Here is a 69,018-nt window from a genome sequence, read left to right as displayed (position 1 = left end):
TTCAGGAAGATGAACTATGGTCATGTATGATTAAAAGGTCGATACTTCCTTCTGAAAAAAGAAAAGGTCAGAAGGGCCATTTGTTGGCCAAACAACGGTCCAGGGATCAAACCATGGTTCCCTAGGGAGACCAAGATATTTATTCTTAGGGTGTTGCACGCCCTGGGTTAGCCCATGGTGTCCCATGGGTGCCCCATTTTAATTTTTAGGGCTTCCCATGGTCGCCCATGGGAACCCTGGTGCATCCCTGTTAGGGTTTCTCCTTCCCTCATGTGTCCCATAAAATTTATTATCACAGTAGAGACGAAGAAACTCATCCCTAGTCCATCACATGGCAAGGGGGATCCATCCCTAACTCGAATGCGCAGCGAAAAAGGTCGATTCGAGTTTCTTTCGCATCCCATAAATATTAATAATCAATAAACTGAAGGAATTAATGAAGAACTGATAACCTGGTGAGCCTCAAGTGTTGCTCCTCCAATAGATAGTGGTTCTTCCTCCAGTGAGCGCTCCAAGCAAACAGATCTGAACCTCCAATGGTGCTAGTGTGCTACCAAGGTTCTACACGCCAGTCCCAGATGCCCTCAAACTCCTCAGCACAGATCTAGGGTTTCACAAACCCTAACTCTCAAACACAGGTGAGAGAAGCAAGAAGAAGAAGAGAGATCACAAGAGGGAGAGAGAGAAACCAAAAACACAGGAGAGAGAGTATCTGCTCCAAAAAGGTGGAGAGCTTCATCTTCTGCGTTTTTTGGTCCCCTATTTATAATAATAGAGTTTAATTAAATCCTAGATAGATTTAATAGAGCCCTATTGAGAGTCTGACTCTCTCTCTCTCAGTCTGGCAGTTCTATTTAAACTCAAAGTGCTACACAGGTGCAGAAGCAGAATCTAATAGGGAAAGTATTAATTAGATTCTTTATTTAATTATTAATGGATAATTACAATTAGCACCAAATCCATTAATTAAATAAAGAGCCAATTAAATTAGCAAATTCCAAATAACTCCCTATATGATAACAATTTATCATATACAACCCCCCCACTAATCAACACCATCATTATGGAATCTAGGGCATGTACACATGTACTGTCAAACCCCAATCCATAGTACATGTCCATATAAGAGCGTCTGTGCATCCGATCGGGTCCCGCAAAACTCGATAAAACACTTTATTTGAAATAACTATAAATAATGTATCATTTTATGTAAAATAAATTTTGCAAAACCATTTCCAAAACGGTACTAGATCCAGATTCTGATCCGACCATGCACAGACAGTCTCTATCTTGGTGTTCCCCAATCGGGCAGTGGTGATCGTGTTGGATAACTCCTTCACTCACAAAGTGTTCACGCATTCCCAGAACACCGGCTTTGACTTGCTTGAGTCTCAGTCATTGATGAACCAAAGAATGCGATCACACTTTGCAGTGACAGGGTTCCCTCAGGTACAGGGTGTTGGTGACACATGTCTATCCCTTCCTACATCTGGCAGTAATACATGAGGGAATCGACAAAGTAGATTCTTCGCCAATGCACCATCAAACATGTGAGCACTCGCATTCGTACCCTGACATCACATGTCTAGGCATACCCAATGCGACGACCATATGATAAGGGTGCCCAATCCAAACCCTAGTCGTGACAACCATTTTAAGTATAACTTACGAATACATAATGCTCAAAAAGTTTATATCGCATGTGACAATATTAAACTAAAATGTATAAATGTTCAATACAAAGGTGAAGCGGGTTGAACCGGATCGAACCGGGTTTGATGGACACACACTTGTCCAACACCATTATCAGGCAACAAAGCCAACTTCACAGGACCTGTTGCACCTTCTTCAACAGTAGAGGTCCCAGTGTTGTGGTTAACCGCAGTTTTAACATAACCAGGGCAGACACAATTTATGTGAAATTTGGGGAACTTCCTTGCTAGAATCCTTGTGTAGGCATTTATAGTTGCTTTGGATATTGTGTAGGCAGGCCAACCTTTGCTTTCCTTCAAATCCTTTAGAAACTTATTCAACAAATCGTCCACTCTTTCTTCTGTGAGGCCATCCTCATTGCTTAGCACTTCTTTGGCCCATGTGTCAGTGAGATTCTTCAACAAAACATTATAACCGTTTGTTTAGAGGGGAAGGTGGGGTGGAATTGTTGGGAAGATGGGACCCAAATATCGGTAGGGTTTTATTGAGGTGGAAATATTGAGATAAAGTTACTTTTCCCATGAACAGTAACCATTTGGTGGAATTTTGGATAGACTAAGGGTGGGATTTTGAAGTGTTACATTAACAGACAAAATAATTAATGATGTTCCCATAGCTTTCATAAGTTCACCACCCCAGGATAATCAAATAAGGTTGGGATGGAATTTTGAAGTGCCACATCAACATTTTCCCGTCCCACCTAAGTCCCGTCTAAACAAATGGGGCCTAAGCAATTTCTAAGGGATGCATTCAAATTTCTCAACAAAGTTGAGTTTGTAGTCTATACCTGTAGTTGCGCTACAGATGATGAAATTAACATTAACAATTCTTGGCGAATCAAATAGTTGAAGGAGGGGAAGAAGTGCTTCAGTCACTCTTTTGGTGCCGTAGTAGTTTGTTTGCACACATTCTTTAGCCGTTTCATGATTCTGTCTTGCTAGTTCACTGTATTTGGCTAACCAAACTTTGACCTACATCAGTAAAAAATAGTTCATTTTCTTCTGTTAGCTATAGACACTATCATGACTAAGGGTGTCAAACGGACGGCTCTTTACTGGTTCTGGTCTCTAGTGGTTCAATCTCAAAACTGTCTCATTTACCAAACGATCCCAAAACTAGGATACCGTCCCATTTACCAAACGGTCCCAAAACTAGGATATGATCCCATTTAATAATGGCATGGTTTGGTTCCGGCTCCTTAACGGTTCCGAGCACTTAAGTCTCACAGTTAAATATGTACAGAATTTCTAAGTATACAATTAAATTTCCCGAATATAGATATAATTGAATATATTCCTAAGCATAAAATAATCAAATTCAATTCTTAAGAATATTTCTACAAAAAAAAGAAAAAAAAGGGAAGAATACAAACTCTCGACTAAGCCCAAACTAATTGATAATCCATAGATTTTCTTTATAATTACAATATAACTCTTATATGACGTATAACTATTAAGTATTAACTAATCCTAAATAAGTAATTTAGCCATGTTAAACATGTCGATCTTAGTGGTTTTGGTTTTAGTCGATTCCTTATTGGGCTTTCGATTCTGGACCCGTTGGGAAATAACTACAGAAATCTGATGTGCAGAAGATCAAGAAGATACAAATGACTTACAGGACCATCTACTGCCATCAAGACCTTTTTATCATCATCATTTAATATAATACCAGTAATTCCTGCATTGTTCACCAAGATATCAAGCTTTCCAAACTGGGTTTTGATGAAATGAGTCAAGGAAGCAATACTAGCAGGGTCCATCACGTCAAGCTGATGAAAAAGAACATCAGAGAGTCCAGATCCTTTGAGCTTCTCCACAGCTTCAACACCTTTCTTCTCATCTCTAGCTGTTAACACCACTATAAAGCTGCCAATAATGGCTAACTGGCGACATATCTCCAATCCAATCCCCTTATTGGATCCTGTAACAACTACCAATCTGCAACAACAGAGCAATAGAATTTAGATAAAATTAATTATTGAAGAAGCCTTAATTATATATATGGGTTTCACAAGATATAAAAGAAAAAAAAAAAAAAAAAAAAAAAAAGAGAGAGAGGAAATTATTAGTTCTTTGTTGGTGGAGAACCTGTGTTGGTTTCTGACATTTTGGATGAACTCTTGTTTATTAAAACAAGGAATCACTGGAGTGTGAAGTTTGAAGTTTGAACTGGTTTTATATCAAAGTTAAAAAAAATCTGCCAAAAAAAAAAAAAAAATCAAAGTTCCTTAGGAAATGAACTCTCCAGAATCGACAAGATTGCTGAGTTTCCCTTGGCCTAAACAAATTATATATCTTTGGAGGTAACGATCATAAGATGCTTCAATGGATTTGGAATCTCTCACGGCATGAATGGGGTGATTCAGGGAGAGATGGGGTGATTCAGGGAGAGAGGGAGAAAGGAGGAGAGTGACAAAGAAAGGACTTGTGAGGGACAGGGACCTTTGTAACAAACCCAATAAGAATGTTCCAACAGGAATATTTATTACGTTGGGGGAAGATATGTAAGGGATTTTAGGGATTGAATTGACAATTTGACTCTTCTACTTCCGCCTGCTCCTACTGCGGTGTGTGCCCTACACAAAAGCAAGGTGGAATGTACCGCCTTACCCCTGCCCGAGTGCCTTGCCCGAGCGGGGGTAAGGTAGTACTTTCTACCGCGCCTGTGTGTGGGGGCGCACAGCAGTACCAGAGGAGTCGGATCCTTGAATTGAAGATTGAAAATACAAAGAAGAGGAAAGAGGGGGAGAAGGGAGAGAGGGAGAGAAGAAAACAACAATAGTCTCTTGCCACATAAAAGAGAATTGAAGCAACAACCAATGCTGCTCATAAAATCCGACTTGTGTATAAGGGTGTCAAAACCAAATTAGAACCGAATACCGAACTCGAAATCGAGCTGAATTAACTTCTGGTATATGAGCATTTAATTCGGTTCAATTCGATTACAGTTTTAATTAAACAAACATTGGTTTGAACTGAAACTGAACCAAAAACCACACTTAAATCCAAAACCCTATATTTATATATATATATATACTAGTAAATGTGAACGTGCAAATGCATGTGTGGGCCTTTGTTACGTGGAAGAGAAAGAGAGAGAGAGATTTGTGCACTTAGATGAACAAAAAAGAATAGAAAAAAAGGACTTAATGTACCAACAATAACAGAGGGGAATTAAAGAGTTTGGAGAACTTGAGTTGTGATAGAGTTAACACAAGCTAGTTTATCAGAATAACACCAATTACAAAATTTTCAACAATTTTGTCTCTAATTGGGAAATGACAATAAACATGTTTTTTTGCGAAGATCCAACGACTCTATGTTCCACAATACCTAGTTGGGAAAGGAAAGAAAAGAAAAGAGTAGATTCATATAAGAATGAGAAGTAGATTGACCACAACCATATAATGTATTATACTATGAGGGGAGTTGAAGTTTGGATTCTTTCTATAATTTGTCAGACAAATCAAGAATGATAATTCCATGTGTATTACTTTAAAAAGCCATAAAGCTAATTTGATACCAATCAGAGCATTATTCTTGAAATCCCAATTTTTTTTCTATAAAAATTAAGTGTCCAAAGGCTTATCTATTTCTAATTGTCAGTTGAATTTTATATAACTTAATAAATGGAAATGGTGAAGAGAAGACAAAACAAAATATTTCTTACCCTAAATAAAGAGATGACTTCGTGATGTTAAAGGGGATGAATGACGGAAATGATGATTATACTATCATACAAACAATCCACATAGCATTTTATCTTTTCCAATAGGTTTGGTCTCATGGTGTTTACACCACAAAAGTCTATCCAACACAAATATTTTGAAATTCATCCAGGATCTGATGTAGTCGACCACATTTGGTTGGGATAAGGATGAGTTGTGGTATCCAGGATTTGATTGGCCCAGATGGATCCTGAGCCAGATTGTATTCAGAGGATCAACCGATCCTTTATTAAAAAAAGTTAACTGAAAATGGGATTGGATCAACCCTGGTCGATCTTTTATTAAAAAAGATAATTGAATAGTAAGTCCATCATACCCGTATTCAAAGCACATGTATGCTTGTGTGTTCCCTAGAATTTCACATCATCATATTGCAAGTCCAGATCAAATTTTGATTTTCAATAACGAACAAAAGTATCAAAAAATTTTCATTTATTAAAAGAACAAATGAACTCACCAAATTACCAAATACAATAACAACTTTCTTATGTTCATCTTTCATGGTGATGAAATTATATTTAACAACATCAAGAGAAATCTTTTCCACAATGGAGAAATCAAAAAATTGGATCATCCTAAATAGCACCTTAATCTTCATTGTCTGATAAACTTGGAAAACCTAGAAAAGCATAAAACAAAATAAAAAAGCCAACACAAATGGGCACCTGTTGTAGCAATCTCAAAGTAGAGAGCATTCCAAGGGCAGGAATATACTGTGAGAGCTATTATCAATAAAAGATGTTATTGGCCACCACTTTGCTCGATGATAGTCATAGCCATTTCAATAATAGGAGCAAATGAAGTTGGCCCATTCATAAGGAAACAGACAACCATGAACCAAATTATTGTTGTCTTCTTTAAAACAAAACAATGCAATGAAAAAAATTTAACCTACCAATCGTAGATGGGGACTATTTCTTTCTATCGAGCCAATGCTTCCTCAAATCGATCACAGTGTCCCTTATCAAGATCGGAACTATACACATCTTGATAATGTGATGACCTACCAAAATATAGAAGACATTCAAAATGATCTTATTGTTATGCCATTTTGTTTTGGGATAGAAAAGTAATTACTTCAGAAGGAAAGCATTTCAATGCACTCAGATCAACAGATGAAGATGAAGAAAAACCAAAATCAAAGAGCAACAAATAATTGAAAATGGAAAAAACCCCAACCACAAATTGACATTGCAGAAGCACTTAAGAAGACAAGCATTTTTTTTTTTTCAAGAGCAAAGGAGTAATGATACATATCAATGATTATCTATCCAATCTATTAAAAGCTTACTGCATGCCTCAAGTGGTACAAATAAATGGAAATGAAGAGATCATTATTTTCAATACAATTTTCTTCAATTTTATGGCATAAGAAAAGGTTAGTAGCAAAAAAGGTATTAAGACAAAAGATTACAAAAAAGAAAAGATGATGAAAGATGAACTTTGTAAGTAGTTTTATATTACTCTTCATCTGTGAACTCATAGAAAGACAGATAGCAAAGATAGACCTTATCTTTGATTATGTGAGCAGTGGCATCTTTGATCGAAGAGAGAGATCTCTTGGACTTTGCAGAGAGAGGTTCAAGAGGTCAAAGAGCTCCCAACCTAATAAAATAATAAATACAAATATCCATCTCTTAAGCATCTCAAAGGCAAGCTTGGGCTGATCCATTGGGACTATGTATCCAACATCCTGGACCTGTTACAGTCATTACAATGACCGACTCTTAAGCAGTAAAGAAAAACCATTGATTTATGGAGAGAAATTTTAGAACAGAATGGGGTGAGAATTTGAGTACTTAGAACTCATGTGGAATGAGAGCTAATAAATTGAACCCATGAAACTCACCAAGCCAAATGCATGTGACTCATAATCCCTGGCATGGCAATTGTTTTGGATCCCAATCTTCTTAAATTAATTAAAGAAAAAAGCTCAACACGAACCAGAGGGAGTGGATAACAAAAATTCGTACTTGAAGTCTGAGAAAGATAGCATTTATTTTATAATCAAACTAATAAAAAAAGATAACGAATATATGAATAAATGTCTGAGAATGAAGATCATTTTTAGCCCTATTTGAATATACAGAAAAAAAATTTCTATTCATTTTAACCCTTTTTTTTTTTTAACCTGTTCGGAGAAGTGTTTCTTTATTATTTTAAAGGCAAGCTGATATGTGCCTATTTCATGCACAAGTTCTCTAAGGAACATTGAGGAGTCTTGGTGCCATTTACTTTACAACATGAGAACTACTTTAGTATCACTTACCATATTAAGAGGTCTTCCAGATATCTTTGGAGGGATAGCTGTTGAAGAATCAGAATGTCAAATTGCCGTAGATTGTGTTGTGCACAATGTAAGGTGCCCTGGCATTCTGGGATTAACTGTTAGGAGTTCCAGAAATTAAATGAGAATAAGAGATTGAGAGAAGATGTCATGTTAATGATGCTTGCAAAGCAGAAAAAATGGCAGAGGTGTCCTTAGTGCAAAGTAATAGTTGAGAGAATTGATGGTTGCTTGTATACAAAATGCATGTGTGGTTTTGCCTTTTGTTACAATTGTGGGTCTCAAATGACTGGTAACAAAGATTATTGTATCAACTGTAGGCATCAATCTTCAGAAACAGTCTAGATACCTTTTCCCATCGACATTGTAGGTCACCGTTGAGTGATTTCTCTTTTACATTTACATGTATAGATCTCTAAATTCAAGGTATGACAAACATAGATGCCATTGGTTTATAGTGGATGCTGGAGCATTTTAAAGTGCAACTATTGTGAAGCAGTTTGAGATTTTACTATTATGAACACAACATTCTTATTAGCATTTTTATGAATTTTTTTTTCATGACCCTGAATTTACGATGTGTATTTTAAAAACCAGGGAACAAGTTTTAACTGAACCAAAGAAGCATATCAGCATGAGTGTGAACATTTAGAGCCCATGCAAGAAAATAGTTGACAAAGAAAACACTTACATATAAATGATATCTAAAGAAGCAGTTACCTAGCTGTAGTTGTACCAAGGGGAATTGCAAACTCATGATACTTATTCAACTGCTTCAGTATGATGCTCAGATGATTGTTTACTCCACAAATTATAACATGATCTGTTATACAAGGCATATACTGTAAGACTGATCAGGTATACAGAAATAGAAAAATACCTGTTATCGCACAACAGTCGCAGAGAGAAACGAACCAGAAAGGAAGAAGCACGAACAAACCGAGTTGTGTCGTATCTGAAAGATACTTTCCTTAAGGATTTAGATGCCCCCTCTTCTGCACCTTACCCTCCAAGATGAAACAACTCCTAGATACCAAACGGCTATACTAGCCCTCTGTTTATAGAAGATACAGTAAAGCTAAACTGTCTCTGGAATGAACAGTTGCAGAGACAGAAAAATGAATTTTGTTGTATATATCAAATGGCAGGCATGACATGGTGTATATATAATGCTGGAGTACCTTTTCATGAAGGGATACATCCATATGAATACAGGTGATATGCGTACAGGGGAGGTATGACCGTATGTATACCCTCCACGTACAGGGAGGGGGTGTATCTATTCATATACATGTACGAATAGACACGCATGGTTCAACTGTATAGACGAACCACGGGTGAACCAAAATGCAAAACTTCTACTTATTAAAAAATAAGGTTTTACTCACACCCACACCCACACCCCGACCTTGGCCCGGCTCGGCTCGGCTTGGTTCGGAGCGCGCGATTCAAAAGCACCCCAAGGACCCCCCACACACTAGAGAGTAGGGCTCACACCTCTCCAAAGGGCTCACACCTTAAGGAACCAAGCATATATATATACCCTTCAAGTTGTTCTCCCACAACCAATGTGGGACTATATTTGAGCTCAAAATTGCCTCGTGCACACGAGAGCACAACAAATTCAAACAAAATAGTGGAGGGAAATAAAAAAAGAGGGAATGTAGACACATTTTTTGAAACTTTGACTCACCTTGAAAAAGTACTTTTTTGAAATAACACATTGACTCAAAAAAGTGCTTTGGTAATAAAAATGCAACATGATCAGTCTCTAGAACTTGTATTTCAATACTTGTGAATTGCATCATTATCCCACCATTACTTTAGCAATTAAAAAGCAATATCTTCATGAACCCTCAACTTTGAGTAGATGATTAACAAAGGCATGCCCATGCTTCCCAAAAGCACTCCCCTAGATAAGACAGTGAAAATTGACACTAGGAATTGATTGAAAAGAAAAATCAAATGACAGTTCATTATAACATTCAAATCATTCAACAGATTCTTGAATTGGCAGCAAGAATGGGTAACTGAAGAATTTAAAATTGTCAAATCATCAATAGAAGTACTTATTAAGATAGAAGGTATGAAAATATAGAGGGAATAGAATAAGAATTGAATCTATCTTCAATAAGCAGAAATACTTGAAAGTGTCACCAACATGAAGAGTGAAAAATTGAAAATGAAAATATAGCTCTCCAGAGATGGGGATACTACACAGCAGCTAAACATAAAATAAAAATAAAAAAACATTTTTCAAAGCTCCAATTGTGAATTTTAAAGAAGAGGAAATGGAGATCACAAGGCTGCTAGGATAGCAGCATGGACTGCAACATGAAGCAAGTAAGTTTTTGGGTGTCCTACAGATGAGTGTTCCTTTCTTTCTTGTATCCTTTCTCTCTTCTTTTTCTTTTTTCCCCTCTAGGGTAAGAAAGGAAATTTGATTTATGTAATCAAAAGCTTACATTTACAAGAATATGTGTCTTCGTACTCTTTTGAGACATATATCACCAAATGTGACATCTACTTCCCTCTACCTAATTTTCTTGAGAAAAAAAAATCCTCTATCTTACGTGGGTCTTCAGTGCTCTTTTGAGATATATGTCTCTGAAAGCGTATGATCCCCCTTTCCTCAACCTAATTTTGCCAAAAGAAAAAAAGGAGGGGGGGGGGGGGGGAGAGGGCGTACCTTTACAGATTGTTATAGGCTATATTATGGCACATAAATATACAATATTTACCAACCTAAACCAATCAGATTACAATTCCAATTCCAGTAACAAACTGGCCAAATGTCCCAACATCGCATGTGTGGGAATCTATACCCAACAGGACCTAATGGAAGGTATAAAAGTTCGAAAACAAGAGCTACCATAGAAAGGAAATAAATTAAAAGCAATGGATTTTAAAATAGTTTAATGAAATTGTTTTTAGTAATGGTACCTCTCTAAGCTTGCAATGACCTCCTTGGGTAAGGTGAAAATCGATTTTACGGTATAAACACTTATGACCTCCCCCCCTATGCCCTACAGTAATGATTCCTTTGGCATTACGACCTTTAGCACAACGATGCTGCCCATAGATCAAATTATTTCATGGATTGGATTTCACTTAACTGTCGATGGCTCATCTTTATAATTGGGGTTAGCCTGCAAGATTTAAGACATGTGCTGAGAATTATAAAATTTTCTAGTGGGAAAGACTGGTAACAAATCAAATCAGGAAGACAGAAACACACCTTAACATTACCAAGATCTTTGAAATCGTATAAATACTTGATGATTGTAGCTCCTCGTAGAAATCCCTCAAGATGTCCACATTACGATTGGCACGATCATCACTTATGAATATATAATAATTAGGAAAATTACAATCTTATCACCTTCCCAAACCCTCAATTTCTGAACATGCGAGAATTCAAAGAAAGAAATAATCAATTGTAAAATAGCACGATTTATAATATCAACTTGACTGCAAATGATTTGGAAATTATTGCTGATACATCCAAGATTATACGAACCAATCAGAGGCTGCCACGTGTCCCGATCCACGAAGTAACCCATTCCAGAAGCAGGGGAGAACCAGCTCAGACGCAGGCTTCAAGGAAGATCACGGGCGCAGCCTCACCCACAGGCGCGGCCTCACCCGTAGGAGTGACCGTACCCACAGCGGCACAGCCGCGACCCCCAAGGGCACGGCCTCACCAGCAGGTGCGACCCCCTCGGGTGCGGCCTCTCCCACGGGCGCGGCCTCACTCATCGGACGCGACCTCTCTCCTCGGGTGTGGCCTCCTCACCACGGGCATGATCCACAGATGCGGCCTCATAGGCACAACCCCCAGACATGACCTACGCGGATGTCGAGACACCTAGCTTGTGATCCAGTCATCACTATAGACATACGCCACCTCCAGGACTCTAGGCCACCGCCTAGAAGTCACGTCGCCCAGACGGACTCAAACACCAAAGGAGCTATCACCGCACACGCGGATATCTATCTATTAAGAATCCCAACACCACTGGGACACTCCCTCCCGCAGGGAGACGGCCAACCAAGGAAGAGCCCTGCTATCCAGGGTCTCTATCCACTACATGGATTACTCGCCATCAAACTGGGACTCTCCACACCGCCATACTCTATTATAAAAGGAAAGGTACTCAACCCCATCAGGGAACATCTTAACTTATCTTGAATACTACTATTCATCTGTTTGCTCAGAGAGATCTAACTTAGGCATCGGAGAGTCCTAGGTCGAAACCACACCAGTTTTCCTTTGTCACCCAGGGTCTTTCATAGGTTATGACACCCGAAGGACCGCTGAGCGATTTCTTGACGCAGCAGATTGGCGCCGTCTGTGGGAACGACGCTAGCCAGTACCTTTACTAGCTTATTTGCATAACTGTTCAACCATGGCACCACGAGGCAAAAAGACCGCTCCCTCCACCAACAATGCCCTGAGGGAGGGGAATGGATCACCTCCTCCAGAGAGTTCACGTCGTAGAGCCAATGACCAGGACCATGTCTCTCTGGAGAGAGAGATCCCAGACGATGATCAAGTTGCGGTGGTTGAACCCAACAACGAAGTGGTGGTGGAGGTGGTACCTGACCTCAATGCCCCAGGAACTATGGGTCAGATCAATGACCTACAGCGATAGATCCTCAAGGATCAATGACTCTTTCGTGACTACCTGAGGCCTCGTGTAGCATCACACAGTCGTAGGACGGATCCTTGATGGGAATAGAGCTCCAAGAGGTCCCCTCCCAGGGGTGACAGATCAGAGAGGTACACCAGGCAGCGGGGAGAGCCTTCCCAACCTAGGGGGAGATCGGCAGATCCTCTAGTAAGGTCGAATCAGAGGAGAACACCTTCACACTGATCTGTAGTACCTAACCCTAAAGGGTCCATCCGGAGGTCAATGTTTGATGGTCGACTAGGAGGAAGTCATGTACCAGGGCAAAGTCGGACTTACCGTGAAGCAAGCCCCTCGCGGTCAAGACAAGATTCGTCACAACGTGACCCTTCACCCTCTCACCAACAGTAGAGACGTAAAGGGACTTCCAGGAGAGGATGCAAACGAGCTCGCAGCGAGCGATCAATCAGACGTGAAGGACAAACACCGGATGAAGAGCTAGACAAGAGGCTCCGAGAGTTGGATGAGAAGCTGGAAGGGTTAAAGAAGCAGACCAAGGGTGAGACACACTCAATCCCTGGACAACACCCCTTCTCAGAAGAGATCATGTCAGCCCCACTCCCGTCTAGGTTCAGGCTACCCACCTTTGAACTCTATAGTGGTACCACTGACCCTAATGACCGCATCAACTATTTCAACGGAATGATGACCCTCTATGGTGGATCGGATGTGGTATCTTGTCGAGCATTCCCTGCATCCCTCAAGGGTGCAGTGACCTCATGGTTTTCCAGGCTGTGACCACGGTCGATTGGGTCATTTGCAGAGCTATGCGAATAGTTCATGACCCGCTTCCAAAGCAACGTCAAGCAGAAGAAGACCATGGTCAATCTACTGAATGTGATACAAAACCCTGGGGAGTACCTCAGGGAGTATGTCAGCAGGTTCACCAAGGAGTCCTTAGAAGTCAAAGACCTAGACGACCAGACCCAGCATGCTGCCTTGGATGGGGGCATTCGAGACATGGAATTGATCAAGGACCTGGCACGTCATGAAATGAGGACTATGAAAGAGCTACTAGAGCGATGCAACGAGTTTGCTAACATGGTCGAGATAGTGCAAGCTCGACAGAAGGCGATCGAAGCCAAACCACAGGACAACAAGAGGTCAGCACCAGAGGATCGTAAAGATAATAAGAGGTCGAGGACCGAGTTTCGGTAGGAGAAGGTTGATCACTCGTCAGGAAGAAGTGACCGCTACCCAGAGAGGAGTGAGAGAGCAGGCAGTCCAGAGTTCACATCGCTGAACACCACCAGGTCCCAAATCCTTATGCAGATCCAGGACCGTGACCTAATTCGATGGCCACAACCCATGTTAGTAGGACCTGAGAAGTGCAACCTAAATAAGTACTGTCTTTTCCATAAGGACTATGAGCACGACAAAGAAGGCTGCTACTAACTGAAGAGGGAGATAGAAGGCCTTGTGAGAGCAGGGAGTTTGAACAAATACATGAAAGGGAGACGTGATGGCAGTTCAGGCCAGGGAGACAGAGGTCGTGATCGAGAAAGAGAAGAACCAAGAAGGGAAGAAAGGAGAGCAGACCGAGATAGAGAGAGAGACCGCACTGACGAAAGAAGAGATGCGCTGGAGCCCAGCGACACCAAGGGAGCCCCCATCCTCACCATACATGGAGGACCAGGGCAAAAATCAACCAGGAAGGTCAAAGCCCATGTCAGGTTCGTGGGAGTGGCAGAGAAGCCAAGTAAGATAGCAAAGACCGAGATGGTGATCTCCTTCTCGGATGAGGACTTGGAAGGTGTGAGCTTTCCACATGAGGATGCCCTGTAGGTATAGGTGGAGTTAGCCAACTGACCTGTGCACAGGGTGTTGATAGATACAGGGGTGTCCGTGGATGTGCTCTTACTGGAAGCCTACCTCAAGTTCGGATTTGGAGACGATCAACTTAAGCCAGAGCCCGCTTACCTCCATGGGTTCTCAGGTGCCACCGCCTCCATCAGGGGCACTATAGAGCTACCCGTCACCTTTGGAGAGCATCCTCGACAGGTAACCATCATGGTGAACTTTATGGTCGTCAGGTCTGTGGTGTCATTCAACAGCCTCTTAGGGCGACCGTCTCTGATAGCCCTTGGAGGTGTCGTATCACCACTCCACCTAAAGATGAAGTTCCCCACTGACAACGGAGTGGGTGAAGTCCGAGGCGATCAGAAGAAGGCCAGAGAATGCTACGCCACCTTCATGAAGAAGACCAATGGCAACACACGGAGGATGGCACTGTGCATGGAGAACCTGGTCAGTGACCAGAGAGATGAACTAACAGAGAGAAGAGGAAAGCCAGTGGAAGATCTCATCCCATGGCCGCTCAACAAGGACGACCCTTCCAAGGTTGTACGATTAGGCTCACTGTTGAGCGATGAATAGAAAGAAGAACTGGGACACCTCCTCCAAGCCAAAATGGATGTCTTCGCATGGTCGACCGATGACATGCCAGGCATACCCAGATCCATAGCAGAGCACAGGCTGTATGTAGACCTAACCAGGAAGCCCATCTAGCAGAAATGGTAGAACTTCGGCCTCACCCGACAAGAAGCTATCAAGGAAGAGGTCAAGAGGTTGAGCAGAGCAGGATTCATCAGAGAAGAGAAATTACCTACCTGGCTTGCGAACATGGTCATGGTGCTCAAACCCAATGGGAAGTGGAGAATGTGCGTCGACTATACTGACTTGAACAAGGCATATCCAAAGGACGAGTACCCACTGCCCAGGATTGATTTGCTGATCGATGCTACCGCCAGACATGAGATGCTGAGTTTCAGGGATGCCTACTCGGGTTACAACTAGATCCTCACGCATGAGGACGATGAATCTTACATCACGTTTCGAACAGACAAGAACTACTACTACCGTGTCATACCGTTCGGACTAAAGAATGCAGGGGCCACCTATCAGAGGATGGTCAATAAGATGTTCGAGGAACAGATTGGGCACAATATGAAGGTGTACGTGGATGACATGCTTGTGAAAAGCGTCCAAGCCCATCAACACCTGGCCGACCTGGAAGAACTGTTCACCGTGCTGAGAAGGAACCAGATGAAACTAAACCCTGTAAAGTGTGCCTTCGAAGTTACATTAGGGAAATTCCTGGGGTTCATGGTCTCAGTACGGGGAATAGAAGTCAACCCATCCAAGATTAAGGCCATCCAAGAGATGGCACCACCTCGGACAGTCAGAGAAGTACAGAGGTTGAATGGAAGGATTATTGCCCTTTCCAGTTCGTGTCACGGTCAGGAGACAAGTGCCTGCCGTTCTTCAGGACGTTGAAGAACCTCCAAAATCCTAAAGATTTTGCATGGATGGAGGTGTGCCAGAAGGCATTTGATGAGTTGAAGGAATACCTCAGGAGTCCACCATTGCTAGGGCGACCAGAACCCAATGAAGAACTGCAGATCTACTTGACAGCGACCCCCATCGCGGTCAGCGCAGTGCTAGTAAAGGAAGAGGGTAAGATACATAGGCCCATCTACTATGTCAGCCATGTGTTGATTGATGCAGAAATCAAGTACACCCGGATCGAGAAAGTAGTTTATGCATTGGTGATCACGGCTAGGAAGCTACGACCATATATACTTCCAAGCCCATACCATCATAGTCCTCACTGACCTTCCGCTGAAGAAGGTACTCCACAAGCCAGATGTCTCCGGAAGATTGATAGCCTGAGTAGTAGAGTTGAGTGAGCATGACATCAGGTTCCAACCCAAGACTGCCATCAAAGGCCAAGCCTTGTTCGTCATTGAATGCACCTTACCAGAGACAGAGCCAGAAGCAGAGAAACCAAAAGAGCGTAATCCAGGATCGTTAGAGATGTTCGTGGATGGTTCGAGTAACACCACAGGAAGCGAGGCTGGCTTCATACTCACCAGCCCCTAAAGATTTCGAATCCAGTACACTCTCCGCTTCACCTTCCCAGCATCTAACAACGAAGCAGAGTACGAAGCACTACTAGCTAGACTCCGGGTGGCTAAAGCCATTTAAGTCACACACCTATCCATCCGGAGTGACTCCCAGCTAGTGGTAAATCAGGTGAATGGAGAGTATGAGGCGAAGGTTGAGCGAATGGCGTCATATGTAGCACGTGCTCATGAATTGATCGAGGGTTTCGTGAAGTTTGAGATGGTTCGAGTTCTCAGGATCGAGAACACCACCGCCGACGCCCTATCTAGGCTAGTCAACAATGAGCTGCACAACCTGGACAGTGCCATCTACGTCGAAATACTACATGAGCCAACATACCAGAAAAAGCAGGTCAATGTGATTGAAGAGGGGCCTAGTTGGATGGATCCCATACTAAACTACCTACAGAATGATGTCTTACCAGAAGACAAGGTCGAAGCAAGGAAGATGAGGATGAGAGCTACAAAGTACACTGCCCTGGACGGAGTACTATACAAGAGGGCGACAACAACACCACTACTTCGGTGCCTAGGACCCAAGGGAGCCGGTATGCCCTGGCAGAGGTACATGAAGGGATCTGTGGAAGCCATATGGGAGGAAGAGCCCTAGCCTATAAAATCCTCCGTCAGGGGCTCTACTGGCCAAGAATGTAAGAGGAAGCAATACGGTACGTCAAGGCCTGCGAGCAATGTCAGTTGTTCGCCCCAGTACCCCATCTACCCGCCACCAAGCTGACATCTATCCTTAACCCCATTTCCTTTGCTATGTGGGGGGTGGGCATCTTGGGAAACTTCACAGCAGCATCTGGCAACTGCAAGTACTTGGTGGTCGCCATAGACTACTTCACCAAGTGGGTAGAAGCCAAGCCATTGGCCAAGATCACAGAGAATGAAATGGAGAAGTTCGTCCGTGATGACATCATATACAGGTTTGGGGTACCAAAGATAATCGTCTTGGACAATGGAAAGCAGTTCAACAACCCCAAGTTCAGAGCCTTTTGTCAGAGCTACAACATTGACTATCGATCGGTTTCGGTAGCATACCCACAGGCCAATGGTCAGGTGGAGGTGACAAACAGAACACTACTAGATGGAATAAAGAAAAGACTGAAAGGAGCCAAAGGGTAGTGAGTTGAGGAACTATTAAGTGTCCTGTGGGCATATCGCACCACAGTAAGGACACCCACAGGAGAAAGCCCATTCCGCCTAGCATATGGCACAGAGGCACTAGCACCAGTAGAGGTCATTGCCATGTCCCACAGAGTATTGCACTTCAATGAGAGAACCTACACCGATGGACTGCGAGCAAACCTGGACTTCCTAGATGAGGTGCGAGAGAAGGCACTATTGAAAAACGTGGCATACCAGTAGCGCACAACTAAGTACTACAATGCCAAGGTGTGAGAACGATTATTCCACCAGGGGGACCTATTCCTAAGGAGGGAAAGTGCATCGCAACCACAGAAGGAAGGGAAGCTATCAGCAAATTGGGAAGGACCTTACATAGTTTCCAAGCAGATACATATAGGGACATACCGCTTGAAAACTTTGGGAGGCAAGAAGGTAGACCGTACCTGGAACTCAGAACACCTGAAGAAGTACTTCCAGTAGAAGCAGCAGCGGCACCGACAGCACTAGCAGTAAAATAGTAGCAGTAGTGGTAGTGGTAACAGTAGTAGTAGCAGTACCAATAGATGGCATCACTGTTTCAAGGATCACTATTTCAATGATAATTTGAAAAATTTTAATTCAAAGTAAAGAGTTGGTTTCGAAAATACGCGTCTTCTTCTACTACTCAATCGAATCACTACCACCAAGGTCCGTTGGCCACCAAGGTCCGTTGACCACCAAGGTATTATGCCACAAAGGCCCATTGGCCACTAAGGTCCGTTGACCACCAAGGCGTTATGACACCAAGCCCGTTGACCACCAAGGCATTATGCCACCAAGGCCCGTTGGTCACCGAGGTCCATTGACCACGTTATGCCACTAAGGCCCGTTGGCCACTAAGGTCCGTTGACCACCAAGGCCTATTGGCCACCAAGGTCCATAGAAGATGTAACACCACTAAGGACTGCAGACCACTGGGGGTTGCAAAAGTAAGAGAATCATCAAAACAATGAAGATCACATACATGCAACACCCACATTGAAGGAGGTAAAAAGTTAAGTACATACAATCCAAAGAGAGTTCAATGTAATTCCAAATCAGAGTTCAAAATTTCACAAGTTCCAAAAGCACCACACAAGCAAAAGTCAAGAAACCTCCCCTGGGGGAGTCGTATCCTCCTTGAGAGGAGAAGCCATCTCAGCCTCGGGTGGGCGTGCCACACCCTCCTCAGCAGGAATTATGCCCTCGTTAGGTCAAATGACGCCCTCCTCAGGCACCACAGTGCTCCCTCCCGCGGGAACATCAGAAGACGCAGCAGCCACTGAGGTCAAAGCCGCAATACTCGCGAACTATGAGAAATCATACCTAGGGGTCTTCTCCAGAACGTATGCGGCCAAATCATGGATCCCCGCATCGTATATCCCCTGGTTCTCTCTATAGAACTAATCTGTAACCCCTGAAGCTTTCTAAAACTCCTCCACAGCACGCTTGCCGGCCTCAGACAACTCCACCTCACGACTCTGCCTCAGATCTTGAAGCTCTGCCTCCAAGACACGAATCTGAGCCAAACTCTCAGCCTCCACAATCCCACATCGAGAATACATGGCTTTAAGCTCCTCAACCAGCCTCCTCACCCAAACAGTGGCCTCCTCTCGGGCGACCCGATGCTCCTAGAGCTCCCTCTCCATGCCACGTACCTTACGAGTCTGCAAGATCTCTTGGAACGCTCTCTGCTCGAGACGAAGTACCACCTCAATAGTACGATGCTGAACCTGTGAACAACAAGAGCATTAGAAGCCAATCACGCAATAATACTGAAGACAAAAAAAAATGGAGAACTATGACTCATGAAAGCCAAGTCCTGATAAAGAGAGTGCACTAGAACTGAGTCACTCATCCCTTGAAAGGCCGCATGCTCAGCAAGAAGCCTCCCCAGATCCAACCACTCCCGAGGCACACCTGAGCATGTCAAGGCCGCACCCTCCTGAAGCTCCCAGGGGAGAACCAGAATGGACGAGGTTGGCATTACAGCAGTCGATGGAGGCGATAGATTTACAGACATGCCGAAGGAAGAGGCCACTCCCTACGCGACAATAGGAGGGGGAAGGGAAGAGCTTGGAGCATCAACAGTCGGCCGTGGTTTCGGGAGGATAACCTGCGGACCACTCCTCATAGCACTAGGCGCACCAGGACCCCCTTTCCACTTAGCACCAGCGGCTGTAGTGGAGGAAGGTCTGGAGGTTGCAGAAGCCTTCCTACCAGAAGATGAACCACCCTGGGCGGCTCTCTTCTGCAGGTTGTCGCTAAAGACATTAATAATCGAAGATCCACTGCACAACAATGTCCAATGAAGACGTTAGATAAAGGCAACAACCAAGGCACTAAGAGAAGGAGACAAACATAAAAGATCAAATACAAAGGACAATAGTCTTACCGGGACTCAGCTTCCAAAGGAATAGGAAGGCCTCCGAGACCAGCTCCCTGACGTTGAATGGATCATGTCCCAGACATTGCTTAAGGGAGTTGCCCTCAGAATCACTCAACTCATGGCCGTGGTTGACCCTCTTGAGGTCGATAACCTCCTAGGTGGACCGCAGTGAGCATCGGGGGACCATAGCAAAAAAGAAGTGATCCCTCCAATACTTCACTGCACTAGTGATCCCCTCCAGGAGCTCCAAAGTGGCATAAGGTCCCTTGAGGATGCGACGAGCGAAGTGGTAACATCCACCGTCCCCCTTCTTCAACAGGTAAAAATACAAGAATAGGGGAACAGTGGCAGCACGCCCTATACGGGCAAAGTACACATAAATGCCTAGAATAACCCTCCAAGAATTGGGCAATACCTGCCCAGGGGTGAGGTGCTAGTGCTTTAACACTAACTTGACAAAATGGGGAATAGGAAAGCGAAGACCCTGGCGAAAGAAAGTGCGATAAAGACAGATCTCGTCCGCCCGATGAGAGAAGGCATAGTCATTGGATCCAGGAGTACACAACACAACGTCTGAAGGAACGTGGTACTCCTAGAGAAGGGAGACCAAATCTGAAGGGATCAGGAGACTGGTAACATGACCCGACCTACTAGCGGGGCCAGCAGCAGTAGGCGCCACCCCAGAAGACCTAAGACCTCTACTAGGGCTGAGGGTGCTAGAAGGTCCCACTTCCCCATCACTAGCACTAGGGGAAGGCACTGAAGATGGGGTATCTACTAAAGAAGGTGACCCAGAGGAAGGCTCCCCCGAGGATCCAACCACGATCATAGCAGGGTCAGAGTCACTAGAAGATAACATGAACAACACTAGGGTAGATTACTTACTCAGAAAGTGATCCCCCCTGAAGACAAGAAGCTGACACTAGAAGGACGAAGACCAGCTGCAAAGGTTAACCAACAAATTCATGAGAGGTAATTCACGGAGGGCACATAAAAAATAAAAATAAAAAAAGAAGAGAGAGAATTTTGCACCTCAAAAGGATGGACGGACGAGACCTCAAGCGGGCGTAGCTTCAAACAGGCGCGGCCTTGAACGGGTGCGGCCTCCAATGAGGACACATGCTCGACCTCTAGCGCAACCCCAGGTGCGGCCACTTGCCTCACAGGGGCGACCTCTCGAACGGGCATTGATGGGCGTAGCCTCCTGTGTAGGCACGGGCGCGACCGCGGGCATGACCCAAACCCGAACCAGGTTGGGTAAGATCAGACTTGGACAGGGCGAAACCTTGAACGAATGAGCACAATCCCACGATGGGTGTGACCACAAGCAAGGCACCAAGCAAGCACTATGCATGCACTAGGGCCAAGGACCAAAGGAGAAAAAGCCAACAAAAAGGTCACACTAATCTATATTGCTTAAAGACAAACACATGATGGGCACCAAAAGGACAAAGGACAAACAAGTGCAAGGAAGAGACAAGACTTCAAAAAAGTGAGAGACAAAAAGTAAGAGAGAGATTATGAGAAAAAGTAAGAAGTGAAAAGTGAAAAAGAAGAGAGAAGGAAGGAGATATATATGTCTACACACAAAAAAGAAGAAGAAAAGAGTGTAGGAGAGGTTCGAACCTACAACCTCTCCCACCTTACTAGAAGATTTACATGTAAGCCCCTCAAGAGAAGCTCGTTCACAACGGACCCTTCACTACATAAAAGCATTACTCTCTTGGACATTCTGTTCCAAGAGAGTGGGGGCAAATGATACATCCAAGATTATACAAACCAATCAGAGGCTGCCACATGTCCCGGTCCACGAAGTAACCCGTTCCAGAAGCAGGGGAGAACCATCTCGGATGCAGGCCTCAAGGAAGATCACGGGCGCGGCCTCACCCATAGGCGCGGCCTCACTTGTAGGCGCGACCGCACCCACAGCCGCGACCCCCACGGGCGCGGCCTCACCCACAGGTGCGACCCCCTCGGGTGCAGCCTCACTCCTCAGGCATGGCCTCACTCTCCGGACGCGACCTCTCTCCTCGGGCACGGCCTCCTCACCATGGGCATGACCTCTCCACGGGTGCGGCCTCATAGGCGCGACCCCCAGACATGACCTACGCGGACGTCGAGACACCTAGCTTGTGATCCAGTCATAACTATAGAAATACGCCACCTCCAGGACTTTAGGCCACCGCCTAGAAGTCACGTCGCCTAGATGGACTCAAACACCGAAGGAGCTATCACCGCACACGCGGATATCTATTTATTAAGAATCCTAGCACCACTAGGACACTCCCTCCCGCAGGGAGACGACCAACCAAGGAAGAGCCCTGCTATCCAGGGTCTCTATCCACTACATGGATTACTCGCCATCAAATTGGGACTCTCCACGCCGCCATACTCTACTATAAAAGGAAAGGTAGTCAACCCCATCAGGGGACATCTTAACTTATCTTGATTACTACTATTCATCTGTTTGCTCAAAGAGATCTAACTTAGGCATCAGAGAGTCCTAGGCCAGAGCCACACCGGTTCTCCTTTGTCAACCAGGGTCTTTTGCAGGTTATGGCACTCGAAGGACCGTTGAGCGATTTCTTGACACAACAATTGCTTATACCCCTATGAAAAAAAAAGAAGAGGAAGGAGTAAAAGGAACAAGTACTTTGCTTTGAGCAAGAACTAACGATTAGTTAGAAGTCTTTAAGTACTTTGCTTTTAGCAAGAATTCATGTACTCGATTAAACAATAATCAATTAATACTAAGTTATACCTCTGAATTCTTGTCAAACTCTCTTTTGAAGATCCCAATCGTTCCAAGCCCATAAATATCATGGGTCATCAAGATGTCAATACTCAACGTTCACCCAAACATTCTCTCCAGGGTTCAATTAGGATCCCTCTGACGACCTTGGTAAGATCTTTTTAGTCGTCGTCATAGTGATTATCTCCTAAATTCCAACCAGAAACTGCAAGATATAAGTCAACAACCAAAAGCACAGTTATTTTGAATCATTGATCCGATAGTATAGCCTTCTATATTCTGCTTCTTGTGTCTCAAGTAGTTGGAAATAGTTATCTTCCATCTCTTCTTCTTTTGTCAAGCATTTGCAATTTTGTGGTAAATTCCTCAAAGTTTGGACAATCAGAAGTACCAGTATTTCTTCACAAAGTTTGATGGCCTTGTGCAAATCTTTAAGGTGATTACAGAATTTTATCCTAAGCTTCCACCATGCACCAGATCTCAGCTGCAGTGGCAGGGTTGGTGAGGAAAGGGCTGTTAAAATATGTAAGTATTTATTAATACTAACCTCTATGTTGTCAAAATACGTAACGTAGGATGCATATACGAATAAAGAAAGAAAAAAAAAAACCAGGAATTGGTGATAGAATCGGTTCCTGTCGATTCCATTTCCGATTCAAATTGAACTCGAATCAGTCCATAGAATCTTAGAATCGGTTTGGAATAGTAGCAATCAAGTGAATCTTGGAGTGCATATTCAGATATAGAAAGACAGAAATCGGAATTGGTTGGTACCGACCGATTCCCGATTCAATTCACCAATATTTGAAACCCTACTCCAAGGTCTCTTAGACAAAGAGGTTTCTATTGTGTAACTCCTTTTTTTTTTATTATGATGCTAGGGACTAGTACAAAGGAATTTTGAAATCTCCCTCACTCCAATCATCTGGAAGTTGAGAAAATTACAACTTCATTGATAATATCGTTAATCGTCCCCTACTCTGATATGGCCATATGCATGGCAATGTAGGCCACATCAGCTTACAGTTCACCCTTCAACTTGGATAAAGGGTTGAGAACTAACAATAGCTTCTTCCGATCTAGTAAATGATGATAATATGCCAACCACCCCTAAAGCAGTTCACCCCTCAACTTGACATTGGGAAATTGGGATGGGTTCTCTCATGTGATAGGTCGTACTCAATGCACAAGGTTCTCGTGTTTAGCAGGTTCTAAGGAGGTCAAATGTATGCAACCTTACCCCTGTTTTCGGAGAGGTTGTTTCCAGGATTTGAACCCGTAACCAAACATTCAGCAAATGAGCACTTGACCAACGCACCAAACACGTCCTTCAATATATTAAAGCCCACAAATCAATGCCTTAGATCGAAGTAAAAATATTTCACAGAAAGGGATATGTTGTACTCACATCAGGCTCTAAAACACCTTCAAACAAAGGAGAAAGAGGAAGACATTTAGATTTCAGAATTATTTTTACCAAAAAAAAAAAAAAAGGATTTCAGAATTCTTTCCCTAGCTAATCTTTTTCTTGCAAAGACAAATTCCAATATCTTTGAATCCGGGTATGGATTTACATAAATAAAAGTATGGGTCAAAGCCAAACAAAATGCAAGACTTGTTGCAATATTCGTCGGAAGTGCATGTTCCCACCGATACAATTTCATCCTCTATGGTCTCAAGTCCTGCATTGATGAAGCAAAAATGGTTCATATTAATTATTCTTATTATAAAAGATCTAAGAAAGCTTTAATGGCCATGATCACATAACAAATAACAAATAAAGCTTTGAAAATTTTAAATTTGTTTTTGAAAATGTTTAAAACAAGTTAATGACTCAAAATACAACGAAAATTTCTAAAACAAGTGTGATATTGATTGAATTTGGATTCTAAATTTGACATGGATGAATAATTATGCACTTGGGCAAGGCGTTTGGGCAGGGGGAAGGTGGACATTATGCACTACACCGTGTCTGGGCAACATGGTCCTGCCGGGCAGCTTGGCAGTAGAGGATCCAAATTGTAATGTTTGGATCACCAAATCTCTGTGGTAGGACCCCTCAATAGTGGCACGGTTTCAAGAATCGGGAATTGGATAAGTGAATTGGCTGATTCAGATAGGAATCGGATGTGAGCGATCCAAATTCTGGTCGATCTGATACGGCTGTTTCATGTTAAGAAAAGCTACAATCGCCAAGTTTTCAGATCTAAAAACTGATTCTAGGGTCTTTCGGATTGATTTGATTCTCGATTATAGCCAATCTGATACGGCCGATTCATGCTAAGAAACCCTAAAATCACTGAGTTTTTAGATCTAAGGGCTGATTCTATGTTGCTTGGGACCGATTTGAATCCCGATTCTATGTTTTAAAACGCTGACGGTGGCTGTTAGTGCTCGAACATATGGGACGTGAGACCATTTATAAGCACTCCCACGGAAAAAAAAAAAACAGATCAAAGAGGAAAGATAAAGAACACTGTGGTCGACGAGGATTGAGATCCTCTCCCGCGCGGGACGATGTCCAGCGCACATCGTCTGGCTGGGGAGGCCTCGATCCACACGCCATTGCACTGGGATGTATGCAGTGGTGTGGATTGAAGCCCCCTAGTCGCACAATGTGCGCTGGAGAGGATCTCGATCCGGTCGACGAGGGCCTAGCATCCAAAACATATAGGAGCACGTGAAATTACCATGAAATTAAAAATCCCATCCATGTTACCATTTTTTCTATAAATTTTATTTTTTTTTTGAAAAAAGGAAAAGAATTAATTATAATATAGAAAAGGGGGGGATTTACATCCTATGGTAAGTATGACCTCTAGCATCGTTATGGACGAAGTTCTGTTGGGTGAGAAGATGTTGCCTCATTTATGCCATCCATAACCGATTTTGAATCCGAATAAACGATCAGATTCCTGAACCCAAGTTGCAGAGCATTTTGAATAAACGATCAGATTTTTTTCTATAAATTTGAGTAGAAGAAAAGGTCAATCCTAGTTCGGCCAAGAAAAAGAAAATGATCAAATTGAGAGGAAAAAGGATGAGATACTTACCCATGATTGTGATGAAGAGAAGCAGAGAAACAAGGTAGAAAACAGCAAATGAAGTTTTGGATGATTTTGCCATTTCAATCTATCACAAATCCTGCTTTAGTTTTTGAGAGTTGGCAATACGTGTCTAACTCATGGAGGGGGGGGGGGGGGGGGGGTGGTTTTATGTACAGAATTTTTTCTTTTTTAGAAAGGTTATAATAAAAAAATTTAATTTTAGGGTTTTTCCAAAGAGGACAAAGCACAAAAACGGTCTAACTCATGGAATATGGAGATAAGAACCAATTAACTCTCTCTCTCTCTCTGTCTCTCCTTCAAATAATCTCTGTAGTTTGCTCTATGGTTTTAGTTAGTGTACGGTATCGGATCGGTATCAATCACCTGCAAAATTGATACGATATCGATACGGTATCGGCATTGATCTATTGTATCAAATAAATTTGCCTATGATTTCCCTTTAAAAAATAGAATTTATTACTATTTTACCCTTTGTTCGTACTGTGTCACCAATAATTTTTTTTTGTTTTTTTGTTAGGTCTGTGTCACCAATATGGTATCAATATTGTATCGGAATCGGTGATTAGCAAAACGGATGATACATAACAATACCTCAAACCATGGTTGTTGGTACCTAATTAGTAGAGTGCAGGAGTCGCAAAAAACACAGATTCTTTATGTTTTTACATTTAATGTGTTGGTTCAAAGTCTTGACGAGGGTGTCAATTTGGAACCGAAACCGAATACCAAAACTAAAATCGACCATATAAAACCGTACCAGTATAAATTCAATACGATTTCAGTATGGGGAAATATAATCTCTCGATACGGTATGCTATTGGTTTCTAAGACAAAACCATTGGTATGTACTGATATCGTATTGAATTCCCTATACCGTACTGAATTTGTACCTAACCGAAACTAAAGCTTACTGAATTTTATCTAGAATTCCTCTTTCCCTTTCTCCACATTCTATTAGAATTCTATAATTACATTTTTGGTACATTACTTTTGTTGAATATGAATTTTAATAATTTTTAATCTTTGGGCAGATTTTCTGCTCATATTTTTCATGAAATTTTGATTGTGACGTCGCCCGTATATGTACCGAATAAAGAACTGTTTTTAATGTCGAATAAAAACAATTTTTAATACCGAATACAACCTGTATCGAGTCAGTGTGGTATTAGTATTGAAAATACAATTTGTATTTGGTACAATATGGCTTCAATATCTGCTTTCTCTCTTCTGTGCCGTACTGAAACCGTATCGACTGACACCCTCAGACTCTTGTATGGCATTGTAAGTGGCTGTGACCTCATCATTAGAAAACTGAAAAGAGGAGGGTATTGTGGTTTTTTGTGTTGACCGCAAAGACATCTGATCAAAAGTTTTCATATTTGATACAACGGATTGAATCTCACACAGTATAGGGGTATTCAAATCAAACATCCCAAATAGGGTTTAGGGTTACCTCTTTAGTGCCACAAGCGAAGCACTTCCAATGATTCACTACATTTGAGCACCGAACTCATAGAAGTAGGAATCGATCTCCATGTAATGTTTGATGAAGAAAAATGCAACGGAATCCTCCCTTGAATGAAAACAGCCTCAACACTTAGAGAGAGAATAAGGAGAGAGAGTATCAGTGATTTTGGGAGAGATTTCTTTCTTCCAAATCGTTAGATATGTCAATTAAAATTCTCTTTTCTCCTCTTTAGGCTATTATATAGCCAAACAAAATTCTTTTCTTTCTTTGGATTTCTGGTGTGATCTTATTGGATTGTACACCAAGGCAACCTACACTGATCCTACTCATTTAGCTAACTAACTTAATTGTATATAAGGACAACTTAGAATGATAATAGTTATAAACCCATAATGATAGAAAATATTACGTGTAGGTCTTTCTAATTTACAATATCTCACAATGGACCTCATGAAATGAGATTAAATTACTGTTACCACCCTAGTCCATTGAACAATTAGTATAGAGTATCGTGACCACTGATTGGACAGCAAAACAATGCGATAAAATATTTATAAAATATATTTGTTATATATAATAATTTTATAATTCTTTGTAAACACTTTACAATTAAAACACCGAGCTCGGAATTTCGTCCAATCAAGTTCACGATTTTCTCTCAAGATATTCTCCATGTGCAGGAAGTAGATTCCTTATTGAGCGTCAGTTTCATTCACAGGCAAATACAGTGGACCCAGTGTAGTGATGTGTAGTCAGTTAGATGTAGGTATCAACCATATGTATACTAAAATACTCAGTATAGATCCGCAATGATAAGTACTCTTAGATGTGGGGACCAGACAACTATCAGGAGAACATAATATACCATGTAGGGTTCTCGAATGATCGAATCCAGAACACAACAAATGCGTACCCAAATGAATGAACTAACAGCAGGCAAACCTTAACAACATCATTAAAAAAAGAGTGTTGAAAGCTCAACAAAAGAGGGGAGAAAGATTTCATAGCCTTAGGTTTAGTCTGACGAACTCGGCTGGAAAATATTGCAGATTGCCATCCACAAGTGAAACCAAGGAGGAGAAAGGGGGGACAATAAAATTCTAAAAAATCCCTTGCATGTAGGATATATATATTTGGCAATTAGGAAAATTCTCTCTATCATATACTTCCTTGTCAGAAAAGGATAATGGACAAGGAAATACATAGTAAATTGTAGGGCAAGAGATCATTGTCTAGTCATGTAGTGTCTACACCAACGCAATAAGAGCGCATGCAGGAACATTTGATTGAATGGGATTTTTTAGTTCATTGGGGGCGAAGCGGTAATTTCACGTGGTCCTGTGTCTAGCCGCTCCTTAAGTTGTATTAAAAAAAGTGTTTCTATGTGTATGTGTGTTTTTATGTTAAACAAAAGTAAACTTAAAAACAGAATAAAAATGTATCTACATCTTTCATTGACACTGTTAATTTACTAATCCTAACCATATTAGCTACCCACCTGACCATAGAAACTATATACTTATCTCACTCTCTGCCATCATATAGCTTCAGAAACCTAGTGGGAAATACTAAAAATGAATGGAAAGAAATGAACTATTATGAATACAAAGGGAATACAAAGGTTGGTATTTGTTGTATTTGTGTCTAGAATTTTACCCATGGTCAATTCACATCATTCCCCACATATCCATCGATTATAATTACCCATCACCTTTCCAGATACACTTATAGAGGTGGCATTCATACACTCCCATAAAAAATGAACATGTTTCTCGTTATCGCTAGGAGTTGCTCCGAACCTCCAACTTAGGACGCAAGTTTGATTCGACTGAAAGAGAATGGGAAGAAAAATGCCTCACCGCCTGATCAATCTCAATACATCTCCAACTAGGTGTAAAGAACCAGTTACAAGGACCTGGTGCAAAATCCCAGAGATTTGTTAAAAGATCAAACAGTTAAAACAACCTCCATATATGAGTACAGTTATTTCCTTCTATACCAGAGCCTGAAATACCTGAAAACGAACAGATCGATTCTGTTGAACACTATCTCTTAGCCATCTAATAGCTGATGGGAGTGAAGGAAACACTGCACTGCTCTCATAACTTGTGGCTTCCTTTTCTTTATTATCTTTAAATTCTTCCTGTATAGAACTTGTGGATCGGTTATCTGTACCTAACAAGAAAATAAAACCATCAAAACATTCAGACAAGCTTTACAAGGTGCTTATGCGACAATTTAGAAGAAAAAAAAGGTGATGTTCTTAATATATATTACCATGCATAAGAAGAAAAAGAGTAATGCTGCATTAGGCAGATTGCCTTTAAAAAATATGCACTAACTTGTAAAAGTTCTACCTTTGTCACCATGGATAAGACTATTCCACAGCTTTTGTAGTGTCAGCTGCCATGATAAATCAGCTTGAGGATCAGTTGATGGTAAAGCATAGGTGCCAACTTTGTTATATAATGACATATTGGGCACAAAAAGGGCCTTCTGGAAGTGGACTGCTGAAATATCAAATTATTCACATTAAATCCTAGAGACATCAAATATAAGTAGGAAAATGCCACCTGATAAATTTCTTTTTAACTCCAAATCACTTCGGGCTTTGGGCAGAATCTTGACTACAGAGTCGGATTTGGATATCTAAATGCGGCTCATAGCATAATTGCAGGAGGTACTGACCTCATACATAAGCCAATTGATCTGGTACTCCAATCATTTACATTATATCCATAGTACATATAGAAGAAGCTTATTCTATGTCTCCTTCACAGAACTTACCATGATCAGAACAGGCCTTTATAAGGCGAGGAAGAAGTAGTTGGGGGTCCCGCACTGACATGCAATTGAACAACAGTATCTGCAGAAATTCTTCCAAAACTTCAGTACATCATCACCCATTAGATTACCAAGGCATTAGAAAAGCAAAATGCCAAAATTTTTTAAGAATTGGCTTTTAATAAAAAAAAAGGTGGTAGAACAACTGACATTCGATGGTGCACGCACATCTGTTGCCATGGCTGTCGGTTTATTGTATGGGGGATAATATGTTACCGGTTGTGACACTGCCAGCCGATTACTAGTGTCTTAAATCAATTTTTGTGAACCTACAGGAAGATCTCAAGTAATAGTGGATCCAACATTGAAATTAAACTCCAAGTGTCTTCAACCTACCAGATCCCTCTTACAGAGCGAAAACCTAAGTAAGCATCTATGTTTTTGAATCCTATTTCACGATATCTACAATTCTCTGTCATTGGAACCCTAACCAAGAAACAAGGAGAGATATAGAGAGAACCTACTATGGAACCCCACTCTATCCTTTTGAAAATACCGTAAGAAACAGAGACTACAACAAGAGCATTTCAAGACCAGAAATGGTTATTACATCTACCATTGTAAATCCATGAAAACTAGCAAAATCCCATATTAGAGGTATAGACAGCTTGAACCTATCAAGCATCACTAAATTGAAACACAAACCTGAAGGGGAGGGGGGAAGGTCATGATCATCTACTTGCCACCCTCGTTCATGAATCCAGAACTCTGCAACAGAAGCACATAGACAAATGAGACAGAATCTTTTCTTTCCTTTCATGGGAGCTCAGGAATAGCAGCCTTGGAATCTCAAATCTTGGGTCATAGGATCAAATCCCATCAGTCAAGGCAATTCAATTCTCTCACATGGGACTCTGACCGGCTATGAGTTTCACAATCACGCAGTTTGTTTCTACTTTATGTTCTTTCTATGAAACAGCTGTGATAATGTCTCCAAACAATTTTGATTGCTCTAAATGCGAATGTTGTGTGAACCAGAGTAAAACAACCATACTTATTTTCACAACTTTTCTCCTCAATAGGGGGAATCTCAAATGTTGTATTGGATACACTCACCACATCCACACAATCACAAAGCACAAACCACAAAAAAGCAAACACAAGACAATATACGTGGTTCATCAGTGTGGCTACGTCCACGGTGCAAATGACCACTTTGGATACAATCAAAATCCGGCTGCAGTACAATGCACAGTGCAACTTTAACGGCACCTACCATAGGGAGCACAGACCCCCAGGTTATGTGCCACCCACCATAAAAGAGCTAGAACCCCTTATTTATGTAGCTACAACTACAAGGGAGCACCTACCCCAACTTTATGTGGCACCCACCACAAAGGAGCTACAACCCCTCTACCAAGCATCCACTTCGTAGCTACAAAGATTCAAACCAAATGGCATATGAAAATGCCCAATTTAATCCACAATACTGACTACGGAATTTTATCAAACATATTGCCTACAGTCCAAATCACAAATACACATGTAAATATGAACAAGGAGATTACCTCCAATCAATGATGTATCTATCTCCTTCTCTTTCTCCACTCACAAGCTTCACTTCAACACCTTTGGAGCTTCAATCACCATTCTTGAGCAAGTAGAACTCTCTTGTGTCTTCTCTTAGGGTTTGTTGGCAAGCTCTTCTCGTCTCCTCCTCTCAACCCTTGATGCACTCTTGATGAACTTGAAGAATCCTCCTCCCAATGGATGGCTAATAAGTGGCTTCAAAGAACTCTTCTAGGGTTTTCTCTAAGAGTCTCTCCTCTCTTTCTTCTCTTGAGTGGGTATATTCTCTCCTTACTCAAGCCACTCCACACCACTCTATTTTGCTCATGAAGCCATAGGTCATATATATGACCCACAATGAGATTGGCACTTAAAAATCCCAAAACAATTTTCAGTCTACAAGCCAGTTAATCTTAGGCTACATTCGGCCAACATCAACTGGACACCATCTGGTCAACTGGATTCAGACCGATTCTCGACAACTGGCACTAAAATCATCATACTTCTTTCACCCGAACTCCAATTGACTTGATTCTTTTGCCATATTAAAGCTGACTTGAAGGGATACATAGGTGTCTTCTGGTGACACCAATCTTGCTTCTTCATCTAGAGCTCTCACAACAGGGTTTATGTCTTGAGATGACTACAACCATTTGGTTAAACTTCTCCAGAATCTGCAGTCATCTACCAATCTCCTTCATCCGCAACCACTCTGGCACACACAGGTACATTAGCTTTCCTTACATCCACCTCTTCCATTCTATGGGTCGTTGACTCTGGTAAATCTACCCATATGACTGGTAATTGAACATTATTTTCTTCATTGTCCGAATTTCCTAACTCTTCACCTGTCATTCTTGCTAATGGGTCCTCTACCAATGTGACTGGTCATGGCACGGTCTCCCCTACTCCATCCATGATCTTGTATTTTGTGCTTCATGTATCCCAATAACCATTAAGATTGTTATCTATTAGTCAACTAACTAAATCTCTTAATGGCTGTGTCTCCTTCTTATTGGGTTTTTCAGGACCTTCGGACAAAGAGGACAATAGGTGGAAGGCTTGAACAGGTTGGACTCTACCATCTGAATTGCACTGGTCCCTCTACTACTGCTGCTACCATTATGGGTGCTCTCTCCTCTTCAATGGCATTTTCGATTAGAACACCTATCTTTATCCAAACTTCAGCATATTATACATAGCTACAAATCAGAGTCTCGCCATGAATGTGAAGCCTATGAACTCAGGAAGCATCATCACTCATCCTTTCCTGCTCATAGTGTGTCTAGAAATCAATCGTTATTTTTTGTAATTCATTATGATATTTGGAGTCCTTGTCGTGACATAAATAGTTTAGGTTTTTCTTATTTTGTCACTTTTGTAGACGATCATTCCCGTTTAACTTTGGTGTATTTGCTGAAAGATTGTTTAGAGTTTTTGTCTGTTTTTAAGGATTTTTACAATGAAATAAAGACCCAATTTGATGTTTCCATTAAAGTTTTTCGTTCCGATAATGCACTTGAATACACTCAACGGGAAATTACTGCCTTTTGTTCTACTCATGGTATGATTCATCAAACGAGTTGTTTGTACACTCCTCACCAAAATGGGGTAGCTGAATGGAAAAGCAAACACTTATTGGTGGAATTTTTTCAATAATTGTGTGGACTGTTTTGGGTCATTCTTTGGTTCAATGTTGGTCTGGTTTTTTGGAGGTCTTGGGTCATTCTTTGGTTCCATGTTGGCCTGGTTTTTTGGCTAAGGGATATGTACCTTCAAAGAGACATATCCAAGGGACATGTATCTTCAAAGAGACATATCCATTTGTAAAGGTGCATTCATAGCACTTGGATTAGAATCTTTTAATCTAATCCATTGATCCAAGAGACACATCTACACCATGGGGTATCTCCAAGAGACACCTATACTATGGGGTATCTTCAAGAGACACTTACATATGAGTGCTTGGATTAGAATCTTTTAATCCTGTCTACTCATGTCAATGGACACACTCATTCCATGAGGTGTCTTGAAGGGGTACATCCACCACTATAAAGAAAGGTGAAATGGACAGTCCAAAGGATTCAATTTTTGTGGTACAATTTCAGTCAGTCAGGCATTAACATTTTCTCAATTCTTTGATAGTTTAAAGTGATTATTGTCTCTGCAAATCAGTAATCAGTCCAGCCTGTTTTATCTTGGGAGGCAGATTTGCTGCAACCCAGTGCAGTAATAGGGTGCAAATACTGTCTTAAGGACAGAGCGTTCTCATTCGACTCAGGTTATCTCTCCGTCCTCTCCTTCTTTTTTATCCTAGTTATCTAACACTTATTGAATATTGCTAGGTCTCTCATGATACATATGCATGTCCCCAAACATTTTTGGTGTGATGCTATTCTCACGGTATGTTATTTGATAAATTAAATGCCCTCTTCTATCCTAGGTAATTGTATTTGCAAAATTTCCCTTGTATTCATTATCACCTAAGGTTTTTGGCTGTGTTTGCTTTGCTCATATTATGTTATAAAAAATGACATGATTAATCATTGGTAATTAGTCAGTGCCGATGTTACATTCTTTGAGCATACTCCATATTTTTCTCCATATGTGTCTAGCTCTCCCTTGATGCCGATATACTTATACACTTATGCCAGTTCTTGTGTCCTTTAATGATGTTCCAGTTGCTTCATCTCCTGTACCACTACAAGTGTACAAACAACGTAAGAAACAATGTCATCTATTACTGCTTCATAGTCTACCACCCAATCTGCTCCTCCAGCTGAAGCACTTACTGACTTACTAGTGGCTCTTTGCAAAGGTACTCGTTCTTGCACTCAGAAATCCATGACTATTTATCCAATTGAAAATTTTGTTTCTATATCTCACCTTTCATCTCCTTTACATAACCTTACCTTGTCAATATCCACTAACTCTATTCCTAAGAATCATCATAAGGCTTTATCTCATCTTGGGTGGAAAGTGGCTATGGAAACAAAAATGAATGCCTTAATTTCTCGATAGACATGGACCCTGGTGGATTTACCTCCAGGAAAGGATCTTGTGCAATGTCACTGGGTGTATACAATTAAATACAATCCAGATGGTTCAATTGAACAACCTAAGGCCTGCTTGGGTGCGAAGGTTTATACTCAGACATTTGGTGTGGATTATTTTGAGACCTTTTCATCGATTGCTCGTCTTAACTCTGTTCATGTTCTTATATCATTAGTTATCAATCTTGATTGGCCTCTCTATCAATTGGACATCAAGAAAGCATTTTTATATGGTGACTTACATGAAGAAGTGTATATAAAGCAACCTCCAGGGTATGTTTCTTAGGGGGAGAATTCACACAGAGTATGTAAGCTACACAAAGCTATTTATAATTTGAAACAGTTACCTAGAGCCTGGTTTGACAAATTTAGCTCGATTGTTGCTAAGTATAGTTTTTCACAATGTTATTTTGATCATTTGGTCTTTTTACGCCACTAGGGTTCTAAGGTGGTTGTGTTGGTTGTTTATGTCAATGACATTATTGTATTTGGTATTGCATAGGTAAAATCTTTCCCACATCAGCATTTTCAGATAAAAGACTTAGGTTACCTTAGCTATTTCAGCATCAGAACAGGATTAGTCTATCACAACAGAAATATGTGTTAGATCTTTTGTCTGAGTGTGATATGCTTACATCTAAACTAGTTGATACTCCTATGGATCCACAGCAGAAATTTGGAATAGGTGATGGTGAAGATTTTGATGATGCGCACCAATACAGGAGATTAATTGGAAAACTTATATATCCAATTGTTACTAGACCTGACATTTCCTTTGTTGTGGGTGTTATTAGTCAATTTATGCAATTGCCGAAGAAGGTTCACTGGGAGGCAACTTGTCATATCTTAAGGTACCTAAATGGGCTCTAGGAAAGGGGCTCATTTATCGTCCTCATCAGAATATTGATCTGGGATCCCGACTAGGCTGGTGCTGATGGGGACAGGCGGTCTACCACAGGCTATTGCACTTTTATTGTTGGCAATATAGTCATGTGGAGAAGCAAGAAGTAAACAATTGTGGCTAGATCTAGTGCTAAGGCTGAGTATAGGGCTATAGCCCATATTGCAACAAAGTTGGTGTGGTTGAAGTCGTTACTTCAAGAGTTGGGTTTTGTTGTTACTCAAATTATGAACATGTTTTGTAACACAAGCTACTATATACATTGCCAACAACCTAGTGTTACATGAAAGGACCAAACATGTTACAGTTGATTGTCACTTCATGTAGAACGCTGTTATGAGCAAGTTAATTATTACCCCTTTGTTTCTTCTGCTGATCAGCTTAGTGATATGTTTAACAAGCCTCTGTTTGGTCTTGCTTTTCGGAAAGGGTGTTCCGAGCTTGGAATGGGTAACCTATATGCTCCAGCTTGAAGGGGAGTTTTAAGGCTTGTATCGTGGGGGTATTTTTGTCTATACCCTGCAGTACAATATTGGTGGTGATTATCCATTATAGGGGGAGTGTCCCTATCGGGGCTAATCTCTAGTTTCCTAGTTACACTAAATCTTTCATTTGCTAAGATAGAATTAGACTAGGATTTCTGTTTCTTACTCCCGCAAAGACTGAGATTGTATTTGATTTGTTTTAGTTATTAAAAATAAACGTGGAGGGAGGCCGCTTAGGATTATCGGTTCTGCTTTTCTTTGGTAGACTCCATTTCTATCTTCTCTCCATCTTCTTCTCCATTGCTCTCCATCTCTTGTTTGTATTGGTTATCTAGTTTTGGTAATGTTTCTTCTTCTGTGGCATTGGGGAAGGAAGTGGCCACCGCTGCAACTTCTCCTCCTTTTTCTTCATGTTCTTCCATCTTTTTGTATTTTATTCATTTTTTTCACTCTTTTCACCCTTTTTTCCTTTTTGCCAGAGGTTTTGGGAATTGGGTGTCTTGACAACATGGTGACATGTTGCCTTGGGCCTTGAAACACAGCTTGTTGCCAAGGTGACGCTTTGACAACTATGTTGAAGACACCAAGATGAGAAGGGGAAGGCCACTTGGTCAATAAGAAATGGCTCTAGGTGGTGAGGAAAGACCTGATTGTAGCTTAGCGACGACTTGCAACTTAATAGAAGATATAGGCTATAGTGGGGGAGAGGAGGAGCATGATTTGCATGAAAAACCCCAGATAGTTTGGATTGGGGAATGGGCATTGGTTGATTGCAGTTGTAAATTCCTTTTCCCTTTTCAAATCTCAGTATTCTGATTCACTAACCATGGCAAGAGGACCAAAAGATTTAATATTGACAAAGTTGAAAGCAAAGTGCTCTTACTGGTGTGGAGTTTTCCCTGATGGCTGCATTTTGGGGCTTTTCCTCCAAGGAATTCTGCTGTTGGACATTGTCCTTGATGGCAAGACAAAACCACCTTGCACACACTTCCATGCTTTCTGGGCTGTGGGCTCCATCCAAATAGAATTTCAGATCCCCTGATCTTACACATGGATCAGTGATGATTTGTGCTCGCCCTTGCAAACTAGCTGTTGTAAGACCTCTTATAAACTGTTCTGGTAGAGAGCTCTATTTCCGTGCAGCATGGAAAGTAAATACATAATCTTCAAATTTCCAAAATATTGATAAGAAAAGTAAAAGACCTCAAACTATAGAACTTACAGGCTGGTCTAGATACATGCCTTCTAGATGACCAGTCTTCTGAAGCCAGGTACGACATAAAGCAATGGCAAGACCTGCATTTATGGATTGATGCTCACCAACAAGTCCAAGTTCTAGACCGTTTAGCAAGCTGATGTCCAAGGGCGTTACTATTTGAAGTGGTACCTGTCACCAGCAAGACATCAACAACTTGGTAGTAAAAGCCACAACCTTTGATCATTACAAACTAAACAGCTTCTCTTTGAAATTCCGTGGTTATGAACGGCCAATTAGCATGATATAGATGCCACGTCTCCCTCAACATATAACAAGGGGCATAATTCCTTCAAGTCCGGAAAGAGACCAGGTTCTGTCAGTTTAAACTAGGCAATCTGTCCACCTGAATGGATTAAATGTACTGAATAAAGGGCTGGAAAACTCAGTGAGCCAACTTATGATTTAGATTGCAGTAAGGAAGGTTTAAGAGAAGGGTACCACTTCGGCCAAGTTCTTCTGATTTATTCATGATTTTATATCACAAAATAAAGGAATGACAAACATATATGATATATTATATCTTTCAAATTAAAGAATGATTACTGATCTTTGTTTAAGATAAAATGAACTCATGCCCAGGTTGAATCCCCAAGTTTACTTGTTAAAGCCAAGTTTCAGGTTTAGGGCTTGGGAGAATTTAGAGTATGACTATTAAGATCTCAAACTTTCGCTAAATGTGCATCAAAACCAGAAACGAGTCAGAACTTACATCCAACTCAGAAGCCACCTTCTTTAGTACAGCCATTGCTTCATCAGGTTGTGGCACAGTAAAGGCAGGAAATCCATGCTGTATCAGGAAGTGGTTAAAAAGAAAGAATCATGGAGAATGCTTACAGTAAGAGCATTTCCAATTGAAATACATTCTTTTAGTAAACAAAGGTTCGGAGCAGACCTTGAAGATACCAGCCTTCTCCCCAGCAATATCTCCAAGGGTATGCCCTGCTCAAAGCACACAACAATGAATGAAACTTTCGTACTTGTTAGATTCCATTGTTCTCAAAGCATCATGGTATACGGACCAATTTTTCACATTCTCAATATCAACCAACAACAACACAACCATAACCTTATCCCAGCTAAATGGAGTTGGCTACATGGATCTGATAGAGCCTATGACAATAATAGAAATAAAAGAAGTGAAGTAAAAAGAAAATAAGTAAAGGAAGAAGTCAAAGCAACATCCCAGGAACATCCCCCAACACGGGGTCGGCTACACGGGTCTTTATCCTCCAAACAACTCTATCTGCGGTCACACTAGGATCGAGCCCTACCACATGCATATCCTTTCTCACCACTTCTCCAATAGTCATTTTAGGTCTGCCCCTACCTCTTTTAGCTCCGTCAAACTGAATCTGGTCACTCTTCTTTACTGGTGCATCCATAGGTCTCCGTTGGACATGACCATACCACCTCAAGCGGCTCTCATGGAGCTTGTCCTGGATTGGTACAACTCTTATTCGATTCTAATACAATCATTCCTTACTCTAACAACCCTTACGGCTAAACATTAGACGAAATGAAGAATAAAGATCTTAACCATTTTATCTGTAAACTAATAATTTGACTTTCAATGTCAAGTTAAGCAACCCAAGACTTGACATCTGAATATTCCATCAGAAAAAAACAAATCGTATTCTAGAGTTCACAGAATTATATAAGTCATGATTCATAAATAAGCCTTATCTTCAAAGATAATGACGGTGGGTTCATAACATATTTCATTGCAATAAAGAAGATTTATCACTAATCAAATATAACAACTACAACTCAGCCTTATTTCCACTAAATGGGGTCGGCTAACTAATGAAATATAACACAAAACCTTAAAATGATATATTATGTATATCATATCATTTGTATAGTTCTAATTGCTCCTTAAATATCATACAAATCATATTTTCCCGTCACTCGTAAGTCGTAACAAACTAAATATTAGTAGGAATGTTCCAAGAATGTTTAGGATAAAATAACTAACCAAGAATTTCCATGTGATCATACCCAAGCGAAGATATCCCACACACAATTGGTGCTTGTACCTGAAAAGGGAAGCACAAAAACACAAATCTTGTCAGAAAGATCCCATAATAACTACTACTGCAACAGGGAGACAAGTTGATCTATTCTAGTCTAGTAGGTATTTTCTTTTAACATTAACTTAAGGCAAAAAATCACCAAAACTTTGGTTTTCATATGACATAAATCGTTTTATGTTTTAACATTAACTTAAGGCAAAGAATCACCAAAACTTTGTTTTTCATATGACATTGGTCGTTTTATGTTTTATCTTAAACAAAAATAATACATACCACATTTGTCGCATCAAATTTTCCTCCTAACCCAACCTCCAAAATAGCAACATCTACCTGTGTACAACTAATAACATCAGGGGAAAGGTAAAATGTATGTTACCATTTAATATACACATTCATGATCTACAGATCCAGAGGATTTACAAGAAATAAGTAATAATAAAGAAAAAGGAAAGGAAATAAAGAAATGATAAAAGATGGCAAACCTGTTCAGCTAAAAAAATTTTGAACGCTAGCAAAGCCAAGAATCGAAAATACGTAGGCATAGGGACATCATCATTAGTCTTCTCCTGCACAAACAAGAGAAGAAATGACCAGACTTAAGAAATAAAATTCATTTTTCCACAGAACTTGTTTGCTTGTCTTTGACATGGACAAATAATTTAGGTAAAATATCCCCATATTCAAATTTAAAGGAAAAATAAAAAGCTAAATTCGATACAAATTCATCCAAACAACGAAGGCGTGGCTTTCAAAAATTGTATCTTTTCTACAAAGCAGGACGGACATGTGAAAGATTAAAGTAGGAACACTAAATTACAAATGTACTCTTTTTCATACATACTAAATGATCTTGAATATAGACAAGTGTAACTTTTACATAGATTGTGTAGTCTTCCATGATACACCAAAGGTGCAATTTAGTCCGAAATTGTATTGCTCAAAATTTCAGTTTTGACCTTACAGCTATTGATAATCGCCAAAAGAACATACACCAAGGAAACCCCTTACAGCATACCTCTCTTCATTTCTTAAAAGCTTTACTAAGCTCGTGGCTGCAGCAAGGCAGAGGCAATCAAAGCTTGGAATAAGGTCTAGCAGGCTCCAGTTCTGCAGAAGCAGCGATGCTGAGAAACGGGAAAGAAAACATACAACTTGAACTTAATAGAAACAGTGATGCCCATTGTGATGGAAATCTTCTAGATTCTGTAGTGGGACAGTTGCCTGAGCAAACCTTGCACAAGTTCGAGCTGGCTCCAAGAATACATTCACCATTAAGTTGATCAGAGAGGGAGGGCAACCCTGGTTTATGATCCTAAGAAACAATAAGGACTGCACAGTAAGAATATAGTTTTACTGCTTGAAGCCAGAGGAAAAAGCTGCTTTTCCAACCCACCCAAACTTGTAGCTCCCTTCCAGTCAAAAGCTCCACAAGTTTTGAATGTGCAACAACAAACAGCTTTCCACCGCTGACCACTAAATTGCATGGATTTGGAATAGGATTTTGATGAATGAATAGATTAGGAGCCTCAACATCAATAGTTATGCAACCTCGACCATTTCAGGATTAGAGAGCTTTTTAGCCACAAGAAGAGGTATGTATATGTTTTCAAGAAGCGAGATTCCCTATACAATAGCTCTTTCTTATCAAGACAATGTCTAAAATCATCAGAATCAAGATTATGGAAGACAACAGAAGCTGTCCCGCTACCCAAACTTATTCCATGATTGTTTATAGACCTAAATAGCAGAGAGAGAGTATGATCCGAATTTGACCTTTCCACTGAGGTTAGAAATAGGAATGAGGGTTTTTGAGATAAACAGAAAAAATAGGGAGAGAAATGGAAGCCATTGAAAATCAGCTGAGAGTTTCACCAAAAAAAGAAAAAGTTCAGCTTAGTGGGGGGGGTGGGGGGGGAGGGGAAGAAAGAGACAAACATAGGCTCTATCTCTGTTTTCTTAACTCTTCATTCTTTCTCTGGTTTTGGAGGAGAAGCTTCAACTAAACATTGAAGGTTGAGATTGTGAGAAGGAGAGATGTTGACCTTGGAGTGTTACCAAGACTTCAATCAGGCTAGAGAAAAGGCATCGCATGTGCATGTGATGCAGAAAAATCACATAAATGGGCTTATTTTAGTAGAAATAAGCCTTGGGTTGGGTTTTAATGGTTTTATACATGTTAGGTCTTTGGTCCAATGAGTTTTCCTTGTAACATGCCACTTTAATAGGTCTAAAACATGGGTAGAAGAAAGGACTACAAGATTAGTTACGTAGGATTAGTCTATAGTCTTTTTTATGTTAAAAGTAGCTAAGTCAAGTCCTGAGTCATTAGGAGATTGACTCTAAATTATAAAAGTCTATGTTCTGTTTTAGGGTCCTAGTTTGAGTAGGAATGTCAAATACTAGTCTGTTTTGACTATTCTAAGTCGTAGCTTGAATTACAAATCAGTTGAGGAGTGTTAGACAGTCGGTTTATAAAATCTATACATAAATGTAGTGCCTATGGCCTCAGACACTAATTTGTGAAATATATTTGATGCAGAGCAGCAGCCACTTTATAGGTACTCCAAAAAGTACCATTGCAGGAACCAGCCCAGGGCCAAATAAGGGCCTGTGGTTCCTATTTTGACCTCTTTTTTGTATTTCACACTTGAACCAAGGGTCTGGTCCAACCGATGGGTTGTTATCAGTCTTATCTAGTGAGTTAATATCTAATCTAGTAGTTTGTTATTATTTCATTTTTTCTTTTTTCTTTTCTTTTCTTTTTTTTTTTAACCCGAACTTATCTGGGACCCGGGGCAGCCCCTATCTTTTATTCAAATCCAATAAAAAATCAGAGAATACAAGAGGGGGACATACCGCCTTACCTCAGCCCAATGCTTACCGCACTCTCAGCCCTCAGAAGGGGAAATCCCACTCCCTTTACAAAAGAAACTGCACATTAAAACCTAAAGCAAGGCATTCCTGCCTTGTCCTCTCGAATGATGCTTGCAGAGTTCCCACCTGGCAACCTGCCCTGAAGGTACATGACCGAGGAGCCCAAATCAGTCATGATTAGCCATCCAATCCGCTGCTTTGTTGCTTTCGCGAAACGCAAAGGCCACTTGAGCGTGTGTCGTGGTGATCAGCTCCAAAGCTTCATTAAACCAGTACCAACCCTTCCAAAGAATGCACTTCTTTTGAGTTACCATTCTAACTGTGTTGGCTGAATCCGAGTTAACCACCACCTCTATCAAATGGAGATCCTGGCACAGCCGCAACCCATCTCTCAAGGCTTTGAGCTCTGCTAAAGAGTTAGTGCAGTCACCGTAAAAATTAGCAAACGCTGCCAGCACCTCTCCATTCCTGTCCCTGATCACTCCCCCTCCTCCTCCCCGGCCGGGGTTTCCTTTGCAAGCACCATCCACATTCAGCTTAACCGACCGTATGGGGGGGGCACCAGTAGATGGGACGTGGGCATTTCAGCTTACACTAGAGGGGCCAAAATGCCGAACCATTGCAATATTAAATCGTTCCTAACTGACCCCTGCCTCCCAATTTTGGTAGGCAAGCTCACCTCCTTGACTCAGCTTCTAACACGCTCAATAATCGTTCTTGCAGCACGCCGCCTCTCCCCGTGTCTCCTATTGTTCCTCTCCTTCCATAGCTCCCAACATATCAAAGCAGGCATAATCCCTATCATAAAATCACTGAGGCTTCCACATCCTGTTGCCTCATGCCACAACCCCACCCGACTCCTAACATCCTGAGAGGGGAGGAAAGGGATGTCCAGAAGCCTAGAAAAGAAGAGCCAGACCTTTACCGCCACTACACCCGCACCAAGGACATGATCTGTCGTTTCCCTCCTTGGCAGGCCGCAACAATTGCACCTGGATGCTAGGGGGATACCCAGTGCCATGAGGGAGTCATCCGTGGGGATCCTACCTGTGAGGAGTTGCCAAGAGAGAACGCCATTTTAGTGGGCCGCACTTGATTCCATATCCATTTGGCGAAGGGAACCCTAGGAAAACCCTGCCGGATCTCCTGCCAAACCGACCTAGTAGAGAAGCACCCGTCACTGGCCGGGGACCAAACCATTACATCCTCCCTGTCTGAGAGCACAAAATTCCCCCGGACAACGCTGTTTCGAACAATGTCAAAATCAATGCTGCCAATAATGTCCTCCCTCCAGTTCCCTTCCTCGTCCAGCGCATCCTTCACACACAGCTCCAAGTCAACCAGCATGGCGTTATCAACGAAATCAATCAAGGGTCCTACTCCCACCCAGTTATCAAGCCAAAAGAGAACCTTTCCCTCCCCTAGCAGCCACCTGGATCTATCCAACATGAACCCCTTGAGCACCAACACATTACGCCAAGTTTTGGAACCAGTTCTTTGTAGTCCTACAAGCGCCGGATGCAAGCCTTTAAAATATTTGGCCCTGAAGAACCTGCCCCATAGTGACTGTTCTGTCACAGCTTTCCACAGGCCTTTAAGCCTGAGGGAGAGGCCCACCCCCTCCAGCAGCCGAATTCCAAGCCCCCCTTCCTCCTGGGGCCTGCACACCTTTTGCCAATTCACCCAGTGTCTGTGATTGCCCCATTCAGAGCTGCCCCAAAGAAAGCTGGCTAAGATCCCATAGATCTTCCCAATGACCGCCTTAGGGGGATCAAGGGTGGAGAGGACATGAATAGGCATTGAAGCAAGCACATGCCTAAGCAACGTAACTCTCCCCCCTGCCGACAAAAGCCTCCCTTTCCAGCCTGCCACTCTGCTCCTGATTTTTTCCACTAGCCCATCAAAGAAACAAATTTTAAGCCTACCTGAATAGAGGGGCGCCCCCAAGTACGTGATGGGAAGAGTCCTCCTAGGGAATCCAGTAACCATGCCCACCATCCTAGCTGCTGCCGCCGTGGCTCTGTCCCCCACCACAAAGCAACTCTTCTACCAGTTAACAAGCTGCCCTGAGAAGCCTTCATATCTTCCAATGAACCCCATTATGTGCCTGAGAGACCTCTTCAACCCGCGGGGGAAGATAATGGTGTCGTCCGCAAACAGACTGTGAGACACCCTAGGACACCCTCTCGGGAGCCTGTAGAAGGCTGCATGTCCGTCCATAAAAAGCCCTTTCAAACCCCTACTCAACACCTCTTCTGCCAGGATAAACAGAGCTGGGGAGAGGGGGTCTCCCTGCTGTACCCCCCTGGAAGACTTAAAGAACCCAAATTGCCTTCCTCCCATCACAATAGAGAACCAGCAAATCTCCACAGTTTTCCTTATAAGCGCTATCCAATCATTCCCAAAGCCAAAGCGGGTGAGGACCAACCACAAGAATTCCCACTCAAGGCGATCGTAAGCCTTAGCCATATCCAACTTGAGAATCACATTGCCACCCCTCGTCTTCCGATTTAGATCTTGAGCCACCTTCTGAACCATGGCTATATTATCATGAATGCTTCTGCTTTGCACAAAAGCCCCCTGTTCTTCTGCCACCAATGAGGGAAGAAGCCCTGCCAACCTAGTTGTCATAATTTTTGCTAGGATCTTGTAGGCGAAGTTATAGAGGCTAATTGGCCGGAAATCCGCTATTGACTCAGGGTTGCCTTTCTTTGGAATCAAAACTAGATTGCCCGAAGTAAAGCTTCTAGGGAGAGCACCCCCCTAAAGAAATCCTTCACTGCTTCCCAGACATCGCCTCCTACTACCTCCCAACAGGCTGTGAAAAAACCCCCTGAGAAACCATCCGGCCCTGGCGCACTGTCCCCTGACAAAGCAAAAACCGCAGCTCTCACCTCCTCCTCCGTGGGTATCTGCATCAGAGAGGTATTATCAGCATCGGTCACCACCCTGGGAATCAGCTCCAACAAGCCCTCATCCACCACGCATCCCTGTGTCTCATAGATCCCTGAGAAGTGCCGTACGGCCTCCGACTGGATCTCCTCTATGTCCGTGGTCCACTCTCCATCACTGTCTCTGATCTTGCTGATGCCAGCCGCCCTCCTCCTAACATTCACCATGGCGTGAAAGAACTTCGTGTTCCGGTCCCCCTCCTTGAGCCAAGTGACCCTTGACTTCTGCCTCCAAAAAATCTCCTCTTGCAATAGAACTCCCTGTAAATCCTTATTAGCCTCCTCCAGCACCCTCCTGGCCTCATCATTATTGCACTGCTTCGAGACTAATTCAGCCCTACACACAGCATCTTCAGCCTCTTTAACCTTCTGATGTATGTTTCCAAACACTTCCTTATTCCACCCACGAAGAGCATGCCTCAGGTTTTTAAGCTTGACGAACAACACCGAGAGTGGTGAACCAAAAACCAACTTACCCCACTGGCCTTTCACAAACTCCATAAAATCCGGGTGGAGGAGCCACATCTGCTGAAATTTAAACTGCGACCAGCCTTGGTCAAGTGCAGCAGCACATGACATCCAGATCGGTGCATGGTCTGAGCACGTTCTGCTGAGATGATTGACTTCACACCTGGGGAAGGCACCAACCCAATCCGAGTTGACCAAGAAGCGATCTAACCTGGCCATCACCCTCCTCGACCCAACTTGGTTATTCGACCAAGTAAACATGCTACCAGAGAAGCCCGCATCCAAGAGGCCCGCTCCACTGACAAAACTTCTGAACTCCTCGAGTGACAAGGAACAAGCCGGACTCCCTCCTGCCTTCTCAAATGGGGAAACAAGCGCATTAAAATCACCACCAACCGCCCATGGGCCCGAAACTGTTGTAGAGAACCTTTCCAGTCTGTTCCACATCTCTCGCCTTTCACCTGCCGAACAAAGGCCATGAACAAAGGTGAGCACGAAGCCTCCACCCCTCATGTCCACACACTTCAGCGAGACAAACAGCCGATGCTCTTCTTGAATTGTCACCTGCAATGTGGACTTCAAGAAAATCCACAGCCTGTCCTGGACAAGTACAGAGTCCATGCCAATCCTTCGCATTATCAGACCTGCCTTATCTACATGTGCCTTTGGTTCTGCAATCGCAACAATTTCCAATTTATGTTGACTTACCAGGGCCTTTAGCCTTCTAGAGGTTGGCTTGTTTCCAACCCCCCTCGCATTCCAAAATAAGCAGTTCATTAAGACACGAGTGGGGGAACCTCTATCGATCTCATGGATCTCGTGACCTGCTGGCCAGTTCCTTCCCTCGCTGGTCTTCCCCTCTTAGCCTTCTTGATCTTCTTCCTTTTGTAAACTTGCACTGCACTGAGTAAAGCAGCACACGACGACGCTTGCCTTCTTCGCTTTCCTGCTCGGCTGCCTGCAAGCACCAAACCCCCGCTGCCCTCCCTCCACCTGTCCAGCATTCTGCCCATTCTGCCTTCTAAGGTAGCGTGAAAAACTTTGAAGCTTTCCAACAGTTCACTTCTGCCCAACGAGGGACTCGTGAGAGTAGGCACCTGCGAATCATCCCTGGTGCATCTCAACCAGTCCTTATTAACGAAGTAAGAGCACTGACGCCCCTCCCTCACCTGCGCACAAGCTTCGACACCCTCAAGAACCCCTTCGAGAGCCTTCGCACGCAACTCCCTCCTGACCTGCGTTGGTTTCACCAGCACCAGCGCTCTGTCGTTCCCCAGCTCAGCTCTGTCTGGCTCAGATGTGTCACTTGGACAAACAGCGGGAGAGCCACCCCATCTAAAGCCTGATCCGCGACGACATCAATCTCGCCTGGACTAATAGAAACCAGTCCTTTCGACACTGCCCCTTCCCCAGTATCATGAGCAGGAACCAAAGCCTGTTCAGCGCCACCACCTTGCTCATAGCCGGCAGTCACCGGTTCGCATGGCCTTACTGCAGCAGACCCCACAAGTCTCCAACGTCCACCTTTGCTCCTCACGGCCCTACTTGAAGAAACACTGCCCTGCCCACCGCCTGCATGCGACGAGCCCTCCCCTGTAGGAATAAACACTCCATCCCTGTCCCTTCCTGCCTCCTGAACCCCTATCGCCTCAGAAGCCTCCCTGGGCCTCGCCAAACCCTCCGCCGCAGACTCGCTTGTAGGCTTCTTGCGCATTCCGGCCCTGCACAACTCTGCGGAATGCCCAATTTTCGAGCAGCAGCCACAGTACGACGGTCGTCTCTCATAAACAACCTTCTGGTGAAAACCCAAACTCCCACAGCCAATCCAAACTTTTGTCGGCAGCGTCGCCCTCAGATCCACCTGGACGCAAAATCTCGCCTCCATAGTTCGAGTACAATTTGCAGTGGCACTATCTACCTTCAGCAGTCTCCCTATCGCTCCCGCAATCGATGCAAGAAAATTCCCCTGGAAAAGGTTCACAGGCAACCCAGGCAGGGCCACCCAGATAGGCGCAAACGGGGACTCCCATCCAGCAACAAACTCCGTCGACCATTTCAAGAAGCGCAGAAGAAAACCCCTGACAAACGTTTGCTGCTTCAACCAAACCTTAACAAAATCAACCTGAGAGGCAAAACGAAGAAGAACATGCCGCCACCTTAGTGGGATTCTAAGGACCCGTTCATGAGATTTCAACAAGTTCTCAGTGAGAAGCTGAGTATCTCTTCTATCTTACTTCTTCATCCATATGTAATCAAGTAAGTTTCCAGTTTAGTTCTCCAGTTTCCAACATATCTTTCTATATACCATTGAAGATGTGTCTATCGAGCTCCTAGCCTCCTAGTCCTAGTGTATCTTGATTAGAGTACTCCTAGTTCTAATCGAGATATCTAGCTCCTAGGTGTCTCACAATATTGTTATAATTGTTAGTCCTAGTCCTAGTTGGTTAGTCCTACTCCTAGTTCTATTTTGATTGCTGGTATTTTCTATTTCTTGTAATTCCTAGTAGGATTAGGAGTGATTCGTAGTTAGATTAGGAGTCTTAAGTTGTACTCTGATTTTACATATAAATAAAGGGTTGTGAGAGGAAAAGGACAGTTCGATCTCTTCTGTCTCCAGTCCCCTTCTCTCTTCTCCTCTCTCTCGGTTTTGGTTTTCTCTTTGCTTATACTGTTACATATACAATAATTGATTAATTGTTATTTACTGAAGTTATAGATCTGAGATCACAAATCTGCCTTGAGATTTGGTAATCGCAGGTCAATCTGAACATTCAAAATATCTTTGTTTTTGCTGTATGCCATTCTAGCATGGTTACATGATCTTAGTTCCTATGTGATACTGCGTATCATATTGAGAAAGTCAGAAAACTTGCCCCAGGGAAAAAATTTAGTCTTGGCATGAACTAAGTCTATAGTAACCATGACATTCATGTTGTTTATAATATGTTCATTGTGAGAACATTTGTTATTAATATGAATTAACGCGTCCGGTAATTTGGCTTAAATTAAATTACAGCATTTGGTACCCCTGATGACCTTTTGGTGTTTGTAAACTTAGTTGGACTCCGATCATCTGCTACTTGCTTTTTGACAGCTTTTGTTCTAGAAGGACAAAGGAGAAAAATGTGCCAACTTCTTCAACTTTTAGACATAGATACGGTAAACCATCTCAGTTATAAATAATAACTGCAAAAATTCTATCCAGACAGGCTGTTCTATGCCCATTTTTGGTCAGCCAATGAGGATAATACATATCTCCTGAAAGAATTACTAAATCTGGATCTCTGTTTTCTTGTTCCTCATCTCTGTCAATCCCACAACCTTTTTGTAAAATATCAACAGAAATTGGTTAAAAGTTCCGAATTATATAACTGCATGAACCTGAAATGGTATCAGACCATTTAGAATTTAAAGTTTTAGTTGCGTTGGCAGATCAAGGATGGGCAAGAGATCAAGGATGGGCAAGATGATATACCTTCAATCTATCCCAACACCACCAGAAATATGCCAAAAATTTCCCTTCAGATATGTCAGTTCTGCAATAGCCAAATCAAAATTTTAAAAAAACCCACAAGGCAACCAAACTATTAGATGCAAAAAGAAAATGGACTTTAGGAGTTTCATAAAGTTAAGATATAAGGCTCTGCTGGATAGATGAATTGAGATAGTTTTTTTTTTCTATCCTGAATCATAAGTCTTACATAATGGTGATTCAAAAAGAAAATTAACCACCCAAACTAAGGTAAATCTGGAAGCACTCAGCTTGTTGTAGTTAATACTTTAATAGTAGGAGTTATTGAGCAGTCTGTAATTGTGTGGATGTGGACTGTGTAATCTCGTCATCATTTCTTTCTGATTTCAGCACTTTTGCTAGGAGGGAGTGTTGGCTGCTTTTAAGGTGCAGACTTTTCTGTTTGTCCATTGGGTTGCTTCATTTTTCACCCTTCTTTGTTTTTCGGCTCCTTTGAAGCTTCCCCCCCCCCCCCCTCTTTCCGTCCCAATTGCCTAACACATATGCATAATCCCCTCATTTTGTTCTTTTTAATATAATCCTTTTGCCTACAAAAATCAAAAAAAAAAAAAAAGATCCAGAGGTACATGCGACGTTTACGGCCCTTGCTTACCTATGGTGAAAGTGAGCAAGGAGAAAATAATGGAAAGATAAGAATTGAGAAGAAAGAAACGGGGATAGCTTATCTGAGGAGGCTGTCTTCACTACACAAAAGGTAGTTGATGGGTTAAAATATCATACCCTCTATTCATGTAGACGACTATTAATAAACTTACATTGCAGTAACAACTCCTTATCCCACGTCCAGATAACTCCTAAAACTTCCCACTACACATACCCATTTAAAAGAAAAATATAACTAAATAGTAACGACAATAATACCTATTCCCGCTACTACATATCACATGCATGTACTTATCATCCAGTCATGCTGAGTGGATGACACAGTTCTAACTTAATCAGTGTAGTAAAGTTCCTTCGTGAGTCAGCTTATAAAACTTTTGCATCTTTTTTTTTGGGTGGAGGGGGTATGTAAAACTTCTGGAATCTTAGGCTTACAGTCCTAGAGAAACAGGTGCTTTCCCTCTTCGAGGAGGAGCTTAGACTGAAAAGAAGTGCTATTCAAGGTGAAATCCTTATTGAGTTGAGGCTCTTCAGCTGACGCAATCTCATGGGCCTCTTTCGGTCATGTACTGACATTACCATTATCCAACAGACAGTTTTGCAAATGCATTGCGTGACGTTTAACATATTCTAGTTTACTTTCATGATAACCTGAAAGACTAAGATACATTCAGTTCTGCTGCTTGATTTTGATAGAACCAAGATCCAAAATTTCAATAAAATTTGAAGACATCAAGATTTGTTCTTTATATCTGAGCATTTTCAAAGTTTTAGACATTCAAAATTCATATGAGATGGAAAAAAGGTCAAATAGATATTAAAATTTGGACTTCATCTTGAATTTGACTAGGAACAGATTGATAACAAACCTGAGACTTAATCCAATTGAACTGAAAAGCAATGCCAATGGTGAATCAGCAGAAGTAAAACAAGAAAAATTTACAAAACATGTGATGGGACTGAATTGATACCCACAGTTGGACACAATATTTAAATCTCACTTTCATCCTCAATTCAGTCCTGGTCAACATTGAAATGAAACCACTTGAAAATTTCTTTGAGACCAAAAATACTGGAAATTTATGAGGCTTTCTGTGTTTGGTCTTACATTAATGCAATTCCTAACCTTTTCTTAAAAAGAAGAAGCTTTTTAAGAAAAATACTAAAGTTTGGTTTGTACTACAGTTTCAGCAATAGTACATCAAAGTATCATAAACAACAAAGGCGAGCTTCAAACATGTAGTAAAACAGCAATAACCTAGCAGTTCACTAAAATGCTGACACAAATTTTGAAACTCACCCATCTAACCGAAATCTTTCTCGGACATCAATGAGGTGAGGAGATGTGAAAAGACCAGTGTGGAATCCACAGTTCCGCAGTATAGACTCCGTAAAAGTGCATGTAGATCCCTTTTTGAAGCATTGAGGAAAATGTCAATGCATTTATTATACATCCAGAAAGCAGATGCTAACAAGGACCTGACTTGGAGAAGCTACCAATTCAAAAGTGACATACTGAGTAGAGTCCTCCCTTCTACCGGAAATAACCAAAACACAAGAAAAGAAAGAACAGTTAGTAGTACCTTTCCTTTGGTTCCAGCAACATGGATAACCTTTATCTGGGAAATCAGACCATCCAACTCCAGCATCTACATGCAAATATCTGAAGGTAACTAACTTCTCACCTAGAATGTAAAACAAATCCATCCGTGCAATTGCAAGAAAATCACCTTCAGATAATCAAACATGAGATCAAATCGGTCACCCTTGTTGCTCTTATCAGCACGACTCCTTTTAGTGATCAAAGATGACAGAGCAATCAATGCCTCTTCATAAGCAGACACAGAATGTTGAGACTCAGGCGATCCATTATCATCTATATGTACACCACCATTCAAGGTAAGATTGGAAAATACACCAAGTGGAGACCACTTTGCTAAATTGAGCATGGAATTTAGTGAAAACCATAAATCCCTTGCAAACTTAGGATCCCCATTATTATCAAAAGCTAAGCAAACACATACACGACTCCTTTCTTCCTACAATGGATACAAAACCTGAAAACGCATTATGTATAGGATCTAGAGCAAACCATAAACCAAAGCATTTATCCTACAAAGGAAAAGGAGAAATCTGACAAAAATATTCAAGGTCTATAACAAGAAGAAAGGAATTAATCCTTGAATCAATTTCCTGATTGGATGGATATCTATGGCTTTCCATTAGCCAATTATGACTAGACCTACCACAAAAATGGATTCTGAAAAAAAATTGCCAGAGTATATAATTTTATGACTTTAAACTTTATTACCCATAGCAGAAAAGTAAGGAAGATATTGAATTTGAAGAGAGAAAGAAAAGTACCTCCTGACATGTCCATTGAGCTCTGCAAAAACAATCCAACTGGGTAAAATATTAGATGAACTGAGACTCTGAGACAATGAAATAAATGGTTTTACGATTCGTATTAAGAAACGAAAATCAAAAGGGCGAAAATCAAGAAATGGAGAAAGAAACTTACGTTTTTGGATTAATGGAGGATGGTGATTGTCTGAATGAGATAGAGAGTAAAGACGGATGGAGTGGTGAGGATTGCTGTGTCACCACTAACCAAGAGAAGGAGGAGCAAGAGCCTTAAAAAGCTATCCAGCTGTGTTCGGTTGGACCGAGCGGAATCATGGTCGGACCATCACGATCAATGACCCAAAAAGGTTCAATGGTTCTGGTTAAAGGTGTTGAGTACAAGAGGGTTGAACGGTTGAGGGACGGGGAGGAGTTAGTTAAAAAACATTTTGTTTGGAGTCCGGATTTGCTGTGGCACATCTCACATGATCATCATGTAGCAAGCCAATAGGAATCCGCCACCTAAGTGACTAAAGTTTCCTTCACCCAATCATAGTTCATGCATCAATGTGATAAGTGATCACATAATTGCTTTTCTTTCATTGATAGAGGTCCAAAATGCCTTGGCACTGCTTCAAGAGTCTATCCAGAGTTGGGATCAGCTACCCACATGGAGAGCAGTGGGGACCGATCCCAATCCTCCATGAGCTGTGGGATCCTCACTTTATGGAGGTTTTAGATCTGTCCCCACTGTCCCCAAGTGGGGAGCAGATCCGGACTCGTCTATCCAACCCATGGTTCTAAGAGTTGGTCAGATCGGTTGATCTATAACAGTATTTGCCCACTTGATACTGATTCTTGGCCAATCTTAGATCGGAGATCGGGATCGATCCCTAGCTCTAATACCGATCCGATCCAATCCAAGTCACTTAACTCCAAAAAACTTGATTTTGCCTTCAAAACCACCAATGGAGGTTACAAGTTGTGGATCTCTTTCACCCCCTCTTTAGATCTTTTCGAAACTCAATCTCCCTTGTCGTTTTTAATTACGCCCCGTTTGTTTAGAAGGGTTTAAATGGGGTGGGATCTAAGGGATGGAAAATTATACAACTTTTTCAAAAATAAGAAAAAGTTGATGCGTTTGATTATGTGGAGTGGGAAAGTTTCAAGATAACATTGGGTAAAGAGTTTTCCCTGTCTGATGACATGGTCTCCGAAGAATCATTTTTGTGTTATGATGGGTGGATTGGTAGATCAACTCCAACCGAAAGTGCTTCTCCAAAATCGTTTTGAAATTATTTTTCAATGTTTTCTTCTTCATTTTTCCCCTTGATTTATGGTTGTTTTATTATCAATTTGTAGTTTTCTTCTTTTTTTTGCATATTCAATCATATAAAAAAAATTAAAAAATAATTAATAGTTGATATGTTGTAGACCAATTCATGTGATCAAGGTTGGGTTTTGGTGGCTTTGTCCACCAAAAAAACCCTTAAAAACATGCATGTTCGGTGGTTTCTTATTAAAACTTTATTTCAAAAAAAATAGTAAACATAAATTGAATCTGCAAGTGAGATTATGTTGTAGAGTATAATCAGATGGACAAATTTTATTTTTTGAGTTTTATGTTCTATTTCACCAAAACACACACACACACACACACACACACACACACACACACACATATATATATATAGTAAATATGCACGTGCAAATACACGTGTGACCATATGTAGATCCATAAGAGATATTTGATAGGGGAGGATCGCTTGTTATAATATTTTCTTCTCCCTGAAGTTTGCTACCGATGCATGTGATTAGAATAAAATAAATATTAACAAATAACAAATAATATTTTCTTGCTTCATCTCCTATGGGGGTGAAAAAAATATTAGTTGTTTCTGATTGACCGACAGTATACATAAATGATGTACATTCATTAGTTGATGGTGAGAAAAATCAAAATAGTGAAAGTATAAACTTTCCAGCATTGTTACTTGTGACTTCCAAATTAATCAAGAGGAATTAAAAACTTAATAAATTGTTCCAAAACAGTGTAAATACCAATTTGCTTGAAACAAGCAGTAGAACTTGTTCAACCCAAAAATCAAACACACATTGTTCTAATAGTTTAATAATCATCTAAATTATATATTAAAGTTGATCCTTCTCTATTTTAATTTTCTTGTTTTTGTTGATTGCATATTCTTTCAAATCAATGATCTTATTCTTTCCAGCATTTTTTTTTTTAATTTTTTCTGTAACAATTCTTCTTAATATTCTATTTTCATTGTTTTTGCTATCCATTTTGAAGCAGAAATAGTAAATCTTGGACACGCAAGAATGTAATTTATTTTTGTGCTACAAAACAGAGAATAAACATTAAATTAAGTATTAAATATATTAATTAAATTAAGAACTTATAAAAAAAACTTGTTTTTACCTTCTCTGTTGATTACGCATATATTCACTTGCTGAGCATTCTATAACTGTTTCAATATCATCAAATATTGTAACAATTATTTATATCTGATAAATCTATAACCCTGAATCTTACCATGTACTTGTTAATAAAAAAAATATTTTTTATTAAAAATATTTTCAACTTAAAAATTTTGTTATTTTTGGAATTTGTGAAAGAAGTTCTTCCTTTGGTCTACATTGTACATCTTCATTTCCATATTTATCGCATGTTACAGTATTTCCTCTTGATTGGACCTTCTTGTTACAATTAGCACATGCGTTGTACCATGGTTCTTCATTCTCGATCTTTGTTATCATTCCTTTAATGTAGAACTACTTGTCCAGCAAATTTATTTTTGTTAAACATATACAAATTATATTAGAATTAAAATATTTTATTCATATTTTAATAAATGAGTATGAATTTATTTTATTATCGGATTTGAAAAAAATTGTTTTTTTATTAAATCTGCCATTCTAACATGCTCTGCTTCTGTGTATTTTGTATCTCTTGATTTGGTCTTCTTTATTTTCATGATTCCTATTTCTGTTTTTGACATGTACCATATAAAAAATTGTTAGAATAAATAATATATATATATATATATACTAGTAAACTCATACATGCAAATGCATGTGTGGCCATATGTTGGAGAGAGAGAAAGCATGTTGTGTAGTCTCATATTATTAGCATTTTATCCTTCAATATCTAAGCCTTGTAATTAATTCGAGACCTCCTGATGAGCAGGGCATGAACCACACCACAGTTCACCAACTACGCTAGGCAGTTGTTGGTATAAAATAATATTATTTTTATATAATCATTTTATGTCCTATTAAATTTTTTTTTAATGTCTTATGTACATGAAATGGAAAGAACCAACAGATGTTGCATTTCTATCATTATTGTTATATTCATATTGGATGAGCTAAAAATGAATGATAGGAAGTAAATTTGTTCCATAATTGTGTGCTATCAATAGGGGTTCCTTCTCTCTCTCTCTCTCTCTCTCTCTCTCTCTCTCTCTCTCTCAATGTAAAGTTTCTGGGTAATGAAGTTGGTCTTTGAGAGAGGAGGTTCTAGGTTAATGAAGTTGGTCTTGGTGAGAGGAGGTGAATGACTATGCACACACATTAAAGTTGAATTCAAATTGAAATAACAACTTAAACCCTTTTGAATATCCAGTGGTATCATTGAAAATTAAGCTTTGTTGTAGTCCTATTGAATGAAACACTGCGTTTGAATTTACTCTGTAATGAGGATTGTTAAGTGTTATGTAATATTCTAAGAGTATATTTTTGATAGTTAGTATATTGTAAGAGTATGTTTGATAGTAAGTAAAGAATTATAGTTAAAATTGTAATACATAAGCAATGTATGAGGTATTAGTTAAACGTTTTAGCCGAAACTCTTATTCCTTTCTTTCTCTCTGTCTTTCTTTGATTCTTCTCTTATCTTCGATTCCTCTTCTTCTCTTATCTTCAATTCCTTTTCTTATGAGGTCTTGATTAAACGTTTTATCTTAGTTGAAACTCTTATTCCTTTCTTTTTTTCTCTCTCTCTCTCTTTAATTCCTCATTTTATCTTAGCATAAACTCTTATTCTCTCTCTCTTTTTCTTTGATTCCCCTTCTTCTCTTATCTTCGATTCTTCTTCTTTTCTTATGTTTGATTCCTTTTCTTCTCTTCTTTAATGCTTGTCCTTTAATATTTGATATTATTACAAGGACAAAATAGCAAATCTATTAGCCAATATAATTTTTATAGGTCAAGAAAACTTTTTTAATACCCATAGGGCAACCATATTGAAAATGGTATGGCAAGAAATGGTTTATGCTCAAGATATTTCACAATGCAAATAGTAAGGTCTTCTATGCATGTTTCTCCTTTATACTCATTAGATATTTCACAATGCAAGTAGGAAGGTCTTCTATGTATGTTTCTCCTTTATACTTATTTCAGTTTTGAGGATAAAAGTTACGTGGCAAATAAGGTAGAAGAAGATATTTGAAATTATCATTATTTGTGTTCATTTTACATTTAAGAGAACATCTATGAAAAACATAGATATTAGAGAGTGGAATATGAAAAACATAGATATTAGAGAGTGGAACAAATAAATGTAAACATTGATGCTATTGTTAGATTAAAATTGAAGTTAAAATCATTCCCGAAAAAAATAATTTGAAGTTAAAAGTAAGAGTAATAAATTTAAAACGCTACTTTCATTAATATTTATAATGTTCATTCTCATCAATCCTGAAATAAATTCTAAATACACAGTTTGTAGCTATGTCTTTTAGCTTTCCATATCTATTCATTCTCAATTTTTATCTTCTTCTTTATCTGATCTTGATTGTCTTCTAAATCAATGACTTTCTTCTTTTTCGTATTTCTTTCCCTAAATTTATTTGCAATATTTCTTTTTGATGTTCTACTTGAATAGCTCCTATCATCAATTTTGAAGTAAAAATAGTATATTTTAGATATGCAACACTTCAAAGAATCTTTGTGCTGCAAAATAGAAAATAAACATTAAATATATATTTAATTTTAGTTATTTATTTATTTATTTTAGTAAATTTGATTCAAAAAATTAATATAAGTTCTTTACCTTTTCTGTTGATTTTGCATATTCAACTGCTGAAACTCGGTAATTGTTTCAATATCATTAAATATTGTCACAATTATTGTAATGCCCCCAAATCCATCCAAGAGTTTAGGTCATAACTGTCCACAAGATCTAAGTCTTAGGGAAATATGAACCGGAATGTAAACCAAATTTATAAATCATCTGGTAAACTCAAAATATAAATTACAGCGGAAGTCTCTAACCACATCCATTCAATCAATATAATAAAATTCAAGTCTCTAACAATACTAAAAATTTAACTGACTATTACATCGTCTCAAAACCCAAATTAATCAAAGTTAAATGTCAAAAAAAAATTCAAGTCTGAAACAGAATTTAAATCAACTTCAATATTCAATCCTAATGATGTCTCCTTCACAATCATAAGCTTCATCCTCATGATTATCCACACAGGTCTGATCAATATTTACGGTCTCTCCATCTAAAACATAATTGGGGTAAGCTTCGGGAAGAAACTTAACAAGATAACATCTAAACTTTATACGAATATTTAAAAAAAAAACATGCACCATAACAGAGTTGGAAAAATATAGACATAAAATTAGGATTATTCATCCCTATAACAAATTTCACAAAAACAACAACATCGCATATACATAATCAAGTACCAACACCATGCTTACACGTGGCCAAGAGCATAACCATGATATCAATTTTAATCATGAACATGCACACCAATGTAATCACAAACACCTGTCTTGCACCGTACTACAAGCGCAACTCACTCACCAAAGGTGAGCACCAAAGGTGAGGACAAGAATTATGCCCCTTACCGTACTACAGGCTCATCTTCTCAATCACAATTCAAATAAAAAAAAAACATTCATACATCCATAAGCATGCAAAGGATTGTCATGCTTCCATAATCATGAAGAATATCATCATAGCATCTTTCTCACTATATCTCATGCTATTATGCTCATAAATCAATGGATTTTTCAACATAGTTTCCTCAAATAACATTGTTAAACACATGCTTGTAAAACCAAAACTTTAAAATCAAGAGAGGAGAATATTTTTAATATAAAATAAGTACGAAGTATAGATGTTAACTCACAGGTTCGCTGAAAATCAAATTCTTAAGAAAAGGTTGAAGGTGCTAATGGTGGAAGACCTCCCTCCTTTTTCTTTCTTTTTTTTTTTTTTTCCTTCACTTCTTCTTTTCTTTCTTTCTCTCTTCCTCTTTATTTTTTTCCACGATCTCTTTCTCTTCCTCTTTCATGACTATTTTCCCTTTTTATCTTTCATTCCCTCTTTATTTATTTATTTGTTTTAAACTCAAATCCTCTTTCTTCTCTATTTATTTATTTAATTTCAATCCAACTCAATTTCTCTCTCCGTCCCTCTTTCTGCTTTAAAAAAATAGATAAAATTCCTTATAATTGTTTCCAACAAGAGTTGATCATTATACCTTGTTAATTACTTTTAAGATCCTAACCACTAGGCTAACAAGTTTACACATTTATATGTTTATAAATAAATATATTTAAATAAATATTACATAACTAAGTATGGAGAAATAAATAAGCAATGCTACACTAATAAAATACTAGTAAGGTTTTACCTCTAGCGTGGTAATCAATCAAAATTCATCCATCATTAGTTCACCACTGGTATATATTCTGCACACAAGGTGCAAAGTCTAAATTACCCTTACATTTTGGGTACGGGTATTACATCCCTCCCCATTATAAAAATTTTGTCCTCGAAATTTATATACCTGGATTGGTGAAAAGTTGTGGATACATTCTTTGCATGCCATCTTCCATTTTCCACGAAGCCTCATGAATGCCGTGATTATTCCAAAGAACTTTCACATATGATATGGTGCGGTTCCGTAGGACTTCTCTTTACGATCCAAAATTCGAATAGGGGTTTCTTTATAGGTTAGGTCTTGTCTTAGCTGCAACGGTTCATAACTCAGGATGTGTGATGGGTCAGCAACATATTTCATGAGTAATGAAATATGAAAGACATCATGTACTCCGGCTAAGGTTGGGGGTAGTGTAAGTCAGTAAGCTACTGGTCCAACCCTCTGTAGAACCTCGAATGGACCAATAAACCTGGGGCTAAGCTTCCCTTTCTTGCCAAATTTTACTACTCCCTTCATCGGTACAATTTTCAAGAAGACATTGTCTCCCACATTGAATTCCAGCTCCTTCCTTTTTGTGTCAGCGTAGATCTTCTGTCTTTCTTGTACTGCCTTGATTCTTTTCTATATGAGCTAAATTTTCTCCTGAGCTTCTTGTATCAATTCTGGTCGCATAACTTTCTATTCACCAACCTCATTCCAGTGAAGAAGAGATCGACAATTCCTTCCATATAATGCTTCGTATGGGGCCATACCAATGGTCGCCTGAAAACTATTGTTATAGGCAAATTCAACCAAAGGTAAGTGTTTCTCCCAGTTTCCTTTCAAGTCTAGAGCACAGGCTCTCAACATATCTTCAAGTATCTGTATCACCCTCTCTAACTGTCCATCGGTTTGTGGATGAAAAGTTGTACTAAACTTCAATCCTGTCCTCAAGGCTTCATGTAAGCTTTTCCAAAATCTAGACGTGAACATCAGGTCTCTATCTTACACTATCGAAACTAGTACCCCATGAAGTTTGACTATCACATCAATATACAACTGAGTCAACTTCTCTAAAAAATACTTTATAGAGTAAGGAATGAAATGTATCGACTTGGTCAGACAGTCTATCACTACCCAAACTGAATCATGTCCCTCAGGGGTCTTTGGTAGTGCAGTGACAAAATCCATGCTGATATGTTCCCATTTCCACTGTGAAATTTCCAATGGATGCAATAATCCTGATGGTCTTTGATGCTTAGCTTTCATTTTTTGACAAGTCAAACATTTTTCCATATACAGAGCAATTTTTTTCTTCATATTGTTTCACTAGTAATGCTCCTTTAGATCCCGGTACATCTTGGTACTACCCGGATGAATGGTGTAAAGAGAATAATGAACCTCCTTTAAAATTAACTCCCTCATCATAGTGTCATCAGGTACACACAAGCGAGTGCCATACATCACAATCTAGTCCTCTGTCAATTGGAACTGTGGTTGTTTTCCTGCCTGAATTTCACCTCTGATCTTCATCAAGTAAGGGTCTATAGTCTGAGCTGATTTAATCTGGTCAATCAATGATGGTTGGATAGTCAATTTGGCAATTAATGTTATGGGGCAACTGACTACTAGCTCTAGCTCCAAGTTCCTGATGTCCTTCTGAAGCTGTATCTGCTCAGTCAAAATGGTTGCTGAAAGTCCTTGTGAGTTTCTGCTTAATGCATCTGCAACCACATTCGCCTTCCCTGAGTGGTAGTGAATGTCACAATCATAGTCTTTTATCAACTCTAACCACTGTTTTTGTGTCATATTCAGTTCTTTTTGGGTGAAGAAGTACTTTTAGCTTTTGTGATCTGTGTAAACCTCACACTTCTCACCATACAAGTAGTGCTGCCAAATTTTGAGTGCGAACACCACCATTGTCAGTTCTAAATCATGTGTGGGATAGTTCTTCTCATGATTTTTTAATTGTCTCAATGCGTAGGCTACCACCTTGCCATGTTGCATAAGCACACAACCCAAACCTCTGTATAAAGCATCACTATAAATAACCATCCCTCCAGTTCCCACTGGTATAGTCGACACTGGTGCTGTCACCAATTTGTGCTTCAGTTCCTGAAAACTTTTCTCACATTCCTTTGACCAATCAAATTTCACACCTTTCCTGGTAAGTCTAGTCAAAGGTATAGCAATATTGGAGAAGCCTTCAATAAATCTCTTGTAATAACCAGTCAAACCCAAAAAACTTCTAATCTCAGTAACTGTGGTCGGTCTGACCCAATCTGTAATCACATTGACTTTACCGGGTCAACTGAAATCCCACTTGCTGATATAACATGACCCAGAAATACAACTTGGTCGAGCCAAAAATCACACTTGCTCAACTTGGCATACAATTATTTTTCTCTGAGTCACTGCAGTACAATCCTTAAATGTTCCTCGTGGTCTTCCTTGTTCTTGGAATATATCAAGATATCATCTATAAACACAATAACAAATCTATCTAAGAAGTCATGGAATACTCTGTTCATCAAGTCTATAAATGTGGCTGGTGCATTAGTCAACCCAAATGGCAAAACCACAAATTCATAATGGCCATAACGTGTCCTGAATGCAGTCTTTGGTATATCCTCACCCTTGATCTTCAATTGATGGTACCCAGATCTCAAGTCAATTTTGGAAAAGACACTTGCAGCCTGTAACTGATCGAACAAATCATTGATCCTAGGTAAAGGGTATCTATTCTTGATGGTCACCTTGTTCAATTCTCTGTAATCAATGCACAATCTCAATGTCCCATCCTTTTTCTTCACAAATAACACTGGTGCTCCCCAAGGAGACACACTAGGTCTGATATACCCTTTCTCTAATAATTCTTGCGGCTGATCTTTCAACTCTTTTAGTTTAATGATGCCATTTGGTATGGTGCCTTAGAGATCGACGATGTACCAGGTATTAGATCAATGGCAAACTCCAATTCCCTATCGAGGGGTAACCCAACAAGGTCATCAGGGAACACATCTGGAAAGTCCCTGATGATATGGATATCCTCCAATGGTACGTTGCTCCCCTTTCTTCAGATCAACTAGAGAAGCCAAAAATCTATGGCAACCCTGAGTAAGTAACTTCCGTGCACGTACTGTTGATATCATAGGCGATGCAGGTTTACTCGTTCTCAACCCACTAAACTTGAACTCAGTCTCATCCTTGGGTTTAAAAACTATTTCCTTCTCATAACACTATATACTGGCGTGATAAGTGGACAACCAGTCCATGCCGAGTATGACATCAAAGTCAATCATGTCTAGAAGAATTAAGTTTGCTGGCATATCTCTACCCTTTATCTGAACCAAAGAATATTCAAACACAGTGTCTGCAATCAAATTCTCTCCAAATGGTAGGGTCACTAATAAGGAGGGTCTCAAAGGTCTAGGGTCAACACTAATCTTCTCAGAAAATGATTTAGATAGAAATGAATGTGTCGATCCTCAGTCAAATAATACATTGACAGATAAGGAGGAAATGTTTAGTGTACCTGTAATATAATCTAAGTTTCAGTTTTCATTTCCTAGTTCTAAATATAGTTCATCAATCAATCAAATCAATCATCAATTTATATAAAAAAAACATCCATACATCTATAAACATGCAAAGGATTGTCATGCTTTCATAATCATGAAGAATATCATCATAGCATCCTTCTCACTATATCTCACGCTATTATGCTCATAAATCAATGGATTTTTCAACATAGTTTTCTCAAATAAAATTGTTAAACACATGCTTGTAAAAGCAGAATTTTAAAATCAAGGAAGGATAATATTTTTAATATAAAATAAACACAAAGTATGGATGTTAACTCACAGATTTACTGAAAATCAAATTCTAAAGAAAAGCCTGAAGGTGCTAGTGGTGGAAGACCTCCCTCCTTCTTTTTTTTTTTCTCTTCTTCTTTTCATTCTTTCTCTCTTCCTCTTTTTTTTTCCCCCACGATCTCTTTCTCTTCCTCTTGCACGATTCTAGTCTCTCTCTCCTCTTTTTATGATTTATGTCTCTCCCCCTCTTTCCTAATTTCACTCAAATTCTTCTTTTAAAATTCTAACTTCTTTCTTTCTTCTCTCTTTTTTTTTTTTAATCCAATTTGCTATCCATGAATTTTCCTTTTTATCTTCCATTCCTTCTTTATTTATTTATTTGTTTTAAACTCAAATTCTCTTTCTTCTCTATTTATTTATTTAATTTTCAATCTAACTCAATTTCTCTCTCTCCCCCTCTTCCACGTTTTCTCTAAACTGAGAATCTCCACCCCTAGTTTTTCTCTCTCTTTATTTTCTCTCAACTTCTCAATTAATATTGTGTGGGATCCACCAAGATGCTTAAAAAAAATAGATAAAATTTCAAAGTTGATCCTCACACTTGTTTAATTACTTTTAAGATCCTAACCACTAGGCTAACAAGTTTACACAAGTATATACTTATAAATAAATATATTTAAATAAACGTTACATAATTAAGTATGAAAAAATAAATAACCAATACACTAATAAAATACTAGTAAGGTTTTTACCTCTAGCGTGGTAATCAATCAAAATTCACCTATCATTAGTCCATCACTGGTACAGATTCTGCACATAAGGTGCAAAGTCTAAATTACCCTTATATTTTGGGTACGGGTATTACAATTATTGTTCATGTATCATCTGAGACCCTGAATTTCACCAAGTATAATTGGTTATTTAAAATACTCTTAAAATAAAAAAGTTTTGTATTAATTTATTGGTAAAATAGAATCTTACTTTTGTGTATACTCTGTATCAACATTTGCACATTTTTCACATGTTACTTTTGCTTATTGCAAGTGTACTTTTTTGTTACATTTTGTGCATGCGTTGTACTATGGTTCTTCAGTTTCAATTTTTGAGATTATTCCTCTAATATAATAAAAAAAAATTCTGCAAATTTGAATATGTTAGAATCCTCAAAGTAAAATGAAAACAATAGTTATTTTTTATATTTTTACTAACTAAAATTACAATATATTAATTTACCAAATTTACAGAAAATGACTTCTCTAATAAATCATTAATTTTAAGAAGCTCCGCTTCTTTGTATTTTTGTTCTTCTAATTTGGCTTAATTTATTTTGCTGATTTCACTATTTTTTTTGTACCTGTAACATCATTTTAAAAAAATTAAGATATATGTATTTATATATAATTTATGAGACATATGATCTTCTTAATTCTTCACTTTCTGAATTTTGAGACATACCATCTTCTTAATTCTTCAGTCTCTGAAATTTTCAGATTCATTTTCATTGATATTGCTCCAGTAGTATGTAGTGAGAATCCTTCAATTTGAAAAGCAGTATTTTTATTATACTTTATGAATAATAATTAAAATTTATAATTTATACATTACCTTGATAAGTTAATGTTGCAATTGATGAGAAAGCCACAATCGGATTTTCTGATGCCAAATTCATTATTTCGCTTCCTTTATTTGTAGCATATTCTTCCCATAATGTTAGCATTATTGGGTCCGAACTATTAATCAATATGAATAATAATTAAAATTATTATTAATTATTATTTAAAATATATTATAAAATTATTTAAATTTAACAAATCTTACTCCATATTGATGATCTCAATTTCTCTTTTATTCTTTTTTCCATTGTTTTTTGTTGTTATTGTGACCACATTTTTTACTTTTGAAACTATTCCAATAATATCTGCCAAAAGATATAAGTAAACAAATAAAGTTAGTCTATTGATTTCATCAATAATTAAATTTAAGTTAATTTATATATAATTATTTAATTTTCTCAATATTATAATTACTTACCAAATACTGTCTCTTTTTTTCAACTTGATTTTTCAAATCTGTAAGATTGCTGAAGTTGTATTTCATGTTGACTATTGTTGTCCCATTCTCAATTTCTTCTATTATTGACATGTTGGTCAAAGATAATTCATGTTTCTTATGAACATTTGGATAATTTGAATTTACCCTTTTTACCAACCCATCCGTAATAAAATATATTTTCTCAACATTTAGTCTATCATGAAATTTATCTACAATTTTATTCTACATCACTACATGTATTTTGTTTCCTTGCAAAATTAAATTTTGACACTTCAATTAGATATTCTATTAATAAGAATTAAACTTTGATTTTGACTGTTATATAAATCACTATATTAAAATATTTACAAATTTATTTTACGTACCTCATTATCACTTACAGTTAACTTTTGAATTTTTCCTGATCTTTTTTTATTATAATATTTTTTGATCATATTTTTGTGCAGTACTATCAACTTCAATTTCCAATCTCTTTCATGTGTCTTTAATTGATTTATGTTGATATTGTTTGTCATTTTTCTTGTAAAAAATTAAGATTTGTTAGCAGGGCTTAGCATATTGAAAAAAAAATTAAAAAATAAACATTGCATTAGAACTTTAGTTGTAAAATGTGACAACACAATCCAAAGCAAATATATAGTATATATTATATATCACATAAATTAAGGTAAACATATCTATCGTCACGAATACTCCCAAAATTCAAAATATAGTACTCTGAAGTCATTAAAAAATTTCAACCATGTCATTGATGATTTTTCAAAATATCTTATCATCAAAGGAAACTGTGAGAATAATGATCAGATACCTAATTTGATGACACCGTTACATAATTTGAATATTTGTTTTTTTTTTTTTTTGTTATTGTTCATAATATTAATCAATTATCATACTTGCCATTTAATGGACATCTTTCTTTACGGTCACATTTAATATTAATTATGTTGTTTTCCAAAAGTAGTCATTTTTAATTTTCTCGACTCTGGCCACTTAGGATATGAGGTATCTGATGATGATGTATATTTGGAGGTCAACCATGTTAGCAGCTCAGATGAGATCTTGGAAGAGAGATAGCGGGAAGGCGAGGATGGGTGTCTCATTGAAGAAAGAACTGAGAGGGGGAGATGAGATCTTTCTGCTGATTGTATGAGACCAAGCCATTTAGATAGTGGTGAGCTTGTTATTCATCAACCAAAAGTGGAAAAAATCTATGAAGCTGCCAAAGAGGAGTTGCAATACAGTGCGCTGCATGGACAAGGTTAAAAGAAAGTAGTGGAGCAAGCTTTGAGAAAGTTGGGGAGGCTAAGTATTAAAAAGAAATTTTAATGCAAGTAATGTTCTGAAATATTAGGGGGATTAAGAAGGTCGTTGCCAGAACGGCATTGAAACTTTTGGTGAAAAACAATAATCCAAATTTTCAGCCTTGAGTCAATGATTGTAGTGTACGCAATATGAACCTCTGAAATACAGCATAATTATTACTACCATAAAAACTTAGTAGAATGAACTTTAAATTTAGCATCTTGAGCTGCATAAAAACCAAATTTCTTGATATCGACATGTACTACATTCCTAGGAAATGACATAAAAGACATTAAACTAATATTTTAGCACTCAAGCAGTATTTTAATAATAAATATTCAAAATATATTAAATAAAATAATATGGCATTAGTAATGTCAATTTGTACAATTTGTATGTACAACTCTCAAGACGTTGATGACCCCCCTTAGCTTGATTTTCTCATGATACTGAATTCCTCATTTTTCCTGTGATAATAGAAAAAGGTTTAATAGTAAATGATAATGTATCTGAATAATTTAAATAGTTTAGAATTTTTTTTTAATATATGTACCTGTTTTGTAATAGTACTTCTTTGTAGACCACGTTTTTTGTATAAGATCCCTTCTCTTATCTTTTCTAGTCTTTTGGTACTAAAACTTTTATTGTTGATATGGCTATTCCTCTTGGTATACCGACATACAACTGTCCATGTGAAAATATTGATTGTGGTAGATATACTCCAACATGTGGTATAGTTTGTCCTTGTGATTTATTTATAGTCATAGCAAAGCAAAGTCTAATTGGAATTACTCTTTTTTTTGATGAAAATGGTATCCTTCATTTTCTGTTGGATACAATGGTATTCTTGGAAGAGGGACAAAGTTTTCAGAAAATTGTCCAACTGCTATCTCTGTTAGAATAATCTTTTTTTTGAATTCACGGCAAACTAACCTTGTTCCATTGCATTCTCCCTATGATTGATCTAGATTCTGTAGCAGTATTATTGAACAGTTTTTCTTTAACACCAATCTATGACGTGGAAGTCCATTAGGCGCCAATGAATTGAGGAATTTTTCTGGATAATTTGTTTGTGCATCATCAGTTGCTAAATCGAAGCTATAATATGTAACATTATCTCCTGAAAATTGCTCAATAAGCTTCTCATTTAATTTATCTACTGTTTCATTTTTACTTGCCAAGATTGCCCATTCTTTAATATATTCAGTCGAATAAGCCTTTTCATGTAATGAAGGAAATATTGTCTTTATCAATTATTCTTCAACTTCAACCAAATTTCTGTATTGGATCAACATTTCATCTGGAATGTGTATCAAACCTTCTGAATCAATTAGTTCTTCACTGTTTCCTACTCGTAATAGGAATTCACTAAAACTTGAATCAAGTCTTACCCTCATATTTGTTATTAATTGCATCTTTATCATTTTTTGCCATGGATATGACATTACCAAACTTGCATCTACCATTTCAGTTCTTGTAGCTCGAGGAACAACTGGGAGAACTTGTCTGAAGTCGCCTCTGAACACCATGACTTTTACTCCAAATGAGTCTGAATTTTCTGTAATATCCTGTAATGTTCTATCAACTGCTTCTATTGCTTATCTTTTAACCATTGGAACTTCATCCCATGTAATAAGTTTTGCTCTACGTATTAATTCAGCTGTGACACTTTGTTTTGAAAAACTGCAGATACTTGAATCATTGATATTTATCAAAATTTTAAATCTTGAATGTGCTGTTCAACCTCCTGACATTATTGCAACTACTACTCTTGAAATTGCTGTTGCAAGTGCTATTTCATTCTTTGATCGTAATGTTGTTAGTAGTACAAAATATAAATATGTCTTCTCTGTACTTCTTGGCGCATCAATAAAAAAAATTCCACTCTTTTTGCATTCCACATACTCTAGGATTATATTATAAGCATGTCTTTGCTCCAAATTCAGCTTATTTGGTGCATTATATTCTTCTAATGTCATTTCTATTGCATATTCATCTGCAATCTCTCTTGATTGATAATCCTTTGAATGTTCAGGATTTTTTTCCAATTTTTGGCAACTCGCAGTCATTTATGCTTTTGCTTATGCTCTGTAAGAAAGAATTTACATCTGTTATTGTCTGTAATAATTGGCATTCAGCTGTCCCATCGGTTCTTCTGATATCTTCTGATATTGCTTCAAAATTATCATTCCATAACTTCATAACATCTGCTGGCTCACAATAAACAAGTATCATTGCAAAAAATTTCCGAACAATCCTTGGCATTTGGAAGTGAGTTGATTCTTTTAAACATTCAGAAATTGCATCATTACTATTTAGCAGGCCTCTTCTTTGAGCAACTTCTTTAAAAGTAGAGAGCACTTAACTTTATCTACACACAATAGATCTCTAAATGAAGTTGCTCCTCTTATGTGATTTAATAGTAGTCTTAAATAAAATCTTTCCTCTTTTGTAGGATTGACTGAATTAACATGTCCAATTGATTCCTTTATCTGCCTTGTTGTCCAACATTTTGTTCGTTTGTTCCATATTTAATGCTGTGGAAATTCTCTATAGAGATATTTTGTTCTTTCTGGATAAATAGATTTTATATGGAAAAATTCTGTAAACATTGTCTTTGATGTATTATCTGAATGTAGCACATTCTGCAAATTCTGCCTTTCCTAGTACCATATCATTTGTTTATCAGGTAGATGCAATTGCAAGTTGATGACATAAGGGAACATTTCATTCAAGTTTAATTAAAAAATTCTCCACATTGCTTCCTGTACATCTCTAAACTGTTTGATTTCATCCATCATATATTCTCTATTATTATATGATATTGAAACAGTCACACGATCATGACCTTTGTATATATATTTGTATAGGTATTTTACTGCCTTTAAACCAGAGCATATCTCAACATTGATGTGACAGTCATATCTTATGAGTAAGTAAGGATTATAAGGAACAACCCATCTCTTATCCAAAAAATGCCTGCGTACCTTCACTTTTCTTCTATTATTTATTCTCCTATAAATAGGATATGAATCCTTTCCTTGCATTGTTTTTCCATTAAAAGATCGAAGATATCGATTCTTATATACTCCATCCCTCATACAAACATTTTTCTTATTAAGATATTCACAAGGTCCATGCATCATATGTTTCACAA

At 39.4% G+C, this 69,018-nt stretch overlaps 1 protein-coding gene across 3 annotated transcripts; it reads right to left on the bottom strand.

Moving 5' to 3' along the window:
- Positions 1 to 11,851: 11,851 nt before the first annotated feature.
- Positions 11,852 to 52,049, bottom strand: LOC122646450 (folylpolyglutamate synthase). 3 transcript variants are annotated; one of them, XM_043840009.1, is made up of 17 exons: positions 52,028 to 52,049; positions 51,394 to 51,539; positions 51,247 to 51,312; positions 50,964 to 51,073; positions 49,004 to 49,064; positions 39,718 to 39,801; positions 39,509 to 39,565; positions 39,178 to 39,238; positions 38,095 to 38,141; positions 37,912 to 37,989; positions 37,167 to 37,331; positions 36,828 to 37,073; positions 29,940 to 30,018; positions 29,510 to 29,662; positions 29,167 to 29,327; positions 28,982 to 29,067; positions 11,852 to 11,864 (listed from the first exon to the last, which is right to left on the bottom strand). In XM_043840009.1, the coding sequence occupies exons 1-16, from the start codon at positions 52,041 to 52,043 to the stop codon at positions 29,008 to 29,010; spliced, it is 1,590 nt and encodes a 529-aa protein (XP_043695944.1). In that variant the 5' UTR covers positions 52,044 to 52,049; the 3' UTR covers positions 11,852 to 11,864; positions 28,982 to 29,007. The 3 variants fall into 3 exon arrangements, with proteins under 3 accessions (XP_043695944.1, XP_043695942.1, XP_043695943.1); XM_043840007.1 differs by having other exon boundaries at positions 11,853 to 11,864; positions 29,495 to 29,662; XM_043840008.1 differs by lacking the exons at positions 51,247 to 51,312; positions 51,394 to 51,539; positions 52,028 to 52,049 and adding an exon at positions 51,780 to 51,785 and having other exon boundaries at positions 11,853 to 11,864; positions 29,495 to 29,662.
- Between the last annotated feature and the right edge of the window lie 16,969 nt (positions 52,050 to 69,018).

The sequence above is a fragment of the Telopea speciosissima genome, chromosome 11 (genome assembly GCF_018873765.1).
Source record: "Telopea speciosissima isolate NSW1024214 ecotype Mountain lineage chromosome 11, Tspe_v1, whole genome shotgun sequence".
NCBI lineage: Eukaryota > Viridiplantae > Streptophyta > Magnoliopsida > Proteales > Proteaceae > Telopea > Telopea speciosissima.
Note: the sequence above shows the minus strand (reverse complement) of the source record. Positions and strands in the feature narration are given on the sequence as shown.

Excerpts from the sequence above, each read along its gene's own strand:
- LOC122646450 (XM_043840007.1), bottom strand. Across the intron at positions 51,074-51,246 it reads TTGCTGGAACCAAAGGAAAG|GGATCTACATGCACTTTTAC; the intron begins GTACTACTAACT and ends TGCTTCAAAAAG. Across the intron at positions 39,802-49,003 it reads GGTGTTGGGATAGATTGAAG|GAGAAGACTAATGATGATGT; the intron begins GTATATCATCTT and ends TTGTTTGTGCAG.